This window comes from Pinus tabuliformis, chromosome 4_2 (assembly GCF_031772625.1).
Source record: "Pinus tabuliformis cultivar Carrire ecotype Pingquan chromosome 4_2, CPIR1, whole genome shotgun sequence".
Classification (NCBI taxonomy): Eukaryota; Viridiplantae; Streptophyta; class Pinopsida; order Pinales; family Pinaceae; genus Pinus; species Pinus tabuliformis.
In genome coordinates, this window is record NC_142304.1 from 852,025,094 (window position 1) to 852,097,182 (window position 72,089).

Below are 72,089 nucleotides of genomic sequence, written 5' to 3' on the forward strand. Positions count from 1 at the left end.
ACTCTTTCCTGAAGATTGTGGTCCTTGCTCCCTTGAACCAGCAATCGTTGACAGTCACCATTACTCCTTAGACCAACTCCTCTACTCCCACATTCAACTTCATAGCTACTGACCCATGCGCTCTTTAAAGCCCTATACTTCCTTATCGAAGCGATTCCATATCGCAATCTTCACAAGGTGTAGTATTTTAATCTTCTTATTGTTGACCTCTGATATGATGAGCTCCTTCCGCTTAGCCCTTCTTGCATTTCTCACCATAGGATCGAGGGTTGTGACCTGTCGCTTAGCCTTGAGGTGCTAGAGCGTTTTTTATCCTGTCGAGGCTATTTTTCCTTTGTTAAGTGCTTAATGCTCTTGGTCCTTTAAATTCTTCTTGACCATGCACTAGCAAAATATCGAAGCCCCTCTAATCGAAAGTTTCAAATCGGGGATTTAACTTTGTAGTTGCGATATTCCCACTTCTGATATAGCCCATAGCTCTTGGTGTTCGGCCTTAGCTCCACGCCTTTGGTTCTTTGAGTCTTTGTGACCATGGTGCCAGCCCATATTGGAAGCCCTCTATATCGGAGCTTTTCAGCACTTGATATATTATAGAGTTCTGACATCTTCAATCCTCCGATCGTCGACTTCCGATATGATGTAATCATTGCCACGTGATGACTCCTTAGAGGTGACATGTGTCACCCTGTATGGTTGAATATGCCTGCCACGTGTCATTTCGTACTGCCATGTCATGTCTACGTCAGCTGCCACTATACGTCATCTCCTACCTTTTGTCCTGTTAGAGGTGATAGAGGAGGACCCGTCAACCTTGGTTTTACACCGAAATCCTTTGTTAATTCTCTTTTAGCATTCCTTAGTGCTTTTAAAGGCTTATCAACACTTATTGATATCACAATTTTTTAAAGGTTCTTCACTTGACGAAGTTCTGATTTTGCGATCCCTGATATGTCATTGTTCCAATACACCGACCTTCAGGATTTCGATATCCTCCAACCTCTAATATAGCTTACTTTGACGTATCACACCTATAATATTTGATATCTTTGATATGCTGACCTCCAACATTCCAATGCACCAATACGTTGACCTCCTATCGTCGATGCGCTGATATGTTGACCTCTGATCATCGATGCGTCCATATGCTGGCCTTCGATCGTCGATGCACTGATATGCTGACCTCTGATCACCTATGCGTTGATATGTTAATCTACGATCTTCCGATCTCTGATATGTCGAGACGTCGATGTGTCAATCTTCGATATCCTAGACCTCCAATATTCCAGTTTTCTTTAGGACTTCAAGTCCCTGATCATCGGCAAGCCATAACTTTTGATCCAGGAGTCTAGTTTTGGACTTCTGCATATCATTGGAAAGCTCTTCTAGAGAAATTTCCAATGGAGAAGGTCCGATGTAGGTTTTGAGCCCATATTCTACCTATAAGATGGCTCCAAACTCTCTGTCATTACTCTTCTCTTTGACTCTCTGGACAACTGAACTCACAACCACCAAGGTGATCCTCTACATGAAGCATGCAACTACCATGGACTTCCATCTAGTCCATCACTGTAATCATCATTTGATGGCTTCTCCAATAATTCTGCTATTGTGATGATTTTCTTCATGAAACCTACAACTATCATGAGATTCCTCTTGGGCCATCACTTCCAACATCTGTTGTGCCAAGCATCTGAGCTACTCTAGTTGACATCAATGCCAACACTCCTACCAACAGTTAGGCAATGATCCTACTGATGAGCCCCAAATTTGGTAACATTTTGGGCTCATTTGGCCTAACTACCCTTGCTCAACCCTTCATTTTTCATGACTTATGCATCATTTTCTTAGTATATTTATGTCATTTGTACGAATGAGGGCAGTCACTATTCCTAGGTGGCTAACACGTGCTTATTTCAGGTTTTTTGACAATTAATGGAGCAAAACCATGCAGATGTGGGCTAGGAGATAGCCAAGATGGGTTTGAGATTTTGTAGGAAGGTTGTCCACAGCATTGAATGGCCTTCCTCATGATCTTCACCCCCAACTCCGAGCTCCAACAGTCAACCACCGAGTTAGAAGGCAGCCAAACGGATTTTGAGAAAGCAGCAGATCACTCTTAGTTTGGTCAGCCAAATCCCACTAATTTAGGAGGCCAGCTTGGCCCTCGTAATGTATAAATGATGAGGCTGTAGCCTTCAAAAAGGACTTTTGAAACCATGTTGCACATTCTGAACTACGAGCTAATAGCTCTGTTTTGCTCTTTTGTAAGCCATTAGTGGCATGTTATTTGACTTATGATTGTTATCTTTTAATGGAAAGCAGGCAGATTTGAGTTCAGTTCTGCGTTCTTAAAGGAGCCATAGCTCTCGGGGTTGGGCCCAACCTGAGAGCCTAAGGCCTCCTTCCTTTGTATTGTTACCTTTCTTTCAGCATTGTATTCCTTTTCCTTTACATGCATTTGGAAACGCAGTTTGCTGAGTTGAATTTCTTGGTGTGGTTAAGTAGGTTAGTTTTATGAACATAGTTGCTTCAGTAGTTTTAGAATAGAGTAAAGAGATTGGAGTTAATAAGAGTTCCAAAAAAGGGTTGACTGCACACTCATTTTCACCTCTGTTTAGGGGCTGGAATTGCAGACAGTGCCACCCACCAAAAACAGTGTTTTACATGTTCATGCAATCTTTGATACAATGTTTTCGCTGTAATAGTTGTCCATGCGTTCAGATCTTGTGGAATAATTCTTTGCTGCAGTACCATGCATGATTTTCCTTAGCAATAACGTTGTTGTTCTTTGGTTTTACTAAACAGTTAGAATAGGATCATGATATTTCGGTTATGTGCAGGACGTGGATGATTTGTTTCGGTTACACTGTGCAGTACTACTCCCTCACTCTCTTATCCTTCTAAACCGTGCCTAGGCCAGCTACTCATCTCCCAATTAGACCCCTATCTCTCAACCATTCTATTACCCACGTTATTCTACCTTTTCGGCCTTCCATTCCCTCTACCCTCCTTTAGACCAACCAGCTTTGCACACCCCCTCTTCATCCCATCTCTCTGTCCCTAAGTCATTACAAACCCCCCTCCTACCTCCCTATCCATCCATGCAGCCTCTTCCACTCATCCATCACCCAAAAATCCAATTGTAGAACATCCTGTAGGAATTACTGAACTTCCTGTAGAAATCCTGAACATCCTGTAGAACCCCTGCAGACTTCCTGTAGAAACTCATAAACACGGTTGCTAGGCATCTAAACTTTGTGAACTTCTCTGAAAGGATGTTAGGGATTCCTTAGACCCTCTCTGAGCCTTCCTGACCTCTTCCAAGCATTCCTCCCCTTGATCTATCCCTGCACAGTCAAGACCCAGTTAGAAGCACACGCATAATAATTCCAACAACTTGAACAAAAATACAAAAATATGTTCTCTTCAGATAAAAGTAGTCTAGACACATGCACCTCACGTTAATAGAAGTAATGGCATCACTTTCAGTAGTTTGCATTCTCACCGTTGCATCAGTAGGACTAGCTGGTAGAATTATGGTTTGCTAGGGTTTTCATTTCTTGTTGGCTTTCAGTTCATTTTTGCAAAGTAGGTTAATTTCCTTTGAGTTAGCTTTCGTTCATCGATTAAAAAGCTTCTTCTGAGAGCTCATAGAAGTTGGCTTGAGCCCCTAGCGGACTTGTGCCAGCTGACCAAGTGACAGCTGCGGCAAGAGCTAGTACTTGTGCATACAACACCGTCGCTTCCAAGTTTGTTACGAACTACCGGGTTGATAAAATTAGAGAAGGAAACTCCAGGAGTTGTAGCATTATTGCTACAATACTGGAGCCCACCATCTTTTTGGCGCCGTTGCCGGGGAAGCGTCAGAGTATTAGTAATTGTTGCTTTTCTTCTACTTTTCCTACTCTCGCCTTCTGCTAAGTAGTTTATTTCATTTCCATTCTGCAAAAGTAGCATAGACATTTCCTGCTTTCATAGATTAACATTTCAATTCCGCAATTTCATTTCTGCAAGCGTAGATTAGCATTTCAATTCTGCAAGCGTAGACTAGCATTTCAATTCCTGCAATTTCATTTGAGCAAAATAGATTAGTCCTTTCCTGCTTTCATTTCAATTCTGCATTTTCATTTCAGCAAGATAGTTAGTTGTAGTTCAATCTGTTTCAGTTTTTGCAGGTACCAGAGAAAAAAAACAAAAGCAATCAAAAGTCTTTCCATTTCATGCCTCGTAGGAATCGAGATAAAACAGGCAAATTCTTACCCAACACCCCCACCACATCACTGAGTCACCCTTCTCTCTTCTTTGGTGACAGTGATCCAGAAGAACCTATAGGCGAACCTCCTGAGATATACGAAGATCCTATAGCAGAAGAAGAGTTAGAGAACACTCCATCTGAAGCCATGGTTGACCATAGGGGAGAAGATGAGAGAATAGAAGGTGCCTTCCCCATCTGAGAGACCAATGGAGACATGAAAATGAAGAACATAAGCCCTTCTGCTTTACTTCACTTCCATGGACTGACTACTGAGGACCCTGATACCTTCCTGTTTGAGTTTTCTGTCCTTTGTCGAACCTATGACTATACTGAAGATGAGCAGAAACTGAAACTCTTCCCCTCAACCCTTAAGGATGCAGCATTACGCTGGTTCATGGGCTTACCTGGGAACAGTATCACTACTTGGGCTCAGATGCAGCAAGCTTTCAATACCAAATACTGGGACTACTGTAGGTCTAAGGAAACCAAGGGAGAAATCTTTCGGATGACCATGGGGAATGATGAGTCCTTAGAGGATTACGAGGAAAGGTTCCAACTTAGCTATAAACGGGCCAGGTGCACACTTGACCCTGAATCCCTCAAGTTGGTTCTGCTCCGAGGAGTCCCTGAAGACATCTTAGATACCCTTCACATGCTAGCTGGAGGAGATATTTACCAACTACCTTATGAGGACATAAAGACTGTGTTTAGAAACCATTCTAGGGCAGCCCGGAAAAGAGGTAGAGGAAACCCCCTCTCAGCTGGTATTCCTTTCTCCAAACATGAGTTTGCAAATCAATTAGAGGATCTCAAGAGTGAGGTGAGACAGACCATTGCCATGCAACTTGATACATTCCGAATCCAGCAGAAGAAAGAGGAAGTTGAGAGGGCCTTGGCTATCTTCTGCCCTAGGTGTACGAGGAAACATCCCAAGAACGAATGCCCATTACACTCGGTTGAAGTATGTTTTGTTTGTGAGGAGGACCACCCCACAAACCAATGTCCAACCTTACCTAGGCTTAAAGCCATGTATCAAGGGACAGAAGCACCCACTGAACCTCTCTATTTCCTCAACCAAAGGAGGCCTCAAGGACCTAGACCTTACCAACAGGGGATGCAAGGGACACCCCAAGCTTATTACAACCCCAACCAATCTACTCCTATGCCTTCCTGGGGTCCCCCTGCTCATCCTTCCTAGTCTATGCCTCCTCCATGGTCTTACCCACCTCAGTACCATACTCAACCCACTACTCAGTCGTATCACTCACATGCCTAGCCACAACCTTAGTGGAATGCACCTCAATCGGGGTGGAGGCCCCAGTACAATACTCCTCCCGCCATTTTGCCTCCACCACCAGTTCAACCACAACCATTACCTCCTGCTCCTCCAAGGCAACCTCAAATGCCTGCTCAACCGAACCCGAACCCCAACAACAGACAGGCCCAGCAGGTATATACTGGGGAAACATCATGCCCTACCTATGCTGTGGATATCCAGGAGATCAATCTGCGATCTGGAAAGACTCTTCTGGATCGCCAACCTCCTCCCCCAGAGGACGAGGAAGATAAACAAGAAAGTGAACCAAAGGCTATTCCACCCTTTCCTGAGAGACTAACAGCCACCACACAACCCAACCCAGAGGAGGATGAGCTTCTGGGAGAGCTCAAACAGTTGTGTGTGAAAATACCACTTCTCCAAGCCATCAAAGATGTACCGATATACAACAAACTGGTTAAGGAAAAGTGTTTCAGACACCCAGGCAGGCGAAAGAGAGATGCTTCAACCATCAATGTCATAGGACAACTGTCTGATCTTATGTTGGGACAAGTCATCTGCCCAAAGTATCTAGATCCTGGGAGTCCTGTAGTAGATGTCCACATCAATGGCACCATCATACCTCACACCTTGATTGATCTAGGGGCTGCCATTAATGTGATGACCAGGGATACCATGCTCAAACTCAATCTTCAGGGTTCCTTGAGAAAGACCTCGACAGTCCTACAACTAGCAGATCGCTCCACCGTGACTCCCGAAGGGATTGTAGAGGATGTCTTGGTCTCTGTTGACTCTTGGGAATACCCTGCAGATTTCTTGGTTCTGCAACCAAAGGCAAAGCTTACTGGATACCCTCTTATTTTGGGAAGGCCTTGGTTAGCCACTGCAGATGCTTACATAAGCTGTCGTGCAGGAAACATGACCATCAAAAATGGTCCTATGTCCAAGCAGCTAGTCCTATACCCTCCTGCCCAACCCTCATTAGAGCATGACTTACCACTTTGGTTGGAGGAAGGAGAAGAATATGAGGTGTACTCAGCACCTTTGTGCACCCTAGACACCACTAGGGGAGACCCCCCAACCGAGGATGATTTGATTGAGACCTTGATCCAGAATCCACCTCCCAGTGCACTGTCCTTAGAGGAATTGGTGGAGGATGCCCAAGTCAGCACCTTAGTGGACCTTTGTGCGACCAATCCTATCACTCCCAGAGTCAAAAATGTGGAGTTCGGCCCTGAGAGAACGTTAAAGATCAGCTCCTCCCTATCTCCTTCCCAGGAAAAGGAGCTGTGTAGTCTGTTGGCCAGTCATCTAGATGCTTTTGCTTGGAGCTATAAGGAGATGAAAGGAGTCCATCCTTCGGTCTGTACCCATCACATCTACATCAAAGAGGATTGTAAACCAGTTAGGCAACCCCAGAGGAGAATGAATCCAGCCCTTAAGGACATCGTCAAGGAAGAATTGCAGAAACTATTGGATGCCGGATTCATTTACCCCATCTCAGATAGCGAATGGGTGTCCCCCCTGGTGTTGGTTCCCAAGAAAAATGGGAAGTGGAGAATCTGTGTGGACTACCGAGAACTGAACAAAGCTACCAAGAAAGACCATTTTCCTCTACCTTTCATAGATCAAGTGTTGGATGGACTGGCAGGAAAGAAGTTTTTCTCTTTCCTGGATGGGTTTAGCGAGTATAACCAGATCCAGATCAGCCCGGAAGACCAAGATAAGACCACCTTCACTTGTCCTTGGGGTACCTTTGCTTACCGAGTTCTTCCCTTTGGACTATGCAATGCTCCTGCCACCTTCCAGAGAGCCGTCTTGAGCATCTTTTCTGAGCTGGTCCATGATGCGGTGGAAATCTATATGGATGACTTCACTCCTTATGGGTCCAACTTCCAGGAAGCATTGTCCAATCTGGGAAAAGTCCTAACCAAGTGCATCGAGATGAACCTGTCCCTTAGCCCTGAAAAATGTGAATTCTTGATGACTGAAGGGACCGTGCTAGGCCATACCATTTCTTGCCAAGGGTTACAGGTGGATCCTAACAAAATTGCTCTCATCAAGAAGGTTCCACCTCCTGAGAAGGTAAGAGATGTTCGGAGTTTCTTAGGATTAGCAGGGTATTACAGGAGATTCATTAAAGACTTCAGCAAGCTAGCCTCGCCATTGTTTGGCCTCTTGGCGAAAGATGTTGAGTTTCAGTGGACTGACAATTGTCAGAAGGCTCTGAATGAATTAAAGGACAAGTTGGTGTCTGCCCCAATCTTGAGAGGTCCAAACTGGGCCCTACCTTTCCACATCCACACTGATGCCTCGAACAAAGCCATAGGGGCAGCCTTAGGACAAGTTGAACAAAAACTTCCATATGCCATCTATTTTGTCAGCAAAAACTTATCCAAGGCAGAACTGAATTACACTGTAACTGAGAAAGAATTCTTGGCCGTGGTCCATGCACTGAAAAAGTTCCGACATTATATCACTGGCTATCAAACATTTGTACACATTGATCATGCTGCAATTAGATATTTAATGAATAAACCAGATGTGAATGCTCGTATTATTAGATGGTTACTTTTGTTGCAGCAGTTTGATTTGACTATTGTTGACAAACCAGGTAAAGAAAATGTTGTTGCTGACTTTTTGTCTGGATTGGATTTATCTGCAGATGAGGATGGAACAGTGGATGACCAGATGCCCTGTTATCACTAGAATCTATAGTTCATGTATATGTTAATTATCCATAAGTTTTTATAAAGTCTTGAGGTCTTGTAAATAAGTATGTTAACTTATGTCAATTTCAAATTTTGAAATTCAAGAGTTATGAATGAAATTCGTGTAAAGGCAAGGGCATTAGTCATCTTCCATCATGGTTAGTTATGTCATGTCATGTCATTGGTACTTGCGCAGTTTCGCAGCGCGGGTATGATCTCTTAGGTACTTGCGCAGTTTCGTAGCACGAGTGTGATTGGTCAGTTCTGCTGCTAAATAATGTTTGCATGTTTTCGTAGCGGCCCGTTTGCCAGCGATTTCGTAGCGCATTCCTTTAAATTTGAACTGCCCGCGCTACGAAATCGGAGTTTCGGGCTGTTGTCTAGTTTTTTTTCCTGGAATGTCTAATCCGAGAAGTGGTGAGTCACGAGTCCGGTTATGATTGTTTCCTCACACCATTTACGTGTCATGATTAGCCATTACTTTGCCATCAGGTCTGATTTCATTGAGTTAGGTGTCAGTTTGGAGGACGTTATAGGCAGTGGTCATTCCATAATGTGTTTTTCATAACATATGAATGTCTTCTACTCTATGAAAAGCGTGAGCTTTGTTCTAAACAGACTACTGCAAGCGAGCCTGAGTTCTACAGCCGAAGAGTGTTATCGTGCTGTAAACCACCGTCATTTCCTTGCGTAGAATTGTGCAGAGAAACATGGAAAGAAAGGAGCATCGTTCGGGTAGATGTGTGAGAACAGAGCCGGAGGGATTAGATGTAACCCTCAGGGATGAGGAAGTAGCAAAGGCGTTCAGAGGTGCTGGTTGTTGGCGGTTCTATGAAAAACTCAAAGGTGGACATGCAGAAGTGACCAAGGCATTTGCAGTGAACTTCACGGGATTAAATTCAAAGGTGGCCATGCTGGAGTTTCCGGTTTCCCCTGAAGTCATTTCTACAGTCACAGAAATCCCAAGAGGTGGCCAAGAATGGTTCAAGAATTTCAAGTTTGATATGGGTCCGTGTAAGGAGTTCTTAAAGGCACCATATGTAGACGAAGATCTTACTAAAGCCGTCCCAAGGAGCTATCTTAAGGAGAATTATGCTACATTATTGACATGCATCCAGAAGTACTTGACATGTGAAGGTCGGTACAACAAAGTCTACTCATATCATTTCAAGCTGCTACTACACTTCACTGGTAAGAGCTCAATAGACATCCCTTTTTACTTATTCAGGAGTATTTCTAAGATGTGTGACAAGATTCAGTTGAAAAAAGAAGCTTATGAAACATCTCTTTTTCATCATGGTCTGGTTAAATTATTGGTGTTGGATAGCCTACATAAAATTGGTAAAGACTGGGATTCGTTTGTATTCATGGCCGGTTTCCCTAGTAAAACGGGCCTCACTCCATTACCTGTAAGAGAAAGAGAAGATAGGAGTGAGGATACTACTTTGGCTGAGATTAGGAAAGAAATAACAGACCATAAGAAGCCCAAAGCTAAAACAAAGAAGCCAGAGAGGTCTGTAACAGTCAAAGAAACACCTGAAGCATCAACAAAGAAGACTCCTAAGTTAGCAGTTAAAGAAACTCCTGAGGCGTCAGTAGTCAAAACTTCAAAATCATCCAAAGTATCTGAAAAAGAAGCTTCTAAGTTGCCGCTTAAAGAAACACCAGAATCATCTAAACAGAAGACTCACAAAAGAAAAGATGAAATTAAGTCTAGTGAAGTTGAAAGAGTTTCAAGAGCAAGAACTAGAGGCCAGCTGAACAAAGAAAAAGGAAAATCAGCTCATGTGGAAGAGAGTCCTGTTTCTAAGGGTAGTCTAAATGATTTGCTGGAAGCCATTGAATTAGAACAAGAACATCCAATCCAAGTTGAACCACTTGAAATAGAACCAGATCAATTGGTGTCACCTATGCATATTGATCTAACACAATCTTCACCTGAGAGTTCTAAGAAGTCAAAGGCTTCCAAAAGGTTAAAGTTTGAAGAACCAGGTGAAGAGTATGCCTTTAAACCTCGCAGACCAATGACTAGGAGGCAAATAAAGGAAGCAGAAAAGGCTCAAAAAGAGAAAGTCCCTTCAGACATGCCTAGGACAGAGGCACTTGAAATCTTCTCTGGAATAGTCCAAGCAGTTAAAAACAAGAATAAGGACAATAAGGTGGTTATTAGTCAAAGTGGAAATGTGGTTGCCATTAAAAAAACAAGCTGGAGCAAGTAAGGAGATACCTCAGGTTCATAATATTTTTAAAGAGAAGGCAGTGAGATATACTAGTTATAAGAAAGCTGTGATGAAAGGTAAAACAAGTTTGATCAGTCAAGCTAGTTCGGTATCTGACGTCTATGTATGGACAGTACCAGCGCTAAAACAGGCAAAAACTATGAAACAAATGAATGCAAGTCTAAGAGCACAGAACAAGAAGTTGAAGGAGGAAGTCATCAGCCTGAAAGAAAAGCTAGACAAGCTAGCTAAATGATTCAAGGAGGAATGTGTTTTCTCAAATTTTGATATATTTTGGGCCATTGTCTTTTTAAAAGTTTTTGAGACTTTTTTGTGTCTTCACACTTGTATGGAAAGACTAAAGGAATCATAGATTTGAAATATTGCTGTTTTGAGGTTCATATATTTAATTTTGATGACCTACAGCAGTTTCGTAGCGCGCTACGAAACTGCTGTAGATGACTGGTTAGGTTTAAAGCTTGAGTTGGAATGCTGAGATCAGCATATATTTAAAGAGATGGTTTAATATCAGCATGTAGACTATAGAAGATCAGTCAGATATTTTGGAAAGGAGGCCAGGTGTAAATATTCAAAGAAAAAGCCGAAGTTTTGTCTTTTGCCTAAAAGTCACTTTATCTCCGAAATTTTAGGGTTTGGATAGAGCTGCTGAGGTGTTAAATGATACACTTGTCCAGTTGTGGGATGGCTGGGTTATGAGTTTTCTTCAGTCACACGGGACTATCCAAGGTTTAAATGGCTTAAAGATGGATCATTAATATATGAACACCGAGGGGAGGCAGCAACCAAGAATATAGGCTTCATTTTCTTTTCGGTTGTTGAAGTCATCTATGCATCAAGTATCCGGAGCTGTATGTACATTGAATCTGTTTTAAGCTTGGATATGGTTATTATTGCAGTACTACAGGTGGCAAGCTCTAAGGACACATCAGGGTATACAAGGAAGAAGACTTAAAGTGCCAATATGATGGAATCCTCTGTTTTCGTAGCATCATATCTCTTGTAATAAATTAGTTCGTTTATGTTATTGTTAAGGTCATTTATGTCAAAAGCCCGAGCTCCCTTCATGCTTGATGAGGAGTCTCGTACAGCAGTGTTTTGATAGGCTATATATAGGAATAACTTAGATGTAAAAAAGGTTGGATACTTAATAGAAAAAGTGTGTTGTTTTGGGCCACTATAAGATCTTTTTTGACAGTAATAGTAAAACAGAGTTATACTCTTCTCAAGATTCTCGAAGGATTGTCATGGTCAAATGAAGTGATGATGTGTTATACCTTATGTTATTTTATGGTTTTGTTGTATGCAATCACTCAGAATTCATACTTATATGCTCTGACTTCCTGTGTATACAGCAAGCTATGTGTGGTGGAATATGTTTGACTTGTAATGCTAAGAGCCTTGATTTCTATGAGTTCACCGTGTTTTTCTTGTCAACTTGATATTATAGACTCCATAGCCCAATGAGATATCTTTTGGTGTGTTTCCAACCAGTTATGCTTACATTAAATCTATTGTACAAGAGTTAGCCCTCTTATCAACATTCAAAATCAATAACCTTTTCTTGAGAGAGCCCTCTCAGGCTAGGGAGGCTAATCCTTAGTCAAAAGCTTGGTCTGAAATAGTTACACAGAGTCTGCCTGATCAGCAGCCCTTTAGTTGTGATTTTGTGATAACATGCCCGATGAACATTTGTTTGCTATTTCAGTACTCTCTCCATGGTTTGCTGATATAGCAAACTACCTTGTTTCAGCATAGTTCCCTCCGCACCTATCCTCGAGAGAGAAGAGCAGAATCGTCAGAAAGAGTGCCTCATTCACTTGGATCGGGGGCAACCTGTTCAAGCTTGGCCTTGATCAGATCTTAAGGCGTTGTGTAAGGGAGGAGGAAGTCTTTGATATCCTCCTCACCTGTCATGATGGGCCTTGTGGAGGACATTTTGCAGCAAAGAGGACTGCCTTCAAAATCCTGCGGGCAGGCTACTATTGGCCCACGCTTCATCAAGATGTCAGAAGGTATATCGGCCAATGTGACCGATGCCAAAGGATGGGGAAACCGACTCAAAGGGATGAAATGCCTCTCCAACCTCAAGTGACTCTTGAGCCATTTGAGAAGTGGGGTATGGATTTTGTGGGTCCGATCAATCCTCCTTCGAGGCAAAGATCTTACATCATTGTGTGCACAGACTACCTGACAAAGCAGGCAGAAACCAAGGCAATCAAAGCAACAACAGAAGAAAAGGTGGCCGAGTTCTTAAGAGAAAACATCTTCTACAAATTTGGCTACCCAAGAGAGCTAGTCACCGATCAAGGAAGCCAGTTCACATCCAACTTAATTGAAGACCTACTAGCTCATCACAAAATCAAGCATAGGACTTCCACCCCCTATCATCCTCAAGCAAATGGGCAGGTGGAAGTCACCAATAGAGCATTGGAAGGGATCTTGACTAAGGTGGTGAGCAGCAGCAAGAAAGATTGGGCAGATCACCTGGTTGAGGCCACATGGGCTTACAACACCACTTGGAAGTCCACAACCGGCTTCACACCTTATGAGCTGGTCTATGGGAAGAGAACTTTGCTGTCAATTGAATTCGAGTACAACATTTTGAGGATGGCAGCTCAGCTGGACCTAGATCTCAGCCATGCTCAACAAGAAAGGTTATTGCAGCTGAATGGATTGGACGAGCACCGAATGCAGGCCCTTCTTCACTCAGAAGTGGTTCAACTTCAGAGGAAGGTGTGGCATGACCAACACCTCAATGACAAGCAATTTCAGCCGGGAGATTGGGCGCTATTGTATGATTCCAGGCATAAAGATTTCAAGGGAAAGCTGAGAACCAGATGGCTAGGACCATATGCAGTGGAAAAGTGTAATGACAATGGATCTGTTCTTATTCGGACCATTGATGAGGAGGCCATCCCTATGCTTGTCAATGGGCATCGGTTCAAGATCTACAGAAAGCCTCTGTCAAGGCAAGAATTCATCAAAACTGTGGAAAAATCAGTGCTGGTCATAGAGAAGGGTTCTGCCTCTGTTTTGGGCATATCCTGAGTTCAAATAATAATAATAATAGTAATAATAAAGATCCTTGGGTGAAAACCTTTCTGAGGCGCTCAAGGCAGATGGTAAGGGTGAAAACCTCATCGAGGCGCCCCTGCTGTCTTTCGAAAAAAAAAAAAGAAAAAAAGGAGAGAAAAATAAAGATCCTTGGGTGAAAACCTCTCTTAGGCGCTCAAGGCAGATGGTAAGGGTGAAAACCTCATCGAGGCGCCCCTGCTGTCTTTCAAAAAAAAAAAAAGAAACAGGGACAGCAAGTTCACAATGTGGCAATGCATGCAGGTTGCAGGTATTCTATGAAGGAAAAGAGGTCCCTCAACTCAAAGACAAGGGTCCTTATTATGCTACCAGGTGACCTCACCAGCACCCCCTCCGAAAACACTCATCTTCTCCAAGGTATGGGCACGATTTGATCACAGTTTAGTCTTCTACAGGAAGCTACAGACTTTCTACAGCAAGTTCTGTATTTCTACAGGAAACTTCCTGCAGAAGTTTTGGACGGCCCAGAATTAATTATGTGGGGAGATCTAACGACCGAGGTCCGGCATGGAGGCATGTAAGCTACTATTTTCTCCATCACACACTGCTTTCACCTCCTTCTACCACCCCAGTTGCCATGCAATGAAGTAACCTGCACAATCAAAACAGATCATTGAATTATCAGAGGAAGCGCTTCTCAAATGGAAAAAAGATGCAGAGATACCATGCAATACTTATCAAAGCCGTCCGAGGGCCCTGCGCTCATGGTTGAGACGCCACCGTCTCCACTTATCAGCATGCACCCGAGGAGGAAAAACTGCTACAGGACATCCTACAGGAATCTCGTAGCAGTTCAGCCAGCTAGAGTGTACACCATTAAATCGCCTGCAACATGCAATAATAGAGCAGGCACATGCACCACCCGCAGCCAGGTAATAAGCATCGTAACCATCAGCAGCCTGCGAAGAGGAAGGACCTTTGAGCCTGTGCAAATAGCAGCAGCAAGCAAATCTAATCATCATCGTCCTGAAACCTGGAAAATCATGTCGCAGCCGCACAGGTAAGTGCCTCGCCCTTTCTTTCGTCGAATTACATGAATAATAATTTGAAATGTTTGCAAGTATGAAATGAATGGGTTGAGCAGTCGTATGGCCATTCAACTGGCCACGACAACCAGTCAGATGGTCTAGTCGGATGTGTAAAATGGTGGTCGTGGCAAGAAGAACGGGTAGTGGACACGTGAGAACCGTCCAGTCGGGGAGAAGCGTGTTTTAACAGAAATGACGGCGACGGATCTGCGGAGAATGATGCAACAGTCAAGGAACTTGCAGTGGAATGAGTAGATGACGTCGTCCAACGGTCCGGCAGGGACAACTCACCCCCGCGCCACGAATTCCGCCGGATTCAAATCTATCGGCTAGATCGCCACCCCACGCATTTATCATCAGCCGTTTAGAAGTCGAGTGAGCGTCCGAATTCCTCTGAAGCTCGTTACTCCAAGTCTTCGGCCTGTTCGAACGTCTGGTAGCGGCACAGAAGGCGCAGAACCACTGCAGTGCTCTCCAGAACCCGTGCGCTGCTTCTACAGGAAAGCTACGCTACAGGAAGCTCACTGCCACGAGGAAAATTGGGCTCTTCACGTCAAAGGTGGCGAATTGGAGAAGGTAAGCCTGACCTGTGCCTCCCATGCAATTGGTTTCGAGGGTGGCGAAGTCGACGTTCTACAGTCTGATCATAAAAATTGCAAGTATTTGTCTTCCGTTTGCATGAATTGTCGTCGAAGTGTATGAAAGGTTTTCTACAGGAGGTGATTTTTAAGGCTCATCTGTAGATAGTCTTCGCGAATTGTGTGCGTGGCAGAGGCGTAATTCTACGCTCTGTCCCAAAAGGCTAGTTTTTGAATACGCACCCGCCACCTCCAGCTAACGTAGCAGGTTTTCACCATGCCGGGTGGATTCATCAGAAAGGAACCGACCGACTCAAAGAAACTAAGGGAGAACCCTGAGGTGGTAGAACTGTTCACTCGCGCGCAATGGATGTCGTTCTGCGACAAATTGCAAGGATATGATGATGAGGTGGCAGAGGAGTTCTTGCGAGCTCTGAAGCCAAAATCCAAAACACTGGCCACTGTCAATTTCAGGGGTTTGAGTCTCAGACTCACCCCACAATTCATCAGCCGAGTCACTGAGCTCCCAATGGGGGTACCGTGGGACAAGGAGGAGAGGAAATTAGGCTAGAAGGCTAAAAAGGAATTCTTTCCACCAGAGGAGCAATTCTCAGAGGATAAGAGCGGGGTTCGCAGAACTAGCTTACTGCCACTTTGGAGCGAGGTCAGCCTCCAAATTATGAACTACATCACATGCGAAGGTCGGTTCAGCATTGTGTATGGGTACCATTTCCGGCTACTCACTGAATTGAGACATCAGATGGACCTACCTGTAGAAAACAAACTAAGTATTCCCTACTTTCTACTGCAGTCTATGACAGAATGTGCCACCAAGTTGAGAGAAGGCACGCTAGATCAGGTAGCCCATCATGGGTTCATTAAGCTCCTTGTGGAGGATGCACTCCACACATACAAAGTCCCTCTCTCGTGGGAAGCCTTCCGAAATCTGACTAAGGATGGCGATATAAAAATGTTGACCGAAGAGCTTGGTTCCTCCAGTAGTGAGGAGAAGGAGTCAGTACCCACAGAGAAGAAAGAAAAAGGCCAAAGACCCACGGCCAAAGTACCGAAGAAAGAGCAAAAGGAGAAACAAGAGAAAAAGGTTGCCAAAGAGAAGGATGACACACCCATGTTGACGCCCAGAGAGAAAAGGTTACAAAGTAGGGTGGACAAGACTGAGCAGGTCCACGTCAGTAAAGGCACCTCGACAGCAGCCTCGACCAAGTCAAAAAGCAAAACACACTCAGCAAAACAAACTAAAACGGTGCCACCTGTTTCTACAGGAAAACCAAAACCGGCTTCTACAGGAAGCCAGAAATCAGCTGATAAAGGGCCTTCTACAGGAAGCCCTGAGAAAGGAAAACCCAAGGAAAAGAAAGCCGACATTCTTGCAAGGGAGGCAGCCACCGTGCTGGCTGCCCTTAGTACACCTCCTAAGCCGAAGGAAAAGAGAAAGAGGGAGATCCCTCTGTATTTTAAAGCCCGGAGAAGTGTAAGAATAAAAACAGGTAGGCCACAACCTCCGTCCAGCAGCCCAATTACTATAGAGGATACCCCTACTTCGCCCAGGGAGAGGTCCCCCTCAAAGATATCAGTCACCTATGAGAGGGGGGAGCCTGAAGACAACCACGTGGAAAGAAAGAATGGATAGGTTGGCTTCAGAAACCCGGCTACAGGATGTTGAGGCTGCTCTACAAGAAACCTTAGCCCGGCTTAAGGAGACAGAGAGGATGGAGGGAGAGGCACCCTCATCACCACCGAGGGAATATGAAGCAGATCCACCAAGAGAAGAAGAGAAAGAGCATATTCCGGAGCCTAGTCCTTAGCCAAGTCTGAGCTCATATTATAATTTCTTAGAAGCTGGAAAAATTATACCACAAAAATTCACTGCGCCACTTTTCTTTGCGTTGGAGGAAGAAAGAGTGAGAACGCACACATGGATGAAAATAGCTAAGTCAAAAGGCATGGCAGATATAGGCCCCTTGGAGGAACAACTCAAGGAGGCACGAAAGGAGTTAGCTATGGCTAAACACGTGGCAAATTGCCAGCGAGTGTTCCTACAGGAAGAGAATGAAAAATTGAGACTGCAGCTACAGGAACTGAAGAAAGGAGAGGGCACATCCTCAGGGGACATCACAGCAGAACAGCAAGGCAGAGAAAGACTGCAAGTTGGTCTTGGGGAGCCAACCACGCATCTACAGGAAGGGGAGCTGCAAGCACAAATTGAGATACAAGCGCTCAAACAGCAGTTGCAGCAAAAAGAGGCACAATTGGCCTGCATGGCCAGTTGGGCCATGGATGCTATACAATGCAGACAGCCGGCCAAATCCTATGGCCTGTACCTAAGAGACCAGTGGCTGCAATTTCAAATCAATACATTAGCGCAAAGAGGTATCTCTCAGCTCCAAGATCCGTAGCAGTTCATTGAATTGTGCAATACCAGTTCATCGGAGGATAAGGCCAAACTATCGGAGTTCTATCTCCATAATTTGGCCCTTCCTAATGTGACTTCATGGGATCCCAACACGGTCTTAGGGGATATGCAGTTAATGGCATTTGCCTCATGGTTGAACCATGAAGACAAAATAGCAGCAGAAGTCAAAGCGGTCATGAACTGAGAGCTGAATGAGCCATTACTAATTAGAGCAGAGCCAGGGGATCCAACTGCATTAAAATCAGCACACCAACACTTATCCACCGACCCTCAAGCTTTATTGAAATATATGGATCAGCATGCCCAGGCCATAGCTCATTTTGAGGATATGGAGAGACTGTTAGGGGACAACTGTGTTCAAGCTTGCACCCACCGATGGAACACATTGGCCCACAGTCTAAAAATCAGAGAATATCACACTCCAACTCGAATGAGGGAAGCTCTAGTACGGGTGCCCCTCTATAAGAAATCCATGCAGAACCTCCAGGCCAGCTAGATTGGCCTCAAATTAAGCCCACCTCTGCTGTTAGGATTGGTGGAAGGCAGCACAGAGAAAGATGAGCATGAACAGTGGGAAGAGGTGGAAAGAAAGGCTGGGTTCCATGTCAGTGAGGAGGACACTACTGCAGAGTCCTGGGATGTGAGTGTGGCAGTGAAGGCAATGAAGGACGAGGAGCTGGATTAAGTTGCTCAAGGATGAGCAATCATTTTAGCTAGGCGGTGATGATGAGCCCCAAATTTGGTAACATTTTGGGCTCATTTTGCCTAACTACCCTTGCTCAACCCTTCATTTTTCATGACTTATGCATCATTTTCTTAGTATATTTATGTCATTTGTACGAATGAGGGCAGTCACTATTCCTAGGTGGCTAACACGTGCTTATTTCAGGTTTTTTGACAATTAATGGAGCAAAACCACGCAAATGTGGGCTAGGAGACAGCCAAGATGGAATTGAGATTTTGTAGGAAGGTTGTCCACAGCATTGAATGGCCTTCCTCGTGATCTTCACCCCCAACTCCGAGCTCCAACAGTCAACCACCGAGTTAGAAGGCAGCCAAACGGATTTTGAGGAAGCAGCAGATCACTCTTAGTTTGGTCAGCCAAATCCCACTAATTTAGGAGGCCAGCTTGGCCCTCGTAATGTATAAATGATGAGGCTGTAGCCTTTGAAAAGGACTTTTGAAACCTTGTTGCACATTCTAAACTACGAGCTGATAGCTCTGTTTTTCTCTTTTGTAAGCCATTAGTGGCATGTTATTTGACTTATGATTGTTATCTTTTAATGGAAAGCAGGCAGATTTGAGTTCAGTTCTGAGTTCTTAAAGGAGCCATAGCTCTCAGGGTTGGGCCCAACCTGAGATCCTAAGGCCTCCTTCCTTTGTATTGTTACCTTTCTTTCAGCATTGTATTCCTTTTCCTTTACATGCATTTGGAAACGCAGTTTGATGAGTTGAATTTCTTGGTGTGATTAAGTAGGTTAGTTTTATGAACAAATTTGCTTCAGTAGTTTTAGAATAGAGTAAAGAGATTGGAGTTAATAAGAGTTCCAAAAAAGGGTTGACTGCACACTCATTTTCACCTTTGTTTAGGGGCTGGAATTGCAGACAGTGCCACCCACCAAAAACAGTGTTTTACATGTTCATGCAATCTTTGATACAATGTTTTCGTTGTAATAGTTGTCCATGCGTTCAGATCTTGTGGAATGATTCTTTGCTGCAGTACCATGCATGATTTTCCTTAGCAATAACGTTGTTGTTCTTTGGTTTTACTAAACAGTTAGAATAGGATCATGATATTTCGGTTATGTGCAGGACGTGGATGATTTGTTTCGGTTACACTGTGCAGTACTACTCCCTCACTCTCTTATCCTTCTAAACTGTGCCTAGGCCAACTACTCATCTCCCAATTAGACCCCTATCTCTCAACCATTCTATTACGCACGTTATTCTACCTTTTTGGCCTTCCATTCCCTCTACCCTCCTTTAGACCAACCAGCTTTGCACACCCCCTCTTCATCCCATCTCTCTGTCCCTAAGTCATTACAAACTCCCCTCCTACCTCCCTATCCATCCATGCAGCCTCTTCCACTCATCCATCACCCAAAAATCTGATTGTAGAACATCTCGTAGGAATTACTGAACTTCCTGTAGAAATCCTGAACATCCTGTAGAACCCCTGCAGACTTCCTGTAGAAACTCATAAACACGGTTGCTAGGCATCTAAACTTTGTGAACTTCTCTGAAAGGATGTTAGGGATTCCTTAGACCCTCTCTGAGCCTTCCTGACCTCTTCCAAGCATTCCTCCCCTTGATCTATCCCTGCACAGTCAAGACCCAGTTAGAAGCACACGCATAATAATTCCAACAACTTGAACAAAAATACAAAAATATGTTCTCTTCAGATAAAAGTAGTCTAGACACATGCACCTCACCTTAATAGAATTAATGGCATCACTTTCAGTAGTTTGCATTCTCACCGTTGCATCATTAGGACTAGCTGGTAGAATTAGGGTTTGCTAGGGTTTTCATTTCTTGTTGGCTTTCAGTTCATTTTTGCAAAGTAGGTTAATTTCCTTTGAGTTAGCTTTCGTTAATCGGTTAAAAATCTTCTTCTGAGAGCTCATAGAAGTTGGCTTGAGCCCCTAGTGGACTTGTGCCAGCTGACCAAGTGACAGCTGCGGCAAGAGCTAGTACTTGTGCATACAGCACCGTAGCTTCCAAGTTTGTTACGAACTACCGGATTGATAAAATTAGAGAAGGAAGCTCCAGGAGTTGTAGCATTATTGCTACAATACTGGAGCCCACCACCTACCAACAGTTAGGCACTGCTCCTACCAACAGTTATACAATGCTAACTTCCCAACACAACTCCCCAGCATTAATGTTGACATCAATGCCAACACACTTGCAGATTCCTTCACTAGGCCACTGGCCATCTAGACAATGTCAATTGTCCAACAATCTCCCCCTTTGGCATTGATGGAAACACTCCATCCTTCTCTTCATGTGATGGCCAAACCTCATGTTGCTTCCACACATATCATTGCATGAGACACCAATGGCATGTTTTCTTCTTCATGTGCCATCACAACTTCTCCACAACTTCTCTCCCCCTTTGACATCGATTGTAAGGGGCTACAAGTTGCCTTTCTCTCCCCATGCAATGACTTAGTTGTAAAGACCAAAGTCTAGTTGTTGAGATGTTCATTCTTCTTTGCAAACATATCTACCAGGACTGTCGTTGTTGTTGCTCCATAAACTGGTCATATGTGATATGCTCCCCCTGAACATATACTTCCTCTAATTTGAATTCCTCTAGCTTTGGACACCGTATGGCTACTGGTTGAGCACTCTCTCCACTAATGCATCTTTTGTATCAATTAAAGATTAATACCAATTAAACTGCTCATGATATTGTTGTTGTTGCAAATACCAATTATTGATGATGCATTTCTTCTTGGACTTCATTGTTGTTGTTGCTTCCGAGACTGTGCTTACTTTATTTCAACATCTCTACTTCTCCCCATGAGATCATATCTTTATAATAGGGACTACTTCACAACTAATACCAATTTCTCCAAAGGAAATGATACAAATGGAACAATGTACCAGGAAAACTCTAATATTTCTTTTCTCAAAAAGAAATGTCCATTTGCACACAAGGTTACTCAACATGAGCCCAACACAACCAATTGACATAGCGATACCAATTGAGGGTTAAGGGACATGGAAATATTGCACCAATTTTGTTTCATGAACACAATATTGTTATGCATAATCAAACTTACAACTTAAATGAAATAAGGGTATTTCACCAAAGATGCAAACCTTTCATTTGCTCAGCAATCTCCCTTTCTGAGGCTGCCCATTGTTTCCTGCTATTGCTTATCAAAGCAGCTCCCCCTGAGCCAATGCTCCTTGATCTCCTGCAACAACTTTCTTGCCTCTGCATGAGGACTGATCCTGTGGACCTGACTTGACTGTGAGCTTCCTGTCATTCCACACTTCCATTGCAACCCATCTTCTTCCCACAACATAAGATATTATTGTGTACTCTTCATGTTGGCTGCACTCCTCCTTTTCAATGCTGATACATTCAAAATAAACCAATTAATTCTTATAATCAGTAAGAAAACACAGCCATACCTTCATCAATCAGATGCACCTTTTTGTTCATTCTTCTTGGTTTTCTGCATCTGACTTATTTGGCCTATCTTGAGGCCCTTCTCTTCCTTTACTGAAGAGAAATAGAGGATCTACTCCCCCCATAGCAAATCACCCCCCTTCTTCCTCCATAAATTCAATGGTCGAGTCCTGACAAAAGCATTACCATCTTGCTTCTTCTTTACCCATGTTTGGGTCTTCTCTTGACTGCGTGAGACTAGAGGAAACTTCTCTTTCACCTCCTCTTTCTTTACCCAATTCCACTTGGAGCCTTTCTTCCCTACATAGGGGTCCATTACATGGGTAGGAGGATCATTCCTTTGATTTCTTCCTCCTCTTTCCATCTTTCTCTTTTGACACAAAGCATTGAAGACAAATTCGTATCTTTCAACTCTATTCTTTCTCCTTGTCTTCAAATCCCAAGCTATTGCATTCACATGCATATGCTGAGAAGCATTTTGTATCTTCTCATTTTTGCAGCCAACTCTCTTATGCTCAATATTTCCATAGTTGTAGCATTCAATATGGCTTAAGACCCAGGCATAGGAGTTACTCTTTTTTACAACTCTTTTGTTAAAATTCCTCTCGTGGCGAGCATGCCTTCTCCTAGCCTTTTTGTGCATTCTTAAGTTACTTCTACCTAGCACATCTTGTTTCCTTGCATGCCATCTACAGTCTATGGCTTTATGTACAAAATTATTGCAAGAAAAAGAAAACCCATAAAAATTCTTTTGATTACAGAGGTTACCTTTTCTTTGAAGGCTTTGTCCTTGAGTAGGAAAGGACCTTTGCTGGCTCTTCATGTGCCTTCGGTGACAACTTATATTGCTATAATACACTCTCTCCTGCAGTTGCCTTGCCCTCTTATGTTGCACTTCTTGTTGCTGCTTCTTAGCATTCTTCTGCATTATCGGTTGTTGCTTCTTAGCCTTCTATTGGACTCTCGGTAGCTGCTTCCTAGCCTTCTGTTGTTGCTTTCCTTCTTTCATTGTTGTTTCTTTCCTTGTTGTTGCTGCTGTAAAACGACCTTTCTTTCTTTGTTGTTGTTGGAACCTTGGACTCCCTTTAGCTTCTGATATTGAGACAATTCTTTATTTGACTTTTCTAAGTCATGTCTTAATGACACTACCTCAGTTTGTAGTCTCTCATAGTAAGCTTCCTTCTCACTCAACTGATTGGTTAACATCCCAATCAGTCTACTAGCCTCTTCTTTTTTAGCATTTAATTCAACCATTATTTTTCTCAACTTCTCATTCTCAAGCTCATAGATTTTCAGTTTCTCTTCTCACTTGAGATTTTCCTTTGATAGGTCCTTGATCTCCTTTAGAGTTGATATCAACCTATTTTCAAAAAATATCCTTTCATATAGATCATTTTCTTCACTACCAAAGGTGCTAGCTTCTGAGAAGCATAGTCTCTCTTCTGAGACTTCTTCCTCATCAATAGGAGTGTGATGAGCAACAAATTCTCCATGTTTTGGTTCATTTCTAGGGCAGCATAGCTCCTCAGCCTCTTCTTGAGCCACATGGCTATCTCCACCATACAGACATTGCAGTTTGTCCAACACTTCCTTTCTTGACTCACAATGCCTCACTTTATGAGCATCTAACTTAGATAGCCCCTTCATGATAATCTTCTGGGCTTCTTCATTCTGCTCACTCTTTTCTCCATTCAATATGGAGAGCCACATATTAGCATCCATGGCCATTAAATATGTTACCATTCTAACCTTCCACATTTCATACCAGAAATCACGGCCTGATCCATATAAAAATTGAACTCCTTTTGCTATTAGCCAAGGCTGATTATCCATTTTTTCCCTTTGATCTACCTTCTAGAAATTAAGTTATTCCTGAAGGAGCTTGGCTCTAATACCAATTATTGGAAACAATGATAATATTGAGAGGGGGGTTGAATCAGTATTAAGGCTAATTTTAACTTTTTAAACCTATTTACTTTTCTTATTAAAGCTTGGCACCCATCCATATAATCAGCAGCAATATGTAATATGCTAGCAACATGAAATCAACATAAAATAATATACACCATGATCATCATACACATGAGACACAAGGTTTTATGTGGAAACCCTTTCGGGAAAAAACCACCAAAGCTTGTTGTTTTTATTGATGTAAATAAGAGCACCTACTCTATTACATCAATCTGTTTTGTGAGAACCCACTCACAGGAAGCACCAACTCCCTTTGATTGTTTGCTAGCACCGACTAGCAGGAAGCACCAACTCCCTCTTTTTGTAGACACTTGTCCAGCTTACCAGAAGCACCATGTGAGGCACCAACCTCACAGATTTTTTGCAAGCACAAACTTGCAGCTCCTTGGATTTTTGCAAGCCAACTTACAAGAGGCACCAACCCCCAAGCCTTCTCAAGCACGCACTAGATATGGAAGCACCAACTTCTTGTATGCAGACTCACTAGCCCACACTCAAATAGGAACTATATGTTCTTTGTAATTGGCAGCCACTGCCCAATCTCATCTTTTTTCTCTGCTCACTCTGCAGCAACCCATTGATCAGCTCAATCAATAGTCACTCATCACCATCCATGCAACTCTTTGTTCTCTTCTCTTCATCAGCATGCACTTAGCTCTCGGCCTCTTTCTCTCCACAGCACAGTGTCGACTCTCGACCTTCTTTCTCTGCACAATCACCTTCAGCCTTTCTCGCAGCATAGGCACATTCGACCTTTCTTACATAGTACATGTGACTTCTACCTTTCTCACACAACACAGGAGACTACGGCCTTACTCACAAACGTGTACAAGCAAATTTCGGCCTTACACACAATAACACAACTCGCAGGGTCTCTTACCTTTGCATAGGCACTCTCAGACTTTCTTTGCAGAACTAGCTCTCTCTCAACCTTACACAGAAGTGCACTCACTTAGAGATTTTCCACTTAGCTCACTTGCAACTATGCTGCTTTCCCCCCATTTCTCTTATAAGCTCCTAGGTTTTGTTCCTCTGCTGCCCCCCGATCGATGTTGCCACTTTGTCCTGCATTCACAATGCGCAAGTGTACCTCAACAAAGCTCTTCCATTCTATTATTGCATCTTCCTTGGTCTCGTTCATTGCATTAACCATGAGAAAGGGCAATTGACAGTTTCTCCATAATGAGAATGAATTCCTAGTCCACCTGCACAAACCAACCAAGCACGGTCCCCTCTGTGTGAAACTCTCCTGTCATTATGGCTCTCCATGCTTATTCATGGTTTCACACAGCTTTGTTGTCCTTTGGAATGACTTCTCAACTGTAATCAGGCATGGCCTTCCTTGTTGCTATTGCGGCTCCTGTCTGTTTCTTGTCACAGTGCAGAAATAGAGATCAGCCTCGTAGTCCTTGATCACCTAACTACATGGAGCTCCATGCTGAGAAATTAGTTCTCAGATGACCTGCACACTACTTCATGAGTCCCATACTTTCATTTAACTCGTTGAAGATGTGCATCAGAGCATAGTGATGGCTTGTCTCATCTCAAGGCGGGCCCAAAACTCTTTTCTGAAGATCATGGTCCTTGCTGCCTTGACCCAATGACCTTTGACAATTTCCATTACTCCTGAGACCAACTCCTCTGCTCCTGCATTCAACCTCACAGTTGCCAACCCATACACTCTTTAAAGCCCTGTACTTCCTTATAAGAGTGATTCCATATCACAATCTTCACAGTGGTGAAGTATTCTAATCTTCTGATTGTCAACCTTCGATATGACGAGCTCCTTTCACTTAGCCCTTCCCGCATTTCTCACCATAGGAACGAGGGTCGTGACCTACCGCTTAGCCTTGAGGTGCTAGAGATTTTTTTATCCTACCAAGGGCTATTTTTCCTTTGTTAAGTGCTTAATGCCCTTGTTTCTTTAAGTTCTTCTTGACCATGCACTGGCCAAATATCAAATCCCCTCTCATCGGAAGTTTTGAATCAAGGATTTAACTTTGGAGTTGCGATATTCCCTACTCTCGGTGCTCGGCCCTAGCTCTACACCTAGTTATAACATCACATAGCTATATATTATAGTTATGTATATATTGTTTATAAAATAACATAGTTCTCTAACTATTTAGTTCATAACATAAAGTTATTTAACATATCATAACATATAACTCTATAATTATTTAACATGTATCACATAAAGTTATATATCATAACAAACACACATATATATAACATAGTATGTAACATAACTATAACTATTTCATAACTATGTAACTATATAATTATTTAAATATAACTCTGAACATATCACATTGTTAGATATATTATAGTTATATTGTTTATAACATAACATAATTCTATAACTATTTAACATAACATAACATAGTTCTATAACTATTTAACATAACACAACTTGTTATTTAACATTTAACATATATATATATATATATATATATATATATATATATATATATATATATAGTAACATATATTGTGCATAATTATAATATAATATAATATAACTATAACATTTAACATAGCATAATTATTTAAAACATAACACATATATATATCATTTAACATATAAATATATATAAGTTCATGTTTCAACAATGCATTATTGATAGATACATTAAATCCATCATGAAAAGTGCATTTGGTATAGTGAATAAAAGCATTTAGACTCTTTTCTAATTTGTACCATATTGTTTCATTATGTAGTGTGTTGTACAAGAAACATTGTCTTCATGTGCTTGCACCTAGTACATGTCATGTGTCAAAGTCAAACATTAAGAACTTAAAGTTTATTGGAGTATTTGGTTGGCATGAAATTTTATTAGTTTTGTAAATATGTTTATTTCAAATTTTTATATATATATTTACATATTTATGTGCTATGAATAAAATGCATTATTTAGAAATAAGAAAAAGTGTGAAGGTAGACTTGATCACTTCTTTCGATTGTGCTCACATGGAAATCAACACTTTGGTTGATAAATTATAAAAAAATGGACTCTAAAGTTTAGAACTTCTTGCTAGATTATTCTACTTGAGTTTAGAAATGGCTTTTTTTCAACATTCTTTCTAAATCAACCTTTTTTTCTTAGATTAGTTTATATGTATTATATGTAATACTTTAGTCAACATTTTTTTCCTTAGATTAGTTTATATGTAATATGCTGAGGCATCCCATATACATGCCCCAACTGTAGGCCATCACAGTGCGAAGGGGTTATACGTGGTCGGGCTCGTGACAGATCACGTAGCCCACCAAGATTTCATGTTCCACTCATAGATCTTGCCTCTGATGCCAATCAAAGTGTCAAAGGCAGTGTTTTTTTCTCTGTTAATGATCATGCTACATCTATTGAACCTTCTTCGCCTATTTCTAGTACACCTCTTGCATTTTTAAATCCTCTTTAAACTTTATGTGTTTATGTCTTGAAATTGTCTTTAATTTTTAAACTGTCTTCAACTGATGTGTTTGAATTTAATGTATATGTTATTACACTTCTAGTTTGTTAATTATATATTTTAAATCATTTTTATGATTTACGGGCCATCAGCAAGCCGAAGCTAAGGTCAAAGTGCAACGTTGATCCCTCCATGGGATGATGCTACATCTCATATCACATTAGAGAATGTTACGAACCGTCATATGTGGATCACAAAAGAGATACGTAACATCCCTACCAATTCACTGACTCATCTTAGTTTGTCTTTGATGTTGGATAACATCAATAGGTTGATCAAGACATATCGGAGGTCGAGCCCACATAGCCACCTCCTACAGTCCATACAGAGGATTAGGAGGCATGAGGTTAGAGGCCCAGATACTTGGGAGGTGGTGAAAGAGGCCACCAAGGACATTGATGTTCGTGGGGAGTTGTTCGACATCCCTCTGGATCGCCCTGCTAGACATAGAGGTATGATTCCACTGAAATATTTTAGGAATGTTGATGCAACCCATTTTGTGTATGATAGATTCATTGGAGCTTGGGGCCAGTTCCCCCACCATGACCAGGTCGCCATTTATTTTTCCAAGCATTTATATGCAGAGTTTGTGTTACATATGAGGCTGGATTACACTGATACTAGATCTCGTTATTATGGACCCATCTTGGGACATACCTATGAGTGCGATGGGGCTCGTAGGGACTCTAAGAATGTACCACCACCTTCGAGATTCTTGCCACTACTGTCTCGAAGCTTGGTATTACTGACAAAGCTAGAGGAGTTATCACAACTCGGTGGTGAGACTAGGGAGACTATTATATACAACACATGGGCATCATTGGTTAGTGCACATGTTGCATTGGATGGAGAGATTAGGAGACCACCACCGTTTCCTTGTGATCTGCCAATGCCTTATATGATGATGAATTTCTTGCGATTTTATCCTTTGACCAACTTTTGACATATACATGTATGTATCTTGATGCCATTCGTGAAACTTGGAGAGTGCACGGGCTGTGTGAGACAGACTAGGTACATATATACACGAAATTTTTGACTCTTATTGTCAAATTATGCATAATTATTTATATTAATTTCTAGCTTGTATTAGATTGCATTTATATTAATAATTTCATGATAACATTTAGACACAACCCAACTACATGGATGATCTTATGAGGTCATCCAAGGGGGTAGTTAATCAACCAGGGCATCCTTGACCAAAGCATGTTTCCATGGATTCTCCTCCACCTCCACCTCCACCTCATATGTTCACTAATGTGGAGGAGAGTCACTATATATAATCACATGGACCAAAAGTTGAGGTAAACGTTTTTATTCCTAAGATTTCAACATTTTTTTTTTAAGTTACACATATATGCTACTTAATTTGTAGACTAGTTATAAATTTTCCTTGCCATTGTGTACACAGACCTATATATAGAGTGTCATTAATGTCGTTGTTATGTGGAGACATGAGTGGGATGTTGGGTATAGAGGCACTAATGACACGAGTCCATCAATGTAGGGCCCAATCATTGAGCTATAGGTAGGGGAGCACCAAACCAAGATTCATTAGACCCCCATCCTATTTGACTTGCATTTGGACTCAATTAAGGTTAGTAGATTCATGTATATGTAATTAAAATTGTTGTTCAAAATCATTTATTTATATATTGTTTATTTTGTACAAATAATGATCTAATTAGTTTGAATTTGAATATGTTATATTGCATTACCAGCTTATGGACACTTACTTTGGACGATGGAACTCAAATAGGAGTTTTGGTGGTACTCAGAGTGTCAGAGTTTCATAGGGCACATTCACATGTGATACAGACTTTGTATATTCTCATACATGGATAGTTTATGGATGTACATCATGGACATTATTTTAGTTTATGGATGTTCATGTGGTATTTGTAATTTGTATATATTTTTATATGGATAGTTGATTGATGTACATGTATTCACTATTTCAGTTTATGGATTTGTATTAATCTTGTTTATCGATGCTCATTAGTTTTTGAAGTTTATGGATCTATTAAAATTATTTCACTAATTAAAAAAAAAGAATCTATATACTATAAATTTTATTAGTAAAATATATGTTCAGTTTTGATTTCTAGTTGCATAGACTAAGAAAATAAGTACAATCTTAAGTTATGATGTAATTCACTTTAATACTCAAAATGAACTAAAACATATCATGTATCAATTTAATATTGAACATGGAAAGAATTCCAATCATGTTTCATATTGGTTTGTAGAAAGTGTCTTTTAGTGAAATCAACATGTATGTTATTACAATTCAATTTTAAAAATAAATTATTTGAATTATAAATTCATCCATATTATAATAATATATATATATATATATATATATATATGAACATTTTTGTGACCTATCGATATACCATTGCATGGACAACTTTTTAAAGTATTTCAATCAATTTCTTATCTCAAGGTTCAATTAAAAAACATAAATAGGATTGAAATAAGTTTTATTCAATTTTAAAAGATGTCATGTAAACAACAAATAGGTTTTATTCAACATTATTTCTTTTTAAATTATCTACAAGAGCTTAGTCATAACACGATATAAGTCAACCGTATTGAAATTTAATATATAGGTTAAAAAACAATATATAACAATATTTCTATAATTTTATGTAATGTTATCAACTTTCCTAAATTTACTAGTTATCCAAGTATTTCAATCAATTATTTATGATTCAAATAAGTCTTATTCAATTTTTAAAAACTCAAATACGATTGAAATAATTTATATTCAATTTTAAAAGATGTAGAGATGTAAAAGTTACAAATAAAAGTTTTATTCAATTTTATTTTGTTTGAGGTTATCTACAAAAGCTTAGTCATAATGCATGTTGGCAATAATTTTTTTGTGCTTACTCTGAAATCAATGCACAATGTTAAACTAATTACCTTGAAATTAATTTACACCATATATCTAGTTATATCAACAAAAAATCAACATCTTCACTAAAATCAATGCATATAATGCAAGCAAACAAATAGGATGAGAAATCAAAGTCTACACTAAAATCAATGCATCTAATGAAAACAATCAAATAGGATTAGAAATCAACGTCTACATTAAAATCAATGCATCTAATGCTGCAAGCAATCTCTGAAAAAATGCTGCAAGCAATCAAATAGGATTAGAAATCAACATCTACAATGAAATCAATAAATCTAGTGCAAGCAATTTTCTTCCCTTTCTCTCCCCACTCCATCTTTATCGATATCTCTCTCCATCTATCCTTTATCTCCCTATCTCACCCACCCAAACACACACACTCTCTCTCTCTTCACATCTATCTATCTCTCCCTCCCTCCCTCTATCTCTCTCTTCTTCCCTCTCCCCCTTCCATCTATATCTCTATCTCCCTTTGTCTCTCCTTCATATCTCCATATAATAGCAAACATACACATTATTTCTCCATATATCTATCTATATATCCCTCCCTCTCCCTCTCCCTTCCCTTCTCCCTCTACCTCTCTATTCCCCTCCTCTCCCTCTCTCCCCTTCTATCTCTCTTCCCTCCTACTCTCCTCTCTCCATATCTCTTCATCTCCCTTGTCACTCCCTCTCTCTCTCTCCACCTTTATCTCTATATATTTCTTTATTCTTACCTCCCTCTCTCCCCCCATCCAATTCCATCTCTCTCTCTCCCTACCTCTCAATTCCTCTCTCTATTCCTTTATCTCCCACCTCCCTCTGTCTCTCCCCCTCGTCACTCACTCACTCACTCACTCTCTTTCTCTCTCTCTCGAGCTTCCTCCTGCAACTTTGTTGACTATCTCCCTCCCTATCTCATTCTCTCTCCCCTTTCTCTCAATCTCTTCTTCTTTGTCTTTCTATCTCACCCAAAACATACACACTCTCTCTCCATCTCTCCCTTGTCACCCCCTCTCTCTCTCTCCGCCTTTCTCTCTCTATATGTCTTGAACTTTTTTCTTCCCTATCTTTTCCTCCAACTCCATCTCTCGAGCTCCCTCTCTTTCTCTTAGACTCTCTTCCTCTCTCCATATTTATGTCCCCCTCTTTCTCTTACCCTTCTCTCCCACTCTCTCTCCTCTATATTTCAAAAATGTTAAAATACTTTGTCAATTAAAATATTATGTTTAATTATAAAAAAATATTTTGATGTCGAACAACATTTTTTTTTTATATATATAATACATATTTAAAATGAAAGATTTCAAATGTGTGTTGTACATTCACCTAGAAGGAAAATGATAATTTTCCAAAGAAATATTATCTAGAATTTTCCAAAACATTATTAACGGTCCAACTACCTCCATCAGAGATACATAGAGCGCTTCATGTCTTCCAATTGAAATTGTTTAGGTTTTATTTCTTTAGGTAGCTTTAGGTTATGATTACTTTAGGATTTTAAAAATATTATATATTTTACTATGTTAGATTTATAAAAAAAATAGGTTAAATAAAATTAACATGTTGAGTTAGCTTGTATGACTTTTTTTGTGTTAATGACTCTTTTGTTGATGCCTATAGCATACATCAACCACATTTATTAATGCGGTTGTGCTAGTATATATTATAATATAAAAAAAATTATATTATATTAAAGTTAATAATATTATATTAATCCAAAATTAATAAATTTAATATTAACATTAAAATATATTAATATTATTTTTATATTAATATCAAATTTCGTAATTTAATTTAATCATAATAATAATAATAATAATAATAAATTGTTAATATTAATATTAAATTTAATAATGTTTCTACATGACATGATAACAAAAACTATAATAGTATTTGGAATTCTAAAATGTGGTAAAAACTTAAATTTTAGATAAATTATGGGATTCCTTTTTTTTTTGTAAACGCTCGATCAAACCCTTGTTAACCACGAATATGGCTCGATCAAGGGTTTACGAAACCCTCGATCGAGCTATTTGAATTTGAAATTTAAGCGCTCGATTGAGCTATTTGAATTTGAAATTTAAACGCTCTATTGAGTGCTTTAAGCTCTCGATCGAGCCTTTGAAGTCCTAAAATCCACCATTTCAGCACTCCTACAAAATTTCCCGTAACACCATTTTTTACCCTAGCAGACTTAGGGAAAAAAATTACTTAGGTGGCGAAGTAAATCATGTTGGACTCATGAAGAAATCCTGTATCCAATGGCATATGAGTTTGACATTTTCGAATTCATATGATATTTTTCATCTAATTTCTTTTAAACATAATGTTTGAAATTTTTTTGAACAATTTTAAAGAGGTTGAATAAAAAATCAATATCATAAAATATACGCAACGAAAAAATTTCAAAAAATACCACCATCTTCATTTACGAGACCTCTTCAAAAGGGTACTCTTAGTTTTTCAATTAAATTAAATAGCTGAAAGAAACCTTACGTGAACACGTGTCTGCAAAATGCAATTGAAATATTACTTCGCCAACTTCAAAAAATAATAAAAAATATTTTTTTAATGTGAAAATCTTAGCTCTCTCCATGTAGATCATGCTCATATATATATTTTTTTTAATTATACATTTTAGACTAAGTTATGCCATGTGAATGCACACATATCTCATAAGATGTGTGAAAATTTCCAAGGACATACATTTCATTTAATGGAAAATTGATATATTATACGACACTAAATAGTTTGGCAAAAAATATCATTAGGACAACAACATAATTCTCCACAATTTGTCTTTTTACTCTTAATCAAAATTCACAATGCCTATATGAACTTTGACGGCCCTTCAATTTGATAAGATAGGAAAAAATTGAAATTTCATCGCCACATTTGGCCCAAAAGTGTAACCTGTCTTCATGCACTGACCCTGATATACTCTTAAAAGATAAGGATTTTCTTAATTATTTCTAATGTTGTTTTATTTTTAGTCCCTTATCTTGGTTTATCTTGCTTGGTTGTATTTGTTCTTCCTTGGCCTCCTAGTGATGATTGCAGGTACATAATGAAGACTGCCAAAGATGTGGAAGTCGATGGAAGAAAAAGGTGACAAGAAGAATTGTGATTAATGAGCATTAAATTCAAAGGGCGAGACATGATCAGCCTAGTTGAAATATTGTTTTTAATGTATAGAAGTTTGTTTTGACTTCTAAGATGGATAGAAGTCTTGTAGAATGAAGCTGATGTGAATCAACAAAAGATGAACCAACTCTGTATATTTCTAACTAAAGTCAAGAACCTCTATACCTAGTGTAAGATGGAGTTGATTGAAGAATATTGGTCCTACCCAAGATTGAGAGTATGAAGCTCGACGAAATTCTTGTGGAGATCTGGCATTATCGACTGTGAGTTCATAAACATCTACATGGTGTATAATTTGAAGAAGCTCTGTAGCTAAATCTTACTAATTGGCTCGTTGAATTATTTAATATGTGAATTGGAACTTCTGGGTGCTATATGCGCTTGAATGACATAGATGTTTTATTGCATAGATGGTTGTTGAAGCAATTGGGCTTCATAAGTTATTTTCTCACTTGTACTATCTATTATACATGTCTATTGATGATAAAGTTGCTAATTATTGTCTAAAATATGTTGCAGGTAATAGACTGCATGGATTTTCTTACTCTGATTTGGGCAGAAGTACTAATTAAGGAAAGAGTACAACTCGTGGATGTTTTTGTTTAGATTGTGCTATGGTTTCTTGGATGAGTGGAAAAAAATCTTCTACGGCATGAAGTTTTGTTGAGGAAGAATACATGGCAGCATGTGCAGTGACTCAAGAAGCAATTTGGCTTTGGAAATTGCTTTCTGGTTCATTTGATCAGATGCTAGAAACCACAATAATATTTTGTGACAATCAAAGTTGTATAAACTTGTCAGAGAATTCAGTGTTCCATGGCAAGTCAAAACATATTGGCATCAAATATCACTATACAATAGAGAAATTGTGAGGTCTAAAATGGGCCTCTTAAGGATATTATAAAATAATATTAGATTAAATCATCAAATTTTAGAGGGAAAAAAGAAAAAACTAATTTTTCAACTCGTATTTTCAACTTATCTCCCTATGAATTTACTCAAATTTTGAGCGAGAGCACTTGTTGGATGAATAATATAATTCCTCATCCAAGGAGTACCCATGTTGCATACGTTTGATAGACCCTGCTACATGAAAAATGATAAATACATGAAAAAACGTGATTGCAATCATGTTTTTTCATGTATTTCTCATTTTTTGTGTAGCAAGGTCCATTGAAATTATGAAACATGGGTACTCCTTGGATGAGGAATTAAGTTTTGCATCCACTGAGTGCTTGAGATCGAAATTTGAGTAAAACCATAAGGGGATAAGTTGAAAATATGAGTTAAAAAATAGTTTTTTTTTTAATCTTTTTACTTTTTAACTCCAAAAATGGTGAGTTATCCCCTATGGTTGGCATCATCATCTTGAATCCTATTGGTCCTTATAAAGTTTATTTTGGTTGTACATTTTTGTTTTGAGACCAATTTTAGACCTCAAAATTTCTCTAATGGTAGAAGGGTGCAGTGGAGCTCTAGTATATCTCCACTAATGAGCAAGTACTGATATTCTAATGAAGCCTTTTCCCAAAGGAAAGTTCATGTATTTAAGAGATAAGTTGGGAATAGTGGAACATGCCTCTTTGGTTGAGAGGACGCAGTGATCTACCTAAATCATGTTATTCTTCTTGTGTCACTTTACCAGTATAGGGGCATTATCCCCATGCCAATGTGACCAATATAGGAAGAATGGTTTGACAGGTTACAAAACATCTTGGATACTCATTCTCTCAGTGTCTTGTATTTTGACTAGTATAGGGATATTATCAATGTGTCTTATACCTTGACCAGTATAGGGAGAATGGTCCAATGAGCATCTTCATGTGTCTTGTATTTTGACCAATATAGGGATATCATCTTTGTGTCAAGTACATTAACCAATATAGGAAGATGGACATTTCCCTTTGTCTTGTACTCTGACCAGTAGAGGGTTTTTTTCCCTATGTCTAGTACAACAACCAGTATAGGAAATGGGTTTAGAGGCAACCTGGTTGAATACAAGCCTCCCATATTCTAGCTCAAAGCTCGTCTTAGAGAGAGATTATTAATGGAAATTGTTGGACACCTAATTGACTAAGGGTTGGCTTGGAATGTGAAAAGTCACTAGAGTCCAACAGACCACTTCATATATGGAAACCAAGGGTCACTATCTAATGTATTATAAATGTATATCATTTGTGAATAAATGTAATTCATGTTTGTATTATATGTTGTCTTCTCCGTGTGTGTGTTTAACATGGTATCAGAGCATGCAAATTCTAGCCCTACTCCAACTTGAGCCACTATTTTTGTGGGCTTGCCCAACCACTGGTTTTGTGGTCTTCGTTACCCTGTTGTGCGTGCAATTCAGAAATGACAACACATAAATTTAATTAGACCTGGGTGCTCAGAACTTGTCAGTGCTACCCATATTCACCCAATTAAAATTTGTCATATTGTCACTCTCTATGTCCCTGCCATGTACAATTTTAAAATGTTTTTTCCATCTCTCAATGCTTATTCTAGCACATATGACCTTTCTAGGACCTGTCTTCCTGCATGTGTTACCAATTTGTCTGCACAGAGACTTGTTATCTTTCTCAGCATGGGATTGAAGACCGTATGACTGTTGAACTTTGTTGAACTTGTATGAATTTGGTGCATTGTTTGTTATGGTGTGTACTGTATATTGTTATTTGTTGCCTAACAATCTATGTTTTACATTTGGAATGCTAGTGTTTATATGTTGTGGAGAGCGTATTTCTATTTTAATGATTCTTTGAAAATTGTGGCCTGAAATCTGAAATATAATATTAACCCTATTGCAACTATATGTACATGAATATCATTTTAATAGTATGAATCATGTTGTGAGTTCCTTGGTGGATAATACCATTGGGCATTGAATAGGTTTGAAGGTCTACGATTATTCCTGCGTTGAATAGTGAGCCACGGTGGTTTTGGCACCCTTGGAAGTCGGTCCTCAATGATTTCTCTAGGAAATGGAACTTTTGTTATAGTTATCTCTAGCTAGTGTGATGTAGTATCACATTCCATTTTAATTCGAAGTGTTTCCATTCAGAACATTTTTCGATTATCTACAATGAATGATGGTCCTGAACTTGAACATTGGTTTGTTGGAATGTTGCATATGCTTTTAATATCAATATCTCTAGCCAGTTTGTTGTTGTATTAAAGGTCGTTCGGTTCTCTGTGTGGTGAAATTTTTACATGTCGTTGTTGCTACTTTGTGTTGAATGTCTAAATACAACCTTAAATGTTGCTTGCGATATGTATGTGTAATGTTATTTCGTTGAATGATCAGTTTCTCTATTGGTCCATTGATTGGTAGGTTCATGTGCTCATTGTTTGATGTTGATGTGTTGGCATTGTCGAAGGTGCCAAGACTCACCAAGCACTCTTTGGAAATGTCAGTGTCCCTCTTCACCAAGGCCTCGCTCATAATCCACTCAAAGTGTGTGGGATTGCATGAAAATTGTCATTGTGCAAGCAATTACAAGGGATGCTTCGACCTGCTAGGAGCCGATCCAAAATTTCCTACAAGTGTTTGGAGGATATTTCAATTGAATTCATAGAAAATAGTGGTTACAACCTACAAATTTCGTGTTTCTATGGCCTTGCAAAAGTGGTTTGCTCTCAAAATTACATTCTGGGATTTCACCTTTAAGAAAAATGCGTTCAAACTAGTGCCTTGTCAAAGCATCAATTTCTTCATTTTTTTATAGTTTTAGATTCGCAACCCCCATTCTTTAAGAAAATAGCTCGAGAAGAAAGTGCCATTATAGATTAAAATGACCATCGTTGGGTTTGGCCCCGGTGAATTAAAGGAAGAATATCAAAGTTGATAAAACTCCATGCACATTTAGTAAATAAGTAGTTTCTTTAAGAAACAACTTGCACGCCCTTCATATTATTTTGTGACCTCCAAGGACATGATACTGATTTTTTTGTTATTTTGCGGTCTAATCTAAAGAGTGGTATTTATGTTCAAGGTGACATTGTTTCCTTCTCTCTGAATTTGAGAGGAGTCTTCAAATAGTAATGGAATTATCCTTCTTTTGAGAATATTTCCCTTTTATCATTGAGCATATTTAATTTTGAAGAATATTGCATTGCTAGCTATCTTCCTTTACAAGTACATTTTTTGTCATTTGTTGACTTAGGTTGTTTGAATAATGATGAAAATTCATGGATTATTAGAGTTATCGAGCACTCTAATTCTATCTATTGCTCACAACACTGTCAAAATGAAGAAAACTACTCTTGCTGACATTCATGTTTGTCTATAAAATGCACAAGAAAAGATTGAATTTTTGCGGCTTGAATATCAATTCCAACAAGAAGAGCTACAATAGAATAGGCATCATTTTGAACTTGTTTTTTTTCATAAAAACCCTTTATTTTATATTGAGAGATATTCCCATTAGCAACAAGAAATTGTTAATGCAGTACCCATTTTAGGAGTAGACATGCAGAAAGATGCAAAAATTCATCCTGGACTTCCCAAGCCAATCATCATACCTTGGGAAGAGTTTTTCAACAACAAACATAGAAAAACTCTTGGATATGATAAGGAAGTGTCTTTTCATATTCCAAACTACACAAAGCCCATCAAATTTCAGAGTGTTTTATTTCTTCAGGATAGTTCATCTTCACCTATTCCTTCTCCTCCTCCACAACAACGATTGTGAAATTCAAACATTGTGACTGAGTTGGACATGTAAAAGATCATTGTTTTGATCCTCATTCGTGCAAGCATTGTGGTTAGCACACTCATTCTTAAAACAAATGCTTTAGAAACAAGCCCCTTGTAAGAAAAAAAATTCACCTTGGATGGATTGCTTCTTGGCAATGGGATTCAACAACCAAGAAGATATTTTTCTCATACAACATGATCTATCCCATATATTGAAAAGTCTTGCAGTTCATATCTCTTCATCTTCTCACCTTGTATGTGACAGAGGAGGAATTGCTGGTCATCTACAATTTTCAAAGATAAATCAAGTGAGCCTGAGCCACAACCTGAACCTATGCCTAAGCCTACAACCAAAGACAAGCATACCTAGATTCAAAGTTGTAGCCATACACGGAGAAGCCCCTAAGCATGTATTTGGTTGGTGGCATTTCTTAAACAGTGCTTAAACCACAGTAGGTTTTAGACCTCCCTTTTTCCAGGTTGAAGGATTCCCTCTTCAAAGCATTAGGGACACTTCCTCTAGCAAAATATTTCTACTTCTTTCTAGATTTGGAAGAGTTTCGACAACATCACTAAGCATTCCAGGTTGAGACCCCAATTGTCTCCCTTTTAAAAAAAAAATTGGGAGCACTTCCTCTAGCAGAAGACTTCAACTTCTTGCTAGATTTGGAAGAGTTTCGGGAACTGTACTAAGAATTCTAGTGTTGGTGGTCATCCTTAACCCACCGTCGGTTAAGACCTCGAGTTTTCCTACCTTAGATCTTCATTTGAGAGAGCACATTCAATCTATTATTGTCATGCATTGTTGTATTTTTTGTTATAGCTATGTTCTTGGACTCGTATATACCCCTTCAGATTAAAGGGGTGAAAGTTGGACACCTAATCCACTAAGGGTTGGTGTAGAATGTGAAATGTCACTGGAGTCCAAGAGACAACTTGGTAAAAGGAAACCAAGGGTCATTTGAATGTATTATAATTTTATATCATTTGTGACTAAATGTAATTCACGTTTATCTTATCTGGTGTCTTCTCCATGTGTGTTTTTAATAGAAAGCATGCGTGAATTTGATTAAGGTCTCTTTAGTAGACTATGTATGGATATGATTGGTAACATGATTGTGAGACATTAGTTTTTAGTTGTCTTTTGGGTAGATCATGCATGAATAATACCATGACGATCTGGTACGGTGTGGTTGATGTTGGTAATGATGAACTATTGATGATGTTGATCTAATATTGATATTTCCTTAACAAACCTTTCAACTATTTTGACATCTTGAATGTGATTATGAATACCTCCCTACCTAAGAGGGAGTGTTGGAATTATAGCTATGGTCGGTCTTCATAAAATTACTATCTTGTTCTTTTTTTGGTAAAAAATATATTTTTGAAAAGAAGAAAATATTATTTAATTTATAATTACAAGTGGCTCCTCATGTGCTAAGTCGTCCAATTTGGCTGCTTAGAAACACACTCATTTGGATTAGATCAACCCTTTTAGATGGTTAAGTCAATTTTCGTAGAAAGTCACCCATTCGGATCTAATGATCGCTATAAAAAGAGCTCCATTCGTCCTACTTCAAATGCAATTCGATCACATATACATTACTCATCTATTCTCCTATGTGAAGTGGTATGAGATTTGGTCATTATACTTTTGATTTGAAGTCTGGTGGTCCAATATCTTCTCATTATACTTGTGATCTGAAGTCTGGTGGTCCGAGATGTACTTCCTATTCTTGTGATCTAAAATATGGTGCTAGGCCGAGATCTAGAAGGATAATCCAAACAATTTTTTAGTGGTCTGAGAACCTACTTATCCAAGATCTTTTGTCCTAGTCTCTGACCTAAACTTTGTTGTCTCTTGTTATTGTGCCCTATGATCTCTACTTTCTTGTCTTTGCTATTTGTTGGATTTTTGAAGTGTAATTAATTGATGAAGAAGATGAATTAAAGAAGCTCTAATAAATTCACAAATAATTATCGTTAGTTCATAATTGTTCTTGTACGCATTTTACTTGGCTTTTCAACAAAAATGATATACAAGGGCTTTCTCTGCAAAGATCTGACGGAGTTCCTCAAGAAGAGGGTTAGAGATTTCTAAGGGGGGAACTTCCTTGAACTTTTCAACAAGAAATGGTTGAGGAATTGCTCTAGACTAAGATGCCTTTAGGGGGGGGTTGAGCATGGACATCTTTATAAGAAAATTCTCAAGAGGAGGAAGGATTTCCCATAGCCCCCCTTCATAAACATAGGACCATATAAACAGTGACATCTTTACCAATATTATAGACTGAAAGAGGGGAAGAATTGTCCAACTCCTTACCTTCAAAAAGAAGGCATTGCATGATTAAGGGAATACCCACTTGGAGCTCCAGGGAAAGCTTGAGGTCTCATACTAAATATGTGGAACAAACCCCAAGGATCAACGATTACCCAGAGGGAAGCTTGACAAGGATCTGAAAATAAATTTGAGGAGCTAGGGGCCTTACCAATACCAAGAAGGTCAATAAATAAGAGGCATTGGCCTTAACATAGGGGAAAGAGCAACCCCACTACAAAATTTTTCCAGAGCTATCTTCTGCTTACGAGAATTAAAAGGAGAGTGGGTATGTACCATATTGGCTTGTGTTTCATCCGGCAGGGGCAGGGCTTCACCTATCATAGAGACTATTTATTTTTCCACTACAGTTGATCTCTTGGGATCCACATTAGAATGTGATTCAAAATAACAACTTAGGGTGGGATTCTTGAATATTGCAGACCATTTACTAGGGCTATATTTTTGTATTCCTGCTCGAAGAGCCGCCTCTTCTTCCTTTATCAATTTCTACTTCGGTGCACCCATCTATTCAAACCTTGATCTTTGGTTCAAAGAGCGGCACTGAAGCACAAACTCTAGCTTACCAATCACCTCATTGGTCATAAAATATTAAACTTATTATCATAAGTTTAAAAACTTAAACTTAAATAAAACTTTTCTTATTGAATACTTTGAACAATATAAATTGAAAGATAATATTTTGAATGGTTACATGCTAAATTTTTAGTGGATTTAAATTTTTGATGAAATATTTCACCTCCATTTACATGTATATTTAAAATTATTTAATATTTTTTTATACTAGTGATGAATATATAAAATAAATAGTTGATAAATATCGTCAATTCATAATACATCAAAATACTCACTTCATAATACATATTAACTGGTTAAAATTTAAAAAAAAATAAAATCATTAAACTAATTAAATCATAACTTTATTCTAAATTATTATTATTATTATTATTGTAGTGAAATATAAATAAGGTATTTAATTAAAACCTATTTTAATGAGAATTTTATAAAATCGTATTGTTTTTGGCCTATAGTTTTTATGGTTTGTTATTTAGTATTTTAATAAAAATTCAATTTATTTGTAATTTTATTATAAAATAAAAAATTAGGAAGAAAGATTAAAGTCCATCCGTTTTTAACTGGAAACGGTCAAAGGAGAATCGATAGAACATTAGGAAATTCAAAAGCTGAATTCCGTTATTTGAATGGGCCGGCAATCTACAGTTGAGTTGACTTCTGTTATTTCCAAGTCTACTGCGGTGTCCGTGCCTTATGTTTGTGTTTATATTAAATGGGTTACTGGCATGTGTTACTCTGCATCTCACATTGGTTACGGCATTTTATAAATCTGTGTTTAATTATGTATCTCCGTTCACTGCACTGCACTATGAGGTTGCAAAATCTTTCCGTTCTCTTGCCTTTTTGCATCCTCGCCCTGTTTCTACACCCATCATCATCTGCCCTCCGTAATTCATCAATCCATGGAGATGCCAATGCGCTCATTTCAATGAAAGCAGCCCTCCTTGATCCTCACAACATGTTACATACCTGGACACTCTCTCATAACACCACCCATTGCGCATGGACTGGCGTCCATTGTGACCTCATGAGTCGAGTGGTGGCTCTAAATCTCTCATCAATGGATATTTCAGGCTCATTCCCCACTCAAGTCACAAATTTGTCATCGCTCAGATTGCTCGACCTCTCCATTAACGCCCTCAATGGCAGCCTCCCCTCCAATCTATCAAACTTGAGGAATCTAAAGGTGTTCGACGTCTACTCTAACTTCTTCACTGGAAGTCTTCCCTCAAACATATCAAAATTGAGGAACCTTGAGGTCCTCGACGTCTCTTACAACACTTTGTCAGGGGCGTTGCCACTGGATCTGGCCTATCTCCTGAAGCTCAACCATCTTGATCTCGAACATAATTTCTTCTCGGGCAGCATTCCTGGTGAGTATGGGAACCTAAAAAGTGTGGAATATCTTTCAATCGGTAGAAACAGTTTGAGTGGAAAAATACCCGGAGAGCTTGGAAAACTGGGGAATTTGAAAACACTTGATTTGTGGGGAAATTCATTAGATGGTGGGATTCCTTCTGAGATAGGAAATTTGAGCAACCTTCTAGAACTCGATCTGTCCGATTGTCGCCTCACAGGCCCTATCCCTCCTCAACTGGGCCAGCTTGTGACCTTAAAAACCCTGTATCTATCTGTTAACAGTCTTTCTGGTGAAATACCCGTGGAACTCGGCCAGCTTGTGACCTTAAAAACCCTGTATCTATTTGATAACCATCTCTCTGGTGAAATACCCGTGGAACTCGGCCAGCTTGTGACCTTAAAAACCCTGTATCTATTTGATAACCATCTCTCTGGTGAAATACCCGTGGAACTCGCGGAGCTAAGAGAGTTGAGGATGTTGGACCTGTCCTATAATGCACTAAAGGGCAGGATTCCATCTCTCATTGGGGACTTGCCAAATTTGGAGGTTTTGTGGCTTTCGGGAAATAATTTCATAGGTCTCGTGCCACAGCAACTGGGCGTAAGTGGAAAGCTAGTAGAAGTGCATCTTGATTCCAACAGGCTCACTGGTTCCATCCCTCCGAATCTCTGCAAGGGCAGAAGGCTACAGATCTTAGATATAACAAATAATTCATTTGTCGGCTCTATTCCTGACTCTCTCGGCAAATGCGATTCGCTGGTTGAAGTCTACATGGGGCAAAATTATTTGAATGGTTCGATTCCTGAAGGCTTGCTATACTTACCCTTGCTGATTGTGATCAACTTGGACAACAATAATCTCAGTGGGAGCATCCCTTATGTAATTAATAATGTATCCTCGACTTTACAGACAATGATAATTTCCAATAATCGTTTGAATGGATCTATTCCTTCGTCCATGTGGAAATTATCTGATTTGCTGCAGCTTATGATTGATGGGAATCAACTAACAGGTAATGTACCGCCAGAGATTAGCCGACTGGGTAAAATTGAAGAGATCGATTTCAGCAAAAACAGGTTTTCCGGAATGATTCCCAGGGAGATAAGCAACTGCAGTACTCTGACATACTTTGATATCAGCGCAAACAGCTTGTATGGTAACGTTCCCTCAGATATAGTCCGTCTGGGTAAAATTGAACATATCGGTTTCGGCAAGAACATGCTTTCGGGAATGATTCCCAGTGAGATAAGCAACTGTAGTAATCTGACATACATTGATCTCAGCGCAAACAAGCTTTCTGGTATGATTCCCAGGGAAATTGGTAACTGTGTTTCTTTGAGACAAATTGATCTCAGCCAGAACGAATTCAGCGGTCCCATCCCACTGGAAATCACAAGGATGGCCAGTCTAAACTCTTTAAAACTCTGGGGAAACAGATTGTCTGGGGAAGTTCCCTTAGACATTGGTGGTCTGAGCCAGATTGAAATTGTCGACTTCAGCAAAAACAGACTTTCTGGTAAGATTCATAAGGATATTGGTAACTTTATTCATCTGACAGAAATTGATTTTAGTCAGAACGAATTCAGCGGTCCCCTCCCAGAGGAAATCACCATGATAAGATCTCTCTACTCTCTAAACCTATCCAGAAATCACTTCAACGGGAGCCTTTTCAAGGAATTTGATGCAATGGCGAGCTTGATCTCCGCGGATTTCTCTTTCAATAACTTTTCCGGTCTTGTGCCAGAGGGCGGTCTATTATCTCGTTTAAAAGCAAGCTCTTTTGCAGGGAACCACTACTTGTGCGGAGAACAGTTGGGCAACTGTAATTCTAGTGTCAAAGGGTTGCCCGTCCGAGTACACATCAAGCTTGAACTTCTCTCGCCTCTCTTAGCGCTTGGAATTCTCTTCTTCTGTTCGTTGGTGTTGGCAATTCGAGCAGTCACAATTAAGAAAAAAGATAGCGAGGGCAGGCCATGGAAGATGACGGCCTTCCAAACACTCAGCTTTGGAATCGATGACGTGGTGGAATGCATTAAAGAAGAGAATGTCATCGGCAAAGGAGGAGAGGGTGTTGTGTATAAAGGAATCATGCCCAATGGGGAACTTGTTGCAGTGAAAAAACTTACGCGGATAGGCTCTTCAAATGCTCATGGCTTCTCTGCAGAGATCAAAACTCTGGGCAGAATCCGCCATCGACATGTTGTTAGATTGCTGGCGTTTTGCTTCAACCATGACACCAATCTTCTGGTGTATGAGTACATGCCGAACGGAAGCCTGGCGAAGTTGCTTCATGGAAACAATGCCATGCCTCTGGATTGGAACACCAGGTACAAAATTGCAGTGGAAACTGCGCAGGGGTTGAGCTATCTTCATCACGATTGTCGGCTGGCCATCCTTCATCGCGACGTAAAGTCCGGCAATATTCTTTTGGACTCCAACTTTGAAGCTCGTGTTGCAGATTTCGGCCTAGCCAAACTCTTGCATCTATCTGGTACGTCGGAATATATGTCTTCAGTTGCAGGGACCTTTGGTTACATAGCTCCAGGTAAGTGGTTGTTTCATCTTTGAATTTTGAAAACGTCGATTTCTAATTTTAGTGGAGGGTCGCCTGAAAGTTTAACTGAGCTGCTAGCTTTCCGAAATTCTATGGTCTGTTATTGAAGTCTATCCATCATCTGTTATTGCCAATTATAAACATAGTATGCTGAGGCAGAGCAGCGCTGCATTATAAATAAAAGCAACTGTATAGAAGTCAAAAGTGCTTCATAGTATGCGTATTGCTTATTTTACAGTGGTTTTGCCACTGGCCTTTGCTGTAGCATACCATTTAAGATTGGATGTTGAATTTACAGAGTATGCATACACCATGAAAGTGAACGAGAAGAGTGATGTATACAGCTTTGGAGTGGTTCTGCTTGAGCTCATCACTGGCAAAAAGGCGGTGGGTGAAAGCCAATTTGAAGAGGATATGAACATCACAGGGTGGGTGAAGAAGATGACCAATTGGAACAGACAAGAAGTTATGAAGATTATTGATCCCAGACTTATCAACGTCCCAGTGGAGGAAGCCCTGCATATATTCTTAGTGGCTCTGCTCTGTATACAAGAGCAGAGTGTCCTAAGACCTACTATGCGCCAGGTAGTAGTAATGCTAACATATTTCAGTCCCAGGCAATAATTTTCATGGTTCACATTTGACCCCGGGATATGATTGGAATAAGGCATTCTCATCCTCATCCAGGCAGTTCAGGGTTGACTGAAGATCCATATCCATCTGCCCTTTTAGCATCTATGTGCAAGAGCTTCCAACCTCAAAGTCCCTACGTTTATTTTGAAGGAAGTAAGTTGCGAAAATGTATACAACCAAGGCATCTGAATCCCTGTTGCGTTGAATTTCCTCTGTTTTCTGTATTTCCTTATAATGGGCATCTGAATCAGTTTTGCTTTCAGATTCCTCTGTTTTCTGTATTTCTTCAGATTCCTCTGTTTTCTGTATTTCTTTATAATGGGAATCTGAATCAGTTTTTCTGTTTTTGGGAATCTGAATCAGTTTTTCTGTTTTTTTATTTCTTTTTAATTTGTTTTCAGAATCTTCATTATTTTTCTCTTTAATTTGTTTTCTGCATACCCTTCTAATTAAAAGTTTTAATTCTCCTCTGATTTAAGGTTGTAATGATGAGTAACTTAATGGTTAAGAGCATGTATTTCCTACTAAAAATTATAGGTTCAAAACCAGAGCAGATAGAGTATGTATGCCTTTATAGACTTAGCAGTCAAATTGGATAATAATAATAATAATTTCTTTTATCTCAGTTTATTGGCATATATTAACTCTTTGTTCCACAAACAAAAAGATCTCACACTAATTTGGTGTCTGATTTGGCCGTGACTTTAAAATTAGATAATAATAACTTCTTTTATATACAATTTATTAACCCATATTAACATTTTTCATTTCAGAACAACATCAGATCTCCTTTCATTCATTAGTCTTTGACAGAAAAACCTCAAACATGTCTAATTAATTTGAGATCTCCTTCTTTTATCTCCTTGAAGAATGGATATTCCTAAACTCCTCTTCCTCTCAAGGGTGGGTTTTCCTAAACCCAGCCACTCAAAATATCATAGCGTAAAGACAATGGCCCAGGGCCACATGTAGCCTAGGAGGCAACAAACCTCCTATAATACTTTGTCCAACAAACCTCTTATAACGCTTTGTCCTCAGGTACATGGTTTTAATTTCTAAAAGTATCTTTGGGTTCATTTTGTCCGATCTATTCACTTTGACATAGATAGTTCTAAATCAATTCCCACGCATTTCAAATCCATGCGAGTCATAAATACATAGCTTTTTGTTGAGAATTACAGCCGGGTGTAAACTTTTAACACCATAGTATAGAATACGAGCAAAAATAGAAAGCTTAAAAAATATATTAATCGTTATTAATAAATATTTATTTTTATGTGATAAAAATTACCAATTGCCATGAGGAAATTACTGCAAGAGTTATTCAGTTTTTTCAGCCTTTGTCAATAACGAGGATCAAAGGGTATTCAACATCATGGGTGTTGATTCTTCCTTTTCTTTTTTTTTTATAAAGAATATTTAGCAAACTAAAACGGCAGAGCTCATGTAAATTATCAATAATTCTCAATCACTGGAACCAAACCAAATAGGTAGCAACGGGTTTGACTTGAGGTCTCAACCATCCGTACTTTATTTACATATCAACGATTTTCAATTATCATAATATTTTGAGTTTTAATAAGTTTGAATTAATTTTCAAATAATAATTTGGAAAAATATTATTGAAATTGAAAATATATTTAAATAGTTAATATACTTAATTTTTATGTGTTTTTAAAAAGATATGGAGTTTTGGATTATTATTAGATAATTTTGGCTTATAAAAACAATAAGTTTATTTGAATTATTATATAATTTGTTATTTATTTTAGTATTTTATAGATGGAAAAATGGGAGGAATTGGATTGCAGGGCTCATTTTAGAATTAGTGATTTGGATTTTAAAAAATTCCAAAGTGAGTTTAAAGCATCAAATGACATTGTCTAGGGTTTAAACTTTACAACCGGACCTCCCAACTAGAGATCAAATTTGAAGAGTAAGTTTACATTTCAAATTGTAAAGTAAAATTTATTTAGCTTTTCTATGCAAACCAACTAAAATAAATTATTGTTTTCATACGAAGCTCTAAAATAATTTAAAACATTATACGTAAAATCACAATTTTATAACCTATTAATTATAAAAAAGTTAACAATATCATTTTTCAAAACATATCTTCATAATTTTCAAATTAAATTTAAATAATTAGACACAACTTCAGTTGGTGCTAACTAAATAGATATAAAGATAATAAGTTTACATATTGATATAAAATACTCTTTTAAATGCATTATTCAAAGTATTGAATATTACAAATTTGAGGTGAGAGAGTTTGTTCGTGTCTGATGCTTGCCCATGTTTCATAAACTATGTTCCAATTTACTTGGTGCAATTTTTGAGGTGGTAGATAAAGTATAGACCTATCATCATTTTTTACTCAATTCAACTTAAAGAATAAATTTTTTCACAACTAATCATGTTGGCCCGATAAAGAAGACTAAGAACAATTTTCCACAATTTAATTAAATTTGGGTGAGAGTCACACCAGTGAGGTTCTCCTCCATATTGTTCCCATGTTCCAACTATTTGTTCTTTTGATAGCCTCATGTAGAGTAATAATGAATCTTTCTTTTCACCTTCACATTTTTCTGTATCAATTATTGTTGAATATTTGGTATCAAATTTTTCATATAGACATCTCGACCATAGTTTTGTTTCAAAGTCCCTTTGATTCACTTTTTCAAAGTAAAATGAGGAATGAAAAAATTTTCTGTATTGATTACTTGAAAATATGTAAGTCCATTAGTAAGACAATCAAACAACTTTTAGGCAAATGCTTTACTCAAGTGAGCACAATTTTCCATAGTACCTGGCCCAAGTGGTATAGGTTCGAATCTTAACATATGCACATGTGAAGCACCTACATTATCAATAAATTCAATTTTTTCATGTTTTTATTTTTGAAGAAATATGAAACAAGTTGAGAACATGCTCCAAACACATTTCACAACTATTTGTGAACAAGTTCAATAAACACATCTAATTGCATAGCAATAGATGTTATATCAATATGTTCCTGTTGAAATCACTGACTTAGCTTTTTTAATTTAGTGAGAACATTTGCAAGCAAATAAATACAAAATTGAACTTGAAATATTGTTCCCATTTCATACATCTTTTGATTATCGTGTTTCTATTCTTGTAATAATGTTGGCATGATTCTAACAAGCTTGTTTATCACATGTACTCTAGAAATCCATTGGATTTGATGAATTTGAAGTAGTTGTAACTTATCAACTTGAAATATGCAATTAAACTTGTAAGTTCTCCGTGTCTCTTTGCATATTTTCCCAACAAAAAATATACTTTATTGACCAACTTATCAATATAATTATAGCTAGTGCCTCATAATGTGCTAGACAATGAATCCATAACAAATGAGATACTTCTCACAACAACTTGGAGGCCAAACCTTCATGAATGCCTCTCATAGATGATGCTCCATGTAACCCAAATCCTACAGTTATATATTATGATAAATCTATTTATAATAATCACAATAAGCATTCATAAATTGATTGTGAAGTAATAGCCTTGATTTTCAAAACAGAAATAAATTTTAATGTGGAACTCTTTCTCCATCCATTAAATATGTGATATATACAATAAGGTGTTGCTCCATTGTTTTATTGGTCTTTTCATTCACCAAAATAAAATGAAAGGAACTAAAACAATTTTTTTCCTTCAAATTTTCTAGATAAACTATTTTTGCTACTAATAAGTACTATTTTCCACATGTAATATTGGCACATAGATAATATATTCATTGATTAAAGACATATTAGATGTTTCCCTGTACCTATGAATGTCACATAAGTCTTTGTACAATTCTAAAGAAAAATCTTTTATAGCCACAAGATATATAGTTTCTTTAGTCATGGGTAAATATGATTTCCTTGATTCACTCCCCAATATTAAAATTTACTTTTATGAACCTCATAAACCATGAACATTTAATCCACTTAATTGAATTGTACTACTACCTCCCCTAGCATATGGTGTATGTTGTTTGAATTTGATATAAAATGAACACTTTCACCATCTAAACCTATTATAGAATATTTGTATTTTTTTGTACTTACTTCCATCCATATTTAAATGATTTTTTAAGAGCTACCTCATTGCCTTTCTTTTTTTCAATATCTTTTTCTTCATTATTAATCTCAACCTCACCTTCAAAATCAATAATTTTTTCAATAATTAAATCATTTGGCCTCAATATGAACACTCATATTAATAAATCTTAAAGAAAATGAAATCATAAAAAAAACATATGGTAATATTTTGGTTTTACCATTATTTATAATTTTTTTATTGAGACAATTATTCAAAAGTTATGAGAAATTAATCAGTTACAACTACTTCTCATGGAAATAGTCATAGATGAATGACTTACTTAAAGCAGTTGAATCCCAAAATGCTATCTAATATAATAGACTGTAAAAACCCCTTAATACTTAAATGTATTTTAGTAACTTAAATGTGTGTGTGTGTTTTTTTTACATAATATGTATTTTAGTTTTGAAAAAAATGTGTATTTTAGTTATCATTACCTATGATTTGATTCACGATCGCCAGTAGCCATCGCTGCTTGTGAAGCCATCGCAAAATTCATTTCTTCACTGACCATTGTCTCTTAATAATAAGAATATAACAACAAAGTTGAGTTCCAATATTCCGATCGTACATTATTGAAGCCACTTATACTATTTTTCAGAAATAAAGTCAACGCGCTCTGAGGGCAAGGACTAACCAGTCTGCTATAGGGCATTAAATGTCTGGGTACATGCATGATTTATAACAAAATATAACGCGTGGGTGGTGGGTACATAAATTAAAAATAAGAACGGTGTGTTATTTTGTTATAAAGCGTACATGTACCCGGTCAATTAATGCCCTATAGCACGCTGTTTAGCCTTTGCCCGCTCTGAGAACCATTGTTAATTATTTTGAAGTAATAAAAGTTTCATAATACGATAATTCCACGGGATCTGAGAACCATCGTTGACTAGAAAGCACGGATGGAATTTCAAATTGCAGAACTAAAGGTCTCGTATTGAAAATAATTCCAGGCGCTCTAAGAACCATCGTTGACCAGCAAGCAGGGCTGGAATTTCAAATTTCTTCTACGCGTTAAGGGAAATTTTAAGCACTGTTATGTAGATTTAAGTTTTATGCACATTTATGAGTTTATTTTTTATTTTTTTTTAATTCCACGAATAGCTTCCATATATAATATAATTGTGATTATACTTATGAGAGGCAGGTTAATTAGTTTGTGGGATGGTTTCCAATTGGTTTATTGGATCAAATTTTATGGGGAGCAAATAAAAACGAGAATCACATTTAAGAGAATTAAATTATTCTAAAATATCTATTTAATTTTAAATAGAAAAAAATTATTATTAATATTTAAATAATATCCGAGAAATTTGTTCAAATTTTTTTGGTAATAATTTGAAACAATTGATTAACGAATCTTCAAAACAGATATAACATTATATCCCATTTAATATAAGAGAATCTAAAGAGGATTGTTATTAATATCTAAGTAACATCTAAAAAAATTGATTAACACATCTGGAAAGAAAATGAAAGGTCATTCTCTAAAACTGATTTTTGTTTTTATTTTACAAATGTCAAAAACACTTGTTATATTAATGATAAAAATATACGAGGACATATGCTCATAAACGAATTCCTTATTATAAAGAAAATCGAACTAGGATTGTTTCATCCAAAATCAAGCCAATTTAACGTACATATTTATAACTAACCATTAAAATTGAAGGATGTAATTTTATTTTCACTTGTCCTTATTATCATTTTATATTTTTTATTAATAATAAATATTCTTAAAAAACTAAAATACGATGTCAAATTCCAATTCGAGGCCCGCTCGCGAGCTCCAGCAGTCATCGCTGCGAGTCAAGCCTAGAAGCCGTAATGACCACATCTGGACATACAGATTTCAAAAGTAATTTCCTCGAATAATTTTTTGAAATGAGAATGGTCTGCACTTTTTTTATTAACCGTAAACATGTTGAAAAACCCTAAAATACCTTCAACATGACCTCAAAGTCCAATTCCAGATCTGCTCGCGAGCTCCAGCAGCCATCACTGCGAGTCAAGCCCAGAACTCGCAATGACCGCATCCGGGGATATGGATTCTTTTTGAAATTAGAATGAGTCTGCACTTTTTAACTAATTTCCGGGTAACATAGCCTTGGCTCATCAACCCAAGGCTATGTTGTCAGGAATCCCAGTGGTTGTGACGGTTCATTAATGACCCTCCACCTCAGTGCGAATCGGGATATACATTCCGGTTCGAATCATGATATACACGATATGTTTGCCCTTTGTTGACCCAACGATGATGTCATGATGTTGTAATGATGATGTAATATTTGCGTTTTTTCCAAGGGGGTGGCACCCCATTAAAAATTTTAATATACCCTTGGGTCATGAGAAATGAATTATATCTCAATATATTACATTTGATCTGTGAGATATTAATAATAATGAGTCATTGTATATCTATATGAGATTGAGTCTGCACTGTGTAATTAATTTTCTTGCAAGAAAGTGTTTTGCTCACGAGAATGCATTATATTTATCTGTATATTACATTTGGTATATAAGATATTAAAAATATATAAAATTGGTTAGATTTTTAATTTTTAAAGAAAAATTAACTGTCACAATTATATTAGTAAATATGGTTGTTATAGGTTGAAGTCATTTTTATATGCCTATTGCCTTATGAAAGAGGGAAAATGACTCATTTCAACATATATCAACCATATTTACTAATGTTATTGTGTGAGTTGATGACCTATATGTGTGGGGTGAATTTGTTGACCATGGTTGGAGAGGGTTGATGAGTTTGATCATGGTTGATGATGTTGACCAAGGTCGAACATGGTTCACAGATGTTATCTAAATTTGACCATGGTCAACCATTAATTTAACAATGTTACATTAATGTTGACCATTGCAAACTAAGGTTGAGTATGTTTGACCATTCTAATTATGGTTTGTCATGTTGAGCATGAGTTGACTATTGTTATTCAAGGTTGACTATGGTCAGAGATGACTATGGTTGGTCATGGTTGATCATCATTGACCATTGTTGACGATGACTTTGAGCTTGGTTCACTATTGTCAACCTTCTTGAATAGAGTCAACTATGGTTGTTGATGGTTGACCATGTTGAGCACAGTTATCTACAAGCTATAATAGTTGACTATGGTCCGTAAAATATGGTGACCATAACTAGCAATGGTCACCTTATATAGTTTACCTTAATATTATTATTATTAATCAACTTTATTAAGCCTTATTGAGAGATCTTAATATTATTATTAAATATTAAACTTTATCCACAAACCCCAATATTATTAATATTATTGATTAACTTTATTAATACTACTAATATTATTATCTTTAATAATGATAATAATATTAATAATATATTCAATCATATACTAATAATAATAATATAGTCAGGCATAATATTAATATTATTATTTTAATTATTGCTATTATTAATAGTTAGCTTTATTAACATTAATTTATTATTATTAAACATTTTTAAACCTTGACTATGACCAACAAAGTTTGACTATAATTGAATATGGTCGAGTGATGTTGATTAAGGATGAATATGAATGAACAAGCCTGACTATTTGTCAGGCCAGGCAGTAACTCCTCAAGGAAAAAATGAATCGTATATGTTATTCCATCAGGTAGGTCTTTATTATATACAAGAGGGAGAGACTGTTCAGTTCATCTCCCGATGACTGTTCAGTTCATCACCCAGTCATAAGGATTAGCTGTCAACATTCCCCCCCTTAATCGGAAGGGATGTTGGTGAGTCCAAGCATCATTTTGAATCGTTCAAGCTTTTCTCTTCCAAGCGCTTTGATGAAGATGTCTGCAATTTGCTCATTTGTGGAACAATGACGGAGATGGATTGTTTTGGCCTCAACATGATGTCGAATCAGATGATATTTAGTATTGATGTGCTTCGTTTGATCATGGAACTTTGGGTTCTTGGCCAACTTTATTGCAGAGGTATTATCAATCATGAGTGGAGTTGATTGTACTTGTTTTACCTGCAAATCTTCAAGAATTTTCCTGAGCCACACAATTTCTTTTGTTGCTTCAACTGTTGCCACGTATTCTGCTTCTGTTGTGGAATCTGTTGGAACTGATTGTTTGCGTGATCTCCAGGAGACAACTCCTGATCCAAGACTCATAGCATATCCTGAAGTAGATACCCCAGTTTCTTTGTCTCCATCGAAGTCTGAATCAGAGTATCCAATCAAACTGAAGTCGTCCACCTGTGTATACTTGATTCCAAAGTCTTGAGTTCCCTTCAAGTACCTTAGAACTCTTTTTGCAGTAGACCAATGTCCCTCACAAGGCTTTTGCATAAACCTGGAGAGGATTCCAACAGCAAACGAAATGTCTGGTCTGGTAGTAGTTAGGTAGTTGAGACTTCCTACAAGTTGTCTATACTTTGTTGCATCCTCAAATTCTTTTCCTTCAATAGATGTGAGCTTTAAGTTTTGTTCCATTGGAGTAGTAAGAGGATTGCACTCTGTCATGCCAAACCTGTTCAACATATCTCCAATGTATTTCTTTTGAGAAAGAAATATGGACTTCGGATGTTGGGTTACTTCAATGCCAAGATAGTAATGAACATAGCCCAAATCAGTCATTTCAAAACTTTTCCCCAATTCCTTCTTTATGAATGCAATGTAGCTTTCATTGTTCCCTGTCATCAAAAGATCATCTACATATACCACAAGATATACAACTGTTTTGCCAACTTTCTTGACAAATAAATTTGCATCATCAAGATCATAATGTTTGAAATTGAGTTTCAGAAGATGCTCAGTTAGTTTTTCATACTAGGCTCGCGGTGCTTGTTTGAGGCCATACAAGGACTTCACCAGTTTGCATACTTTATGTTCATGTCCTTTCACAGCAAATCCTTCAGGCTGGGACATAAAAACATTCTCTTTTAGATCTCCATTTAAGAAAGCAGTTTTTACATCCATTTGGTGGACTTTCCAACCATTCTGAGCTGCTAGTGCAAAGAGTGTCCAGATGGTAGCCCATTTTGCTGTGGGGGAAAAAGTCTCCTCATAATCGACCCCTTCCTTCTGTGCAAAATCTTTTGCCACAAGCCTAGCTTTGTGCTTGTCAAGTAAGCCATCAAATTTATACTTGTTCTTGTAGACCCACTTGCAGCCAATTGGTTTGGTTCCTAATGGAGGATCAACCAGCTTCCAAGTGTCATTCTTTATGAGGGCATCATACTCCTTTTGCATTGCTTCTTTCCATTCATCATGAGAAGCAACTTCTTTGAAGGAAGTTGGTTCAAAATCTGTAGACAAGTTCAATTCACAATCATAAGAAACATCCATATCAACAGGTGAATTAGAGTCATCCACATCACCTCCATTTTTCCGGTTTGAATTTCTAGTTCTTGTTTTTCCAACCTCATCAAGATGAACACTTTCAAGTGTCTTTGTCAGCCATTTTGGGGGACCTTTTTCAAATGGTCCAGGCTGCTCCATTGATTGACTTGGGACTGAATCAAGATTGAGTCTCCCAATTCTATCAATCACATCACTTAAAGCATCATCCGTTGTTGGAGTTTCATGTGGGGGAGAGTGTTCTTCAGAAGAAGATTCCAGATGTTGATCTAGTATAGGAATCCACCCTTCAAGATGTGGAATCTGATTATCAAATTCTTGAAATGATTTTTCGTTTGCGAATCTATCCAAGCGACCAAGTTGTCATTCAACAAAATTGTCAGTTTTGGATGATTCAAGAAAAATTACATCTCTAGATACAACAAACTTCTTATTTACTTCATCATAGAGGTGGTATGCTTTGGAGGTGTTTGAATACCCCAAAAAGATACACTTACGACTTCTAGCACCAAGTTTGTTTCTATGTACCTTTGGTATCAAGGCATAACAGGTGGAACCAAAGACCCTGAGATGCTTTACCGAAGGAACATGTCCATACCACATTTCATATGGAGTCTTGTTTCTTATAGCATTAGATGGACATCTATTCTTTATATATGCAGCACATAGAATAGCATGAGCCCAAAACATTATCTTTACATTTTCGAAGAAAAGCATGGATCGTACCATATTTAAGATTTTTCTATTCATTCTTTCAGCTACACCATTCTGTTGGGGATTATAAGGCACAGTTGTTTGATGTTTGATCCCATGTTGGCGAAGATAGTTTTCAAATTCATTTGATGTGTATTCTTTTCCATTATCAGTGCGAATAGACCCGATATGAGATTGTGCATCATTTTCAATCCATTTATGAAAATTCTTGAATGTTTGAAAAGCATCAAATTTGTTCTTCAATAAATAAACCCAACACATTCTAGTGTAGTCATCAATAAATGTCATGATATATTTATTTCCATTTGCAGAAGGAACAGGCATTGGACCACATAAATCTGAATGAATGAATTCAAGTTTTCTATGTGCTCTTGAATGTGAATCATGAAAAGATTGTTTGCTATGCTTTCCTAGAATGCAAGCATCACATTGCTTAAGTTTCATAGGAATTGTAGACAAACCAGCAACACCATTTTTCTTCAACAAGCGGAGACTGACATAGTTCAAATTTCCAAATCTAGCACGCCATAATAAACTTGATGGAAGTGTACCTTCTTCATGATGAGAATTGTATGAGAAATGTTGTGCACGAGTAGAGGTTCCTTGCAGCTTGAGAAGCCTTTCTTCTTTTATTCCCCTCATGACAAGTGAGTGGTCAGATGCTTTTCCTACCTCAAGCTTGCCACCAAACATATGAATGGAGTGACCTTGCTGGCGGATGTGGACCAAGGACATCAAGTTTCTCTTGAGCTGTGGGAGATATAGAACATGATGTAGAAGAAAGTCTGGAAGACCAAGCAGTTTAAGCCTGATTGTGCCAAGCCCTGATGGCTTGATTTTTTATTGATCTGCAAAGTATACTGCTCCATCAACATTGTTAGTTAAATCTTCAAAAAGATCTTTTCTATGAGTCATGTGGCAAGTTTCTCCTGAATCAAGCAACCAATAATTTTTCCAAGAAGCAAGTGAAGCATTAAATAAATCTTCATTTACTCCAATGTTACATTGTGCCACAACATAGTGAGCGGATTCAAGTGCTTTACCTTTATCTGTATCATCAATTTTACCTTTCTGTTGGTTTCTTTTCTGCTCAATTTTGTCCCATGGTAGCTTGCATGTAGAGGCATCATTTGATCCATTTCTTTTTCAGCGTATGCAGTGCAAATCTGCCTTTTCTCCTTGAGAATGTCTGCTCCCCTGCCTCTGAAATATCTTCCTCTTCCTCTTCGACCACCTCTTCCCCTTGTAGAATCTTGAGCATGATGCTTTTCTTTATGAGAAAGGCACACAACCTCTTCAGAAGTTTCAGGGGTTGTCTTCTTTCCAAATGCTTTCTCTCTTTTAGCAAACTTTTTCACAAGAGAGTCAAAGGTGATATCTTTGAGATTTCCATTTTCTTGCAATGACTCAAGATAATTGGAGTAAGTAGGATAAAGTTCCTTGAGAAAAGCGATAAGAGGGATATCCAATTCAACCTTAGTGGATTTGATATCATGCATTATAGAATTTACTTCAGATGAAAGAGCAAGAGGATCATTATTTTGCAGTTCAAGAGTGAAGAGTTTAATCATGAGTTGAACAACTTCAAGTGCAGAATGTGAGTCATAGAGTTCTTTCAGCGTTTGTAAGGCTTCAAAGGCAGTTGAATATGACGAAATATGGCGACTCACCTCTTCATTTACAGATGCTGCGATTAATGCATAAGCTTTGATGTTCTTGTTTTCCCAAATGACGAACTCTTTGTCTGAGGTAGGCTATACTGGTCCATTGTCTCCGTCTTCGACAAACACTCCTTTCCACAACTCATTGAAAATGAGGGCGTGTTTTATCATCCGGGACCATTCAGGATAGTTCTCCTTGCCAGTGAGAACTATTCCCACCATGGATATGATTGAATGCATTCTGTAAAAAAAAAACTTCTGTTGATAGAAAAATACTTCTGCTGGGAAAATGTGCTTCAAAAATAATACAGCCTTATTCTTCCTTCTTGAATTAATATACAAAGATCAAAACTATATTCTATGCATATAGAATATCACCATATTTTATTTTTTTATTTTTTTACAATATGGTTGCAATTCAAGAGAAATAGTATCAACTGCTCAAAAGTGAATCAGAAATCTGATGCAAATCAGAATTTGCCAAACACTTGGACGGAAATATAAATCCCTATGCTCAAATCCTATGCTTTATACCTTGACTGCATACTTTCTCATTGGAAAAATACATCTCTTTCCTTTTCTGTCTCTCAGTCTTCAATGATGCCTGATGCTTGGTAAGGCGTCACGTGATAATTAAATAAGTGTTCAAACTCAGCTTCTGGCGAGTCTTGAAGGGAGCAGTGTATATCCCACTTCTAAATGTGGATAGATTCCACAAGTAGCAGCAGATACCATGAAGGAAACACCCCGTGCATGCATGAAAGGATTTAAAGAGTCCACAGCTTCAATCACACTCTCATTAATTATCTCCGATTATGAATGGCCCTTCTTCCTCAAGATCTCAATCTGTGGAGATCTCTGTTAATGGGTGAGCCAGCATCGATAGCCACAAAAGCTTGTTGAGTTAAAATATAATCAAATCAAGGGGCCCATTTTCTTGACCCAAGCCATGCTCTAAAAAAACGGGAGCATATACATTCAACAAGCATGAAACATCGTTTATATCATTGTTTACATAAATGGACACTCATAATCGAACAATGTATATATATACAACAACTCGCTCTGATAGTTTGCAACAACGCTATATCTTGTAGCAATGATATCGGGGATATCAAGGATGGAGACTTGGACAATTCCAACAACCAAAAAAAAACTTCAGAAAATCATAACAGAGGGGAACACACTTGCAAACCTGAGATTTCTACGGTATAGGTTATCACAATGTATAATTGCAGATTTTCACAAGAGTTATCAAAAGACTTGTATCCAAACAAGAAAGAGAACACGGAAGCTTTCAAAACCATTCCCCAGATGCGCACCAACAACCACAACTACGCGGGTCTGGATGCTTTTCAAATATGGCACCACCTGTTTGAGGGAACAGTCAAAACTACACAGGTCTGAGCTTTTCAAATATGGCACGTCAGTGGAATAAGTTTCCCAGAAGGAACATTCCTGGTTAGGATGACCACAGTTAATGACTTAATGCGCTTTGATTCCCTTGAACAGTATGGAAAAAAACCTAACTACTCGAACATCTCAAGCTCTCAGAAACCGACCGTTATTAGTGGAAATGGACACGAGCATGCCATAGCCTATCTGAAAGGAGGTGCAGCCACTAACGTTTATGTACAGTCCAGAGAGCCAAAGAGCGCATGCAGTGTAGCAGACAGGCGTACAGGCACTGAATTATATGGATAGCGAATTATATGGACAGCGAAAATGTCAGGCACTGAATTATATGGAGAGCAGAGGAGCATAATAGGGAGTTACAAAGGACATAAAAGCTAAAAAAAGGAGCTGGCTCTGATACCATGTCAGGCCAGGCAGTAACTCCTCAAGGAAAAAATGAATCATATATGTTATTCCATCAGGTAGGTCTTTATTATATACATGAGGGAGAGACTGTTCAGTTCATCTCTTGATGACTGTTCATATTTCTTATTTATCTATTTACATATATTCACCCAATCACAAGGATTAGGTGTCAACACTATTATTGACTATGGTAAACATTAAATTGACTAAGTTAGATTATGATAAACTATTAATAATATATTCAATCATATAATAATAATAATATAGTCAACTTTGTTGTTGTTGTTATTATTATTATTATTATTAAATCTTGACTTTGACTAACAAACATTGACTTTGGTTGACTAAGTTGACCTTGATTTACTTTGGTCAACCATGGTTGACTATATTTCAATATGGTCAAGTTACATTTATTGATGATGACTATGAGTGAACAATGTTGAGTATTGTTAACTATGATATATATAGGGTTAACCAAGTTTGATCATGGTCAACTCTCAATAATATATTCAATTTAGTAATATATTCATTTGATTTTTGACAACCATGGTTTACTATACGAGAATATGGTTAATATAGTCAACCTTAATAATAATATTATTATTATTAGTCAAATTATTTATTATTATTATTATTAAACATCTAAAAAATCTTGATTGTAATTGACCAAGGATGAGTTTAGTTGACTAAGATTGACAATGTTTGACTTTTGTCAACCATGGTTAATTATTAATTGAAAATTGTCAAGTTATGTTGACTAAGGACAACTTTGAGTGAATAAAGTCGATTATTGTTAAATATGGTAAATATAGGGTTGACCAAGCTTTATCCAAGTCAAATATGTAAACATTGACTATAAATGTTGACTTTGTTTGACTATGCTTGACTAATGTGGTTGACTATGTTTGATTATTAATATTAATCAATAATATTAATAGGTCGTTAGGTTTGATCAAAGTTAAAGACTGTTGACTATCAAATACAATCAACCCCATTAGTAAATGTGGTTGAATAATTTTGTAATGTCGCATTGCAACATTAGATAAATTGCTGTGTAATTTAACATTACGACAATGTTTATCACATTACGACGTTGGACAGATTTTTGTATCATTCCAATGTCACAACATATTTTATTATAATATTAATATGTGATTATGTTTGACTAAAGTTGAAGAGTGTTGACTGTCAAACATAATAAAACATAGTTGAACATATTTAACCACAATAGTAAATGTGGTTGACTAATTTTGCAATGTTGCATTGTGATGTTGGATAAATTGCAATGTAATATAACATTGCGACAATGTTTGACACATTGAGATGTTGGATAGATTTCTTTAGCATTCCGATGTCATAATATTAATAGTAATATCATTATTATTAGTCAACTTATTAATATTAATGTTGTTATTAATAAACATTTTAAAATCTTAACTATGGCTGACCATAGTGGACTAAGGTTGATAATGTTTGACTTTGGTCAACCATAGTTGACTATAAGTGAATATGGTTGAGTTACGTTGACTAAGGATGACTATGAGTGAACAATTGACTATTGTTAATTATGGTAAAATAGGGTTTACCAAGTTTGAACATGGTCAACTATTTAAACATTGACTTTATTTGACTATGTTTGACCAATGTGATTGATTGTGTTTATTTATTACTATTATTAAATAATAATAATAATAATAAGTGATTATGTTTGACCGAAGTTAAAGACAGTTGATTGTCAAACATAGTTGAACATGGTTAACCACTTTAATAAAAAATGTGTTTTAAACCATATTAATTCTAATATTATTAAACATTTTAAACATTGGCTATGGGTGAGCATGGCTTAACTATGGGTGAGCATAGTTTAACCATGGGTGAACATGGCTTAACCAAGTTCAAATTTGACCATGGTTGACCATATTTTTCCATGATAGATTTTGGATGTCTATATTGATAATGAATAGCTACAGTTGACCATGTTTTATCATGGTCACCTAGGTTGATCATGTTTGACCATATTAACCATTGTTGGCCATGTTGAGCATGGGTTAACCATGGTTTTCAAAGTTTGATTATGGTGACTATTGACAAAGATGATCATGATTGACTTAGGTTTCCATGGTTAAACATGATTGACTATGTTTGATGATGGTCAACCATGTTGACTAGAGTCAACTATGGTTGGCCATGGTGACCATAGTTAACTATGGTCAATCATAGTTAACCATAGTCAACCATGGTGATGATAGTTGATGATGGTTTATTGTGGTTAGACTATGTTTGACCATGTGTGACTATTGTTAAACATCACTAACTATGTTTTGACTATGGTTAATGATTGTTTGACAATGGTTGACCATGGTTGACTATGGTTTTCCATGTTCACCTTATTTAAACATCGATGACTATGTTTTAACTATGCGTGACTATGTTTAACACTTGTTTGAATATGGTTAACCACAATTAATTATAGTTGTCCATGTTCACCATGTTTAAACATCGTTGATTATGTTTTAACTTTTAACTATGAATGGCTATGGTTAATGATTATATGACTATAGTCGACCATGGCTTGAATAGGATTTGACTATGTTTGAACATATTTTAACTATGGATTTTCTACAGTTGATCATTCACAATGGTTCAATATAGTTCATTACGGGTCACATACACATAGACCATAATGGCCATGGTAAGTATGGTTTAACAAGACAATCATGTTGACTATTAATGTCCATGTCGACTATGGTTGACCATGTCAACTATAGTCAACCATAGTTAACATGTATTAATGCATAGTTAATATGGTTATTATATAATTAATATGTCCATGTTGACTATAGTTGACCATGTCAATCACGACTGACGTGTGTTAATGTTTAGATTAATATATTAATGTATTTCTTCATATTTTAATGTATAAATTAATATATTATTAATGTGTTATATGTAAATAAATATATTTTTACTATGCTAATTTATAAATTATTGCACCAATATATATTTATTAATATATTATGGTTAAATATTTTTATTTAGTTATTAATAATATTAATAAAATTATTAAATTTTGATATTATATTGATATCAATGTTAATGTTATTAATAAAATGATTAAACTTAATTATAATTTTATTATTAAATTTTAATATTGATATTGATATTGATATAAATATTAGTAAATCTAATATTAATATTAATTCAAATTTAAATTAAATACCAGCTTAGATCCATCTAACACTGGATCTATCTTCTGTCAAGAGGGATCAAATTCCTTGAGGTGCAAACCTTATTTAATCCTTCGAGGTGCAAACCTTATTTTTGGAGTGTCGAACTTGAGGAAAGGTTTGCACCTCAAGGGATTTGATCTCTCTCAACACCTGATAAATCCCATGTTAGATGGATATAAGATGGTTCCAATTGAGGGCAACAATGTCACATTTTTAGATTATCATTATTATGTATATGTTTGAGATTAACTTCAAAATTCACATTATGTTTTCTTTGCTGGGCATGACCATATCATTCTGTTCTTTAATTTAGCCTATGTTGCTTGCCTTGAATGGTTTGTACATATGTGTTTGGATGCTTTGAGTGGTTTGTGTGTTTACGTGTTTAGATTTGGATGGTATTGTTTGTGAATGCTACAATTGTTGTGTTATATTTTTATATGTGTATGTAATTGTCTATTAATAATTACGTTGTGATGAAGAAGAGAGACAACATTTTCAATAGCTTGTAGGAGGATTGATACTACACATCTATTTCATTTAAGTTTAGGTATCACAACTTTTGACAACTAATTAGTTCTTAGTAGTGTCCCTATAGGTATTACTAATACTAATTATATATTGATGAGTAGTTTTAATAATTTATAGCGTCAAGATATCTTGATGAGTAGTTTTAATAATTTACATCGTCAAGATTATTCTTGATATAATTTGTTTCTTTGCTAATGTTTGAAATAATTTATTTCCTTCAAGAATATTTTGATGGTCTTTTTTTTTAATCTATTTTGCAAAGTCAAGAAATAATGTGTTTTTGATTTTTTTTAATGAGTGGCCAGATTTATAAAATCTTTACATCCAAACAATTATCACATCTCTTTCAAGAATATTTTGATTTGTTTTGAATGTCTATAAATATATATTTTCCTCTTATAAATATTTTGAATACATTGTTGTACACAATTATCTATTAGTAATTTTGAATATATTTTGAATATATGTAACTCTCTATTAGTAATTAGTTGGTGATGAAGAAGGGAGACGATCTTGTCAAGGAATAATTTGTAGTTTGCAAGAGGATTGATTATGCACATCTATTTCATTTTAATTCTAGGTATCACAACTTTTTATAGCTAATTAATTCTTAATAGTGTCCCTCTAGGTATTACTAAATATATATTGAAAAACATATTTTTTAAAGAATCTAAAGCCTCAAGATTAACATCTAATGCATCTAATGCAAGCAATCAAATAGGATTAGAAGACAAAATCTACACTGAAATCAATGCATCTAATGCAAGAAATCAAATGAGATTAGAAATCAACATTTACACTGAAATCAATACATCTAATGCAGACAATCAAATAGGATTAGAAATCCACATATTGATATGTTTATGTATGATTAGTTTTGTTGTGCTAATAACAATTACAGATTTATAAATATGTGCTTCCTTATTGCTCCTTGTGTTGAGGTTTCATTAGTTGTTTGTGCATACAATCAATTAAATTTCCTTAAGTTTTAAAAGACATTCATGAGCAAAATAGCTTCAGAAACAAATACTGAACAACAAACATGTATATTGTAGCAAGTCATCAAAGAGACACATTAACACAGTGTTTTGATGAAGGAGTTCACCCCTCCTGGGCTACATCTCCTTGGTCCAGCTTCCATGGCTTGGGCCTCTGTATTAGCTCAATGTGGAGAAAATGTTGTTTACAAAGCTCTATGTCTCCTAATACCTGCACCAATGTATTCAAAATGTCCGCATTAGCCAAAAATGACTATTAGACCTCTGAAAACTAACTCTACCTGATATGGGAATGACCTCCTTCCCTGGTGGCCCTAAGCTTCCCTGAACTTCCCTGTGGAAAAATCACATATAGAATTATTCTATTGCCTTTGCAACCTGTACCAATGAGTTAAGAGTGTCCAAATTAGCCAAGAACACCTCTTTCTGAGCTCAATGTGGTCGAAAATTGCTCAAGGTATGCTTCATTCAATTTTTCCCTAGGAAACCCTGTTAAAACTGAAGAAGACTCCAGTTAGCACCGACAAAACTGGCAGTCCTGCCGAATTTGGCGCTCATATGAAATTACTGCTAACTTTAATTACGTATTAATTAAATTTAAACATGGATTAGCAACACTAAGCGCGCTTATCCGTTAGCGTTGGCTCACAATTCTGATTGCATGGTCGTATGGAGAGGGGCTGGCACGCAGGGCTGGCTCCCTCCTCTCCCGCCTTCGGCATTCACGTCAGTATTAAATATAATAATATGGCCTCTATTAAACAAAACATGTGCTTGGTTCATTGGTAAGCATTGGAGTTGGGGAGGGGGAGGTCACGGGTTCGACCCACCCTCCGCCCATCCCTTCACACATTTTGTCACCAAATGATATATGCGAACCTTTGGGATATAAAGTTCAGAGCCGTTGGATTTAATGCGGATTTGAACCATACTGTAAAACATTTAAATGCACCATGGTAATATATATATGCGGAATTATACATAGTTCATATTTGTATAGTCATATATATATATATATATATATATATATATATATATATATATATATATATATATATATATATACAATTTCCACATAATATTCACCATGAACCATAATTCCACCTTGGAGGACATTGGGCAATTTCACCTTCACACAACCAAACTGGCGAATCATAAAGTGAAATTTGTTACAGCCTCATTGGGCAAAAAATGAAGAAGATTCCCATCATGCTCACTATATTGCCATGTCATCATTCTGTCATGTTCTGCAATTTTTTTAGCTATTTAGGAAAATGAACAATAGGCCTTTTCTCCTTCATCTGGACTTGGTTTTCAGTGAAACGAATTGCATTGCGATCATCTTGGCAAGAAGGACGCAATCATTTACGTTTCTAGCCAATCTAAGAAATTTTAATTTTGAGCTAAATACTGAGCACCTGATCATTCCTCCCCACTAGAAGCCTTTTGGACCCCAAAAGATCACTAATATATAACAAGTAGATGACAGTACAACCCCCTAACCTTTCCAACCTCGATCCAATTGGCTTTTGACGAATTTGTTTCCTTGATATCCTCTCTAAGGAAATCAACATTCACTTGCCTTGAGGACCCCGTTCTTCTGTCACGAAGGGTGTCTTGTTGAAATTGATTCAGAAATTCTGTAGGAATGAATTTAGAATGTGAAATTTGAACATTTTCTTCTTGTTCAACAACTTGAAGTCTCTTTTTGCAAAAATAACACCAGCTTGCACTGTCGACTTGAAACCTGTGATTGACATAATACATGTACTTGTATTTGCCCCTTTCAAGTTGATCTTGCATTGTTTGTTGCACCATTTTCAGTCATTCATAGAAACTCATGGTTTTTTCCATGTCGCCATCAAAAGCAACATCCTTCTTACCAAGACGACATAATAAAATATAATGCAATTGGATGACAAATTTCACTACTTGGTTTACACGACTCAAGCCCGATTGTACATCTTGAAAGTATGAAATTTTCTGAACATAACTTTCATGTAAAACATAACGACGCATGAATACAATAGTTACGTAACCAATATGCCTAAAAGGAATAACAATCAACTTGCTGCTTATACCTATTTTGTACCTTTGAACCTGTTGTAGCGGTTACAACCACCCTCCAAAATTTTTCCTTAGCTTCGTTTTGGAGCCTCCCTACCAACCTTTCACAGCAGCATGTCTTGCCTTGTCAAGTACACAAGTTTTAGTGATTTTCTAGCAGATTTCTAACCTGTGCATCAGAGCTTGTTGCATCCCTCATCACAGGATGTTTCTCCAGACTTGGTCTAGCTGCAGGCTGAGCAGCTCCCTCAAGAAATTGCACAATTCTGGAGGGGAACCAGCCTTCCCTCCAGAAATTGCACAATTATGTCTGGTAGCCTGCTGGGCTCCAGAATTACACAAATATGCCTGTCACTGTTGACTGGAAAAATTGCACAATTCCTTCCAGCAGCGCTGCTCAGCCCAGAAATTTCGCAATCCTTGGCAGCGATAAGCTACTCTGCCCATAAATTGCGCAAATCTTCTGGGCAGCCAGCCCAGCTCCCTCCCAAAAATGCACATTTTTTCCTCCTAGCTGAGCAGACTGTTGCATGTGCAATTGAGTTAACCGGTTCCCTCCGAGACCAAGCAAAACTGATTTTCATGCATGGGTTTCTCCTCCCAAGGAAGCATGCAAAGGCATCCCTTGATTCAGGGATATACTTTTAGTAGCTGGGGGTTGCATGCAAGGACCATTTCAGAAACCTCCCGCCAAGTGTCATTCTTCCTAGATTTGTGGCATGTGTGTCACATCTTCGATTTTATCAAAACTCATGGACTGGATGCTGCAGAGATCTTTCCTCGCATCGAACTTGCAACTCTGAGATCCCACATTGCATCTAGGAGTCGTCGACACATTCAACTTAGTTGTTTTGGGGTAAGCCCGATGTTCATGACTTGCACTGCATTTCTGTTTTTTTTTGTGTTTTGAATTGTGTGAGTGTTGTCAACTTGATTTCAGTGAGCGCTTGCATTTTTTTACATGCATACTAGCTTGTACTAGCACCATTTTAGTTTTCGTTAACATCTCACTGCTGTCGCATGCATGAAACTATTTTTGCATGCATAGTCGCCATTGCGGCAACTCGCTTCACACACATGCATGCTTTCCCATTTCCTGAATCCTGCACTTGTTGTTTGCATGTATGATCATTCACTCTTTTTTGCACTCATCTCATCATCCATTCACACCTCTCATGTTTTCAGTCATCATCGGCTGGATTGGGCTACTTTGGCCCAGACCGTGCCTTGCCCGGCTAGCACTACGCATTTCTGGAAGTGAAGGTTCTCCCTTCCCTCTAGAAATTGCGCAATTCTAGCCAAGCACTGACCTCCAGGCTTGCATTGCACAATTCTTGGAGGTCATGTCCTGTTGGCCCCAGAAACTGCGAAATGCAGTTTGCTGGTTGCATGTCAATGTTGACTAAAATGCAGTTTGTTGGTTGCCATGTGAGCAAGTCAAACTTGAACTTTGACTGGCTCTAACTTCTGCATACGAGCTCGGATTTGCATCTCGTTTGCACCGTTAGATTTAGAATGACGAGCTCTTTGATTTGAATCTAAGTTTATCAAGATTCTGACACTTTGATTTTTTGGCAAATTTTGAGCTCTAATCATCGACCTAGTAATCATGTTAAGAAAATGTTTCTCTATACTCCTTGAGAGACAAATATTATCACCACCTCTTACATTTTTAAGTCTTGATTTTCTCACTATTTGAGGACCCTCTTGAAAAATTAGTGCACTATCCTCTTCTTTAGCTAACTTTTCATTTTGTTCTCTTACAAAATGTTTTCTATTATTTGAGATTTTAGACGTACAGGGTTGGTGTGCATGCAATAATTCTTATTCTTCATTAATATCAAACACACCTCCTAGAGCAACGTCGTTAAGTAAATCCACTACCACTTCCTCTGCACATTGTCATCTTTCTTGGCGCGACACTCTATACATTTTTAGAAGCACTTGCAGGGAATTTTCTTATCTAGAGGATTTTCTCTTTAAAGCCATTAATTTCTCTGAAATTTGTACTAGGGCATTGGAAAAAGCTACTTGTAGAGTGAAGGAAGGTTTGTTTATTCATTAGTATCCAATATTTTCAATATCTAAAGGCGCCACATTGAGAAACAAGTCAACCATCATGCGTAACTATCACATGGCAAATATCTTTCATTCTCTAGTGTCCTAGTATGATGTTGAATGCAAACTTCTGGCTCAGCAAAGAAAAAACTTACAAATTATCATTGAGTTTCTCATCTGATTCACAATTAACAAGTTAATTTTAGTTAATCAAACACAATGTTTGATCTTATTCCAAAACTAAAAGACAATTTGTCCTTCTTGTCATTCTTAAGGCAATAACAATGTGTTTGATTAACTAAAATATAATCTTCCTTAAACAAAGGAAAAAAAATAGATTAATATAATTCAAAATCTAAAAGCACATAGAGATAACCAATCTACCCTATATAAATTATGGCAAGAAGTGGGAATGTATGGAGTGACTTGCTTCCTCTGTGTGGATTTAACTTCACTTTCATGACCCCGGTGAGTCAAAATAAGGTGACATTTTGAGCAGTTATGAAACTGTGGTTGACCATGTAGAACATCCAACTATGTTTGAGCATGGTTAATAATGTTAGCCATGATGAACATGGCCAAGTATCTCTTAACCAAGTTCATCGTGGTTGACCACGTTGTCTATAATTGATAATGGATGAACATGTTAACTATGCTTAACATGTTGTCTATGGTTGACCATGGTTGATGAAATACATTATGTATGGACATGGTGACCATGGTTGACGAATTCAACTTGAACGTCTTCTTTCCATAAGAGTTCCAATAATTTAACATAAGGAACCACATCTAACCCAATCGACATGGAAATAACATCCACTCCATCATCTAACGCATTCTCGAAGGCAGAGAGCAGGTCGGATGTCACACAACCAGATACCCAACAAATTTTGTAGACCACAATACGTGCTTTAGGTGCCATTCCTTTGGAGATTTCGCATCTATAATCCATCGTGTTGCTCTATCAATGAAATAGCCTGCGACGATGGAGGTGGTTTGCGTGAGATGGCCTTATGAGTCCCTAACTGAACGTATTTCCACTATCTCGTTCAAGCGGCCAAACATGGTTTCATAGCCTTTGTAGAAACATCGTGCTCCAACCAATACAACCACATCAACGTAATAATAAACAGGGTGAAATGTTAGCATGTAAAATTGTGAAAATATTAATTATTATTTTGAAATTCTATATTTAAAATTAAATATGGTGTAAGATTTAGAGTTTTTTTTATTACAAATTTTGTGTGCATGTAAAGTTTTAGTAAAAATGAATATTTGTTTGTCATCGTTATGTTGAATGTAATTAAATTTATTTAGTTATTTGTATTTTATAAATAAAAATTTATGATTATTTGTGTTATTAAAAGTTTTTTTTTGAAATTATGTAGTTGATTTTAAATTCTAAAATTTAATTATGAGCTTATTTTTGGCTCTATTCTTGGGAAGATAATCTTCTCAAACAATTACTAGTTAATAAAATTAATTAAAAAAAATTAATCCAAAATTAAATATAAACTTTATTAAAAAAAGCATCTCAATTTAAAATAAATTGAATTAATATGAAATTACATAAAACTTTAACATTATACAATTTCGAACAAATTTGACTACCCAATAAAAGCTATCACAAATTTAATATTTCTATTAAGAATTGAGCTAATAATACGTATCACAATATAAAAAATTATGTAAATGTGATAAGCACTTTTAATAAGGAATAAGTAGTCTTTACTTGAGTTTGATTCGTTTGACGTCTTAAATACGGAGAACAACTATAGATATTAATATCCTACCCGTGATATTGTTGAGAAGTTCATATGATATGATGGATACCCTTCCTCACAAGGTTCATATGATAGAAATTGCTCGGGCGGATATTTATATTGATGGATACCGTCTTCCCTACTCGATATAGATTATAGGGCCAAGCCTTGTGGATAGAAATTGCATGGTCCAGGCTTAGTAGTTTTGTGTGGAGAGGTGTAAAACATTGTGGATATTTATATTGATGGATACCGTCTTCCCTAATCGATATAGATCGTAGGGCCGAGCACGATTAATATTTGGGATTGGGCTTAATATTTGAGATTATGATGGATACCCTCCCTGCCTTGTGGATAGAAATTGCATATTTGGGATTATTATGTAGTAATTTTGTGTGGAGAGGTGTAAAACTTTGTGGATAGAAATTGCATGGTCGATATAGATTGTATGGTCGAGTTCGAACAGAATATATAGATTGTATGGCCGAGCTTGATGGAATAGGTAGATGTGTAGATATAAATGTTTAATATTTAATATTTATATGTTGGTTTAGTCAACTGAGTATGGTGGAGATATAGTGCAAACATTTAAATTTTGGTTCAATTAATAATAAAAAGTTAAAAGTAATAAAAATAATAAAATTCAATTTGATTTTTTATTTGATTTGATACCCTCTTCCTACTCGATATATTGTATGGTCGAGCTCGATGGAATATATAGATTGTATGACTGAGCTCGATGGAATAGGTAGATGTGTAGATATAAATGTTTAATATTCAATATTTATATGTTGGTTTAGTTAATGGTGGAGATATAGTGCAAACATTTAAATCTTGGTTCAATTAATAATAAAAAGTTAAAAGTAATAAAAATAATAAAATTCAATTTGTTATATTGTAATTTTGTTTTCCAAGGCATCTTAGCCCTTCCAACTCAAGTTAGAAATTATGATCTGGGAAAAATTGTATAAATGATTATAAGTTACATTGGTAAGATAAAAATGGTTGATAGAAAAATCATCCTATACTCTTGCTATGCTTTGGAAATAACTAATAAATTGAGATGTGAAGTGGATAAGTAAATTGTTTGCTCAAGCATAACTACTTGAAAATTTTTGGTGTGTAGTAATCACTTGTAAGTCTACACATTTAAAATTTTACTCCTACATAAGTGCAAGAAAACATAAATAATGGTGAGAAGTAACTCCTGTAAGTACATTTTTTATATCTTATTCCTATTCATTTTTATGCAAAGACTTGCTTAAATTAATGGTAGATATGTTATTTACTTGATTCTACTTGATTACAAGTTATTTTCAAGTATTTAATTTTTGGATGGTTTTCCTTCAAAACTTAATAATAAAAGCTCATTGCACAAATATCTAAAAATCATGCATAAATATTGCAACCATATCCATAAATTATGCCATAAAATAGGTAAGGTAGTTATCCACATGGTATTATTTTTTTAATAATATTGAAAAATAAATATTTATTTTCAAAGTTAAACATTATAATTTGCATTGGTCAATGCTAAAGATCAGCAACAAATGGATTGTTAGAGTCTTGCTTTGGTAGACAGTAATAATGATAACATAACAACATTTAAATTTAATTAATAAGGCATAAATATGTAATACTTACAATATAACAAGTTTCTTAGCCATGGATATCCACCCCCACTTTACCATGGATATTATTAACTTGTAAATAGATTTTGTTAAAATACCATGCACCAAAACCATGGCTTATCAATACCACATGCCAAAAAACCATAACTCATTTCACAATAAAAAATTAAAATGTAAAACATTTGACATTATATATAACATTGATTATAGAGGGAAAAATCTCCATCATATGGAGAGAGAGAGGAGGGGAGGGGAGAGAGAAGGAAAGAGGGGGGGAGAGAGGGAGATAGTGATAGAGCTAGAGGCTAGAGAGAGAGAGAGAGTGATGCGGAGGAGAGAGGAGGGGAGAGAAATGAAGAGAGAGAGAGGAGGGTAGGGAGAGAAAGATGGAGTTGGAAGGGGAGAGAGGGAGGGAAGAAAAAAGACATAGAAAGATAAAAGTAGAGAGAAAGGGAGTGCCAAGTGAGAGATGTACAAAGATGAAGAGAAAGGGAAGAGAGAGAGGGAGACATGGAGATGGAGGGAGAAGAGATTGTGGGAGAGATAAGGGGGGGGAGGAGATAGTGATACAGTTGGAGGGTAGAGAGAGAGAGACGGGAGGGGGAGAGGTAGAGGGAGGTGGGAGAGAAAGGGAGAGAGAGAGAGAGGAAGAGAGAGAGAGAGGACTTGGGAGAGATAAGGAGAAAGGAGGGAGTGAGTAGAGAAAGATGAAAGATGAGAGAGAGAGAGACTGAGGGAGAGATGGATCCA

The 72,089-nt window shown here is 37.4% G+C and overlaps 1 protein-coding gene across 1 annotated transcript; it reads left to right on the plus strand.

Annotated features, from left to right (window-relative positions):
- The first annotated feature begins 41,929 nt into the window (after positions 1-41,929).
- On the plus strand, positions 41,930-45,407 carry LOC149172345 (uncharacterized). The gene is made up of 2 exons (XM_089426284.1): positions 41,930-44,774; positions 45,082-45,407. Exons 1-2 carry the CDS (start codon positions 41,930-41,932, stop codon positions 45,405-45,407), a joined length of 3,171 nt encoding a protein of 1,056 aa, XP_089282410.1.
- The last annotated feature ends 26,682 nt before the right edge of the window (positions 45,408-72,089 follow it).

Bases quoted from the DNA above. Each gene is read 5' to 3' on its own strand.
- LOC149172345 (XM_089426284.1), top strand. From the start codon at position 41,930: ATGGATATTTCAGGCTCATTCCCCACTCAAGTCACAAATTTGTCATCG. The intron at 44,775-45,081 runs GTAAGTGGTTGT...TTGAATTTACAG, and splicing joins CTTTGGTTACATAGCTCCAG to AGTATGCATACACCATGAAA.